This window comes from Adelges cooleyi, unplaced genomic scaffold, assembly GCF_023614345.1.
Source record: "Adelges cooleyi isolate 19-005CV unplaced genomic scaffold, UGA_ACOO_1.1 ACOO_flye_CR_arks_rails_tigmint_CR_PRNA_247, whole genome shotgun sequence".
Lineage (NCBI taxonomy): Eukaryota > Metazoa > Arthropoda > Insecta > Hemiptera > Adelgidae > Adelges > Adelges cooleyi.
In genome coordinates, this window is record NW_026095912.1 from 4,782,926 (window position 1) to 4,843,873 (window position 60,948).

The 60,948-nt window shown below is 31.5% G+C and overlaps 5 protein-coding genes and 1 long non-coding RNA gene across 11 annotated transcripts; 3 read left to right on the forward strand and 3 right to left on the reverse strand.

Moving 5' to 3' along the window:
* Window positions 1–6,686: 6,686 nt before the first annotated feature.
* Window positions 6,687–11,389, reverse strand: LOC126837129 (alpha-enolase-like). Its single transcript, XM_050570946.1, has 10 exons — window positions 11,282–11,389; window positions 10,462–10,553; window positions 9,504–9,612; window positions 9,190–9,369; window positions 8,812–8,966; window positions 8,619–8,743; window positions 8,300–8,537; window positions 7,637–7,829; window positions 7,124–7,357; window positions 6,687–7,010 (listed from the first exon to the last, which is right to left on the reverse strand). The coding sequence occupies exons 2-10, from the start codon at window positions 10,527–10,529 to the stop codon at window positions 6,888–6,890; spliced, it is 1,425 nt and encodes a 474-aa protein (XP_050426903.1). The 5' UTR covers window positions 10,530–10,553; window positions 11,282–11,389; the 3' UTR covers window positions 6,687–6,887.
* A 4,505-nt stretch (window positions 11,390–15,894) lies between these two features.
* Window positions 15,895–23,600, forward strand: LOC126836655 (uncharacterized). 2 transcript variants are annotated; one of them, XM_050570247.1, is made up of 12 exons: window positions 15,895–16,040; window positions 16,299–16,415; window positions 16,873–17,048; window positions 17,147–17,320; window positions 17,482–17,672; window positions 17,762–17,952; window positions 18,038–18,174; window positions 18,252–18,334; window positions 18,396–18,551; window positions 18,700–18,892; window positions 19,593–19,704; window positions 21,199–21,340. In XM_050570247.1, exons 1-12 carry the CDS (start codon window positions 15,951–15,953, stop codon window positions 21,220–21,222), a joined length of 1,644 nt encoding a protein of 547 aa, XP_050426204.1. In that variant the 5' UTR covers window positions 15,895–15,950; the 3' UTR covers window positions 21,223–21,340. The 2 variants fall into 2 exon arrangements, with proteins under 2 accessions (XP_050426204.1, XP_050426205.1); XM_050570248.1 differs by lacking the exons at window positions 15,895–16,040; window positions 16,299–16,415; window positions 16,873–17,048; ... (5 more) ...; window positions 18,396–18,551; window positions 18,700–18,892 and adding exons at window positions 21,519–21,679; window positions 21,763–21,959; window positions 22,059–22,645; ... (2 more) ...; window positions 23,253–23,342; window positions 23,419–23,600 and having other exon boundaries at window positions 19,595–19,704; window positions 21,199–21,369.
* A 9,703-nt stretch (window positions 23,601–33,303) lies between these two features.
* LOC126836905 (protein mothers against dpp-like) lies at window positions 33,304–34,659 on the forward strand. Of its 2 annotated transcripts, none has more exons than XM_050570626.1 (4): window positions 33,304–33,493; window positions 33,775–34,001; window positions 34,168–34,363; window positions 34,534–34,659. In XM_050570626.1, exons 2-4 carry the CDS (start codon window positions 33,777–33,779, stop codon window positions 34,620–34,622), a joined length of 510 nt encoding a protein of 169 aa, XP_050426583.1. In that variant the 5' UTR covers window positions 33,304–33,493; window positions 33,775–33,776; the 3' UTR covers window positions 34,623–34,659. The 2 variants fall into 2 exon arrangements, with proteins under 2 accessions (XP_050426583.1, XP_050426582.1); XM_050570625.1 differs by lacking the exon at window positions 33,304–33,493 and adding an exon at window positions 33,582–33,666.
* A 2,663-nt stretch (window positions 34,660–37,322) lies between these two features.
* LOC126836785 (uncharacterized) lies at window positions 37,323–40,958 on the reverse strand. Of its 2 annotated transcripts, XM_050570427.1 has the most exons (6): window positions 40,703–40,958; window positions 40,088–40,459; window positions 39,811–39,994; window positions 38,885–39,070; window positions 38,298–38,395; window positions 37,323–37,926 (listed from the first exon to the last, which is right to left on the reverse strand). In XM_050570427.1, the coding sequence occupies exons 2-6, from the start codon at window positions 40,391–40,393 to the stop codon at window positions 37,678–37,680; spliced, it is 1,023 nt and encodes a 340-aa protein (XP_050426384.1). In that variant the 5' UTR covers window positions 40,394–40,459; window positions 40,703–40,958; the 3' UTR covers window positions 37,323–37,677. The 2 variants fall into 2 exon arrangements, with proteins under 2 accessions (XP_050426384.1, XP_050426385.1); XM_050570428.1 differs by lacking the exon at window positions 40,703–40,958 and having other exon boundaries at window positions 40,117–40,280.
* A 1,113-nt stretch (window positions 40,959–42,071) lies between these two features.
* Window positions 42,072–45,106, forward strand: LOC126836765 (uncharacterized). Of its 3 annotated transcripts, none has more exons than XR_007685381.1 (5): window positions 42,072–42,348; window positions 42,411–42,578; window positions 44,024–44,119; window positions 44,552–44,669; window positions 44,761–45,106. It is a non-coding gene; the product is annotated as an uncharacterized LOC126836765 (long non-coding RNA). The 3 variants fall into 3 exon arrangements; XR_007685383.1 differs by having other exon boundaries at window positions 42,072–42,232; XR_007685382.1 differs by lacking the exon at window positions 44,024–44,119.
* Window positions 45,107–49,488: 4,382 nt separating this feature from the next.
* Window positions 49,489–57,570, reverse strand: LOC126836877 (abhydrolase domain-containing protein 2). The gene is made up of 7 exons (XM_050570550.1): window positions 56,532–57,570; window positions 53,671–53,846; window positions 53,381–53,548; window positions 53,032–53,218; window positions 51,884–52,078; window positions 51,330–51,484; window positions 49,489–51,136 (listed from the first exon to the last, which is right to left on the reverse strand). Exons 1-7 carry the CDS (start codon window positions 56,804–56,806, stop codon window positions 50,955–50,957), a joined length of 1,338 nt encoding a protein of 445 aa, XP_050426507.1. The 5' UTR covers window positions 56,807–57,570; the 3' UTR covers window positions 49,489–50,954.
* Between the last annotated feature and the right edge of the window lie 3,378 nt (window positions 57,571–60,948).

Below are 60,948 nucleotides of genomic sequence, written 5' to 3' on the forward strand. Positions count from 1 at the left end.
TTATGTGTAGTACCTGTTATTATACATGAATTATAATATAAGTTTCCTGTCCTAGAATAATATACATAATTCGTGTAGTAATATATACTTAACAAATTTGATTGTGCGTCTCGCAAGAGGCGAGAATAAAATAACACTAATTATTATGGTGTTATATTCTAAATTCTAAAGATACAATGTTCGATATAAGCATATTATACTCAATGGTATAAAGTGTACCACCAAAACGGTTTTTAATTAAAAATGTTGTCGGTTTGTGTATTATACCGAAAACTCTTGTACCGTGTAGAAAGTTTTTTATGCATTACATTTATCTACACAATAATATATGTAAATTTCATACAAATAATAAATGTATAAATATAATATAAATTACATTGTATAGTTGTATTAATTGCTACTAATTAACTAGGTATATGGATACTTTATTTTACAAGCTGGTAGTATAATACTAATGTGCCTATATGAATTAATAATAGGTGTATTGGATACCGAGAATAGCGCTCGGCATAAACTTAATTAAAACTTGAGAGAACTGACTCTGTACATATATTAATAACAAGTTTACACCGCATTGTATAGCACCGAGCAAGGCCTAAATTCATTCAAGTACTATATTAAAAATAATTATAAAGCGTTATGTTACCCACGTTAGGCGTATAAAATAATAATATTCACTTATTGAACTAATTCAAAGTAACAACAGGTCTCGTGCTTTTACATAGTAATGGAATAGAATATTTAAAAAACAGTTTTTTTATGAAACCAGACTTACATATTTGCACTAATAAATAATAAATAACAAGAGCATCTAAATAGATTGCTGAAACTACTACCGTAACGTATGAGGTTGCGCCATCTGTCGGTCCGCAGAGACTCCATACGGATTTGAGAATAAAATGAGAATAAAAACCATATTAAAATATATTAATTTCCAAAAAAAATGTACATTTTAGCTGAGAAGGTATTGTTTTTACAATGATGTGTTTTTATTTTTTAATTTTTTGTCTAGACCCAAGATATCTCGTAAACCTCTGAACCGATTTCTTCGTGTAGCAACTCGATAGATTAGAAATCATACCTGGAAGGTACTTAATTGGGCCAAAAATTTAAAAAAGTCACCCTTTTTCCATCAATATCGAAAAAACCCCCCAAAACAATGTACAAATTTTTCAACTTAAAATTATTACGATGCTCTATAACTTTTTTTGAAAATAGTCGAAAATGTTCCAAAATTATACGAATTGTTCTTCAAACATAGTACTATCGATAAACATTAACAAAACAAAAATATATCATAAACCTTTTCCCCTAGAAGAGATAGAATTTTTTTTTTTTTTTCACTTTTTTAAGCAAAGTTTTAAAGATTTAGATAATAAATTAAATGCACCTGAAAACAAACACTGATTTTAGATCATTTACTCGATTTCTATACCTAATCGGGTAAATGATCTAAATGTTAGCTGCTATTAGCTAAAACTAAATTGCACCATAATTTTAATTTATACCAAAAAAATACTGTATGTGTTTACAATCTTAAATGTTAAAATTTGTTTTTACTAAAGTGTCATACAAATTTGGTCACGATGTAGAATTAAAACTATAATTTATGGTTAAAGGTCATTTCAAAATGCCTGAGCTAAATTTATTCACAATCCAAAGTTATTTAGTATTAAAAGTGTTTTTACAATATAATATGTCGAAAAATAGAAGAAGCCAAATAATTAAAAATTGCCGATAAGGAAGAGTTTACTATGTAAAGACTAAAAGAATGTAAAAAAAAATAAAATTCTACGATTAAGAAAAAATTGTTTTAATAAAAGTATATGTTTCACTAAACCTGAAAATCGTTTTACCCACAAAAAAAAGTTGTAAATAAATTGCTTAATAATGAAAGCACACAGACAAGTCATATTTTTTCAATTTGATAACATCAATTTAAAAATATATCACTATAATTACACTAAAAAATTATGAAATCCAATCAAAGAAGCGTAAAATCCATATATAAGCGTATTATTTTATAAAACAATAAACATTTATAAAAATATCTAGTTACATGTCTTTATTATATTTTATATAATTACATCTTTTATTTATTTTACACAAATAACAATTATTATTGTTTGGGAAACACAAAAAAAAAAAATCAACAAAATATCAACCTACGTTTGCAGTGCATGAGTTCTGTTTTTAAGTAGTTTTGTATAGGCAATATTTAAGAAAATTGAGGTTTTTAATATTGTCATTTGTCCATATAGGTTTTTAATATAGATTTAAGAGAAGATAGTGATGGCCAATGTGATGTTAAAAAACCTTACTACAAGTGTTCAGTAAATAATTGAAAAAAAAAATCTTTAAGTGAAAACACTAAATTCCCAGATTTAGCCGCCTATAGATTTCCTATAGGCGACCAATCGAAACTTTTTTGTGTGTACAGCTTTAAAATGCCTGGTTGAAAACCACTTAATGTCAATTATATATGTATTTTGTTTAGGCCATTTTGACTTAAGTGACCCAATTTTATAAAAACGCACAATAGTAATTTTATTTTTGCTTATAATTACTACCATTTTTCAGAAAATTGAACTTATAGTCAAATTTGTATGTAACGTGCTTACCGCGGTGGCTTATCTTTCAGTATACTCACCTAAGTAGAGCCCACGCAATTACTTATGTGTGCTTCCTAATTGGTTGCACGTCTTGTAACGTACTTAACCAAGTATTAGGTCTTTTCCCAAATGATTTGCAAATAAATAGCGCGTACTGGACAAAAATCGTTTAAAACTTATCCGAGCCCAAGTACTGCCCGCCTTCTTAAAAAGAGTTCCAACTATAAGGTTTACCATTTCTCTGTTAGATGAGTAATTATTTAGATTTTAATACATATTTTATTAACAATACGTACTAAAAAATAAAAGCATAAATAAAATTAATAGAGCACACCTCTTTTGACAAATGGGAATTGTTTGATTTTTATGACGTTTTTATTTGACAAATTAAGTCGTATGGTTTTTTAAATGTGACATCGTAAACCCAATCATGCGATAAATCAAGCAATTAATTTTTAAGTGAAATAAAAATGAAAAAATTCTTTTATTTACTCGGAAAATTTAATTAAGCGGACAATTTAAACTATTTATACCTACTGAAACAAAAACATAAAAAATAACTGTTTTTAGATTGCTCCAATTCTATTTTTTTTTTTATCGTCAAAAGTCATAACATAACAATTATTTATGTTTCTTAAGCATTAATCAACATTTTTTCGTTTTAAATGTAGACAACCTATCAAGTATACCTACTGTATGCATTGTAATTTGCGTACTGACTGGTATAAAGACCCAGTATTCATAAAATATAATGAAACTGTAACAAGAGTAGTGGCGGAGAACTTATGTGACATTTGCCACAACCCGAAAGCTCTCCCCATTACTTATAACTTTGCCACAGAGTACTTGGCAAACACTAAATCTTTTTCACGAACAAAATAAGTCATTAGAGGAGAGGTACAAACTTTTCGATATTAGTTTCATGACTAAATAAAAATAAGTTTATATACAGTGTGTTTTATTGATGATTCGACAAATGAAATAGGTAACTTTTGTTCTAGTAAATATTTTTAAGATTTTTTTTTTATACATGTATACTCATTTGCGCTATAAGCACCACGTTTTTTATTGCACTTAACTATTTTACTTTTTTTAATTATAATTGTTTTTTTTTTTTTTAAAAATTCAAGATTACTGCGCTTTCTCTACCGCACTCCACCTCTCATCCTACCCTTTAAGTTTTAACGTTTAGTAATTTAAAAAGTTATTAATCCAAATCTGGTTATCGACCAGTGAAAATTGTCAGCAAATTATTCTTAATCAAATGGCTATCTTGAATTAAAAAAAAAAAATAGAAACATTATTTAAAAAAGTAAAATAGTCAAGTGCAATAAAAAACGTGGTGCTTATAGCACAAATGAGTATATATTAATTTTAAAAAAATATTCACTAGAACAAAAATTAATTTATTTGTCGAATCATTGTGCAACACCCTATAACAATAACATAGAAGAGATATTATACTTCAATCTATGATAATAATATTAATATTAATTTATAGTAATAAGTTTATTTAGTCATGGTTGATTTCAGAACTTTTAATACGAAATTTATAATGATTTAATTTTTCTAACTTTTTTACAGATATAATAGATTAAAATACCAAAGATGGGTAATGGTAAAAATCTTTATTTTCATATGTATTTATTCGTATGTAGCGGGGGATATACTGCCATATACATATCAAAATGGGAAACATTCCTATCATGTTTTGCAAGTATTTAATATTTTTTTTCAACTTGCAACTTTGACCATCTAAACAATTATCGTACGCCCTTTTCCCTGGAAGGGGTGGAATTTTTGAAGCTATGCTTCTTGACTTTTTGACATTTTTTATTCCTTTCTTTTGCTTTTTATACAAAAATTTAGTGGTTTATGTATGAAAAGTAGACCAAAGGCAGATAAAAAATGGGGTTGTATCATATACAATTTCCTCGAAAATCTGTAGTCAAACATTTCTTTTTTAAGGAAAACCCAAAAAATTCGACCGTAATCAGTTTTTAGGTTGCTATGACGTGTGATTTAAACATATTTTATTACTCACATATTCGAAGCGTTTATTTAAAAGTGATTTTATCACTTTTAGTTAGGTATAATAATATCAGTAAACCAGTAACCTCTCCATCCCCACTAGGCCCCGACCTCATTGCAAATCGACAAATACACCACTTTAGTAAAAATAAGTTCCTTGTGTTTATATTATGTTGACTAACGCTGAACGCAGATAACTGAGAACTTCGGTGTAAAAACGGCAATACTTATACATTAAAACATTAAATATTTGGTCTCGACTTGTGACATATTTACTTAAGTTTTATATAAGCGACTCGTATCAGCCCATCGTGATACACCTTATAAGGCCGAAGGCGGCAGGTATAATATACATATAGGTACAATACTAGCAACGCCAAAAAGAAAGAACTCAATAATTATTGACAATGTTCTTTCTTAATCTAAATATTTCCAAGTACTAGTAAAATATAAAAATGAAATTACGTAATAATAATTATTATCATAATCGTTGAAAATAAATTATGCCATTATCGATTTTAAATACAATCGTAGTGTAAATTATAGGTATAGGTAATACAAGTTGCGTAAACGTTCAAAGACCCAAAATTTGTTATTTTTTCGATTTTCAAATTGCTCGTAAGAATATTGATATTAAAACATTTTATTAGTTTATGTATTTAATTAGTTTAATTATTTTCACAAAAATGTTTTCTTATATTTTAATGAATTCCGAAAGAAATAAGTTTACACAAATCGAGAAATTACAAAACTGAAAACAGAAATGAGAATGACGTACAGAAAAATGCCGACTCGTTCTTGCCATAGATCACATAAAATATACTATTCAACGTTGCAGTACTAAAAAAAAAATACAAATTGCCAAAGAACTCTTATATCTTAACAGAATTGAAATCGGACCATTTAATATATATAAGTAGGCGTACTTTTGTCAGACTTTTAAATCTAAGACGTCCAAAAAACCGACCGCTTTCAATAGTGCCATAAATCAGTTTTATTTTTAATAAAGCTTGGAGAACTACTCGGTCAAATAGTGGTTTCAAGTTATTTACAACTTTTTTTTTGTGGGTAAAACGATTTGTCAGGTTTAGTGAAATATATACTTTTATTAAAACAATTTTTTCTTTAATCATAGAATTTTATTTTTTTTTTACATTCTTTTAGTCTTTACATAGTAAACTCTTCCTTATCGGCAATTTTTATTTATTTGGCTTCTTATATTTTTCGACATATTATATTTTAAAAACACTTTTAATACTAAATAGCTTTGGATTATGAATACATTAGCTCAGGCATTTCGAAATAACCTTTAACCATAAATTATAGTTTTAATTCTCCATCGTGACCAAATTTGTATGACACTTTATTAAAAACAAATTTTAACATTTAAGATTGTAATCACATACAGTATTATTTTTTTTTTTGTATAAATTAGAATTATGGCGCAATTTAGTTTTAGCTAATAGTAGCTAACATTTAGATCATTTACCTGATTAAGTATAGAAATCGAGTAAATGATCTAAAATCAATGTTTGTTCAGGTGCATTTAATTTATTTTTGACAGCGAACTAAAAAGATACCTATTGTTTATTTTTAAAGATTACTGTGATGCCTAATTGTTAGATAAATTTCTGCTTTCAAACTATTTGAAATAGTTAAATATTTGTATATTTGTAGTGGAATTAGTAATTAACTGATAAATATGTAAACTCATAATTAGTGGTATAGAAGATATCAATGAAAAATAATACAACATTTCAATTACAGAGAAAATGAACAAACTACGTACATTTTACTAAAAATTATTTAAATAACTCCGAATTTTTCAATAGTCTTGAGTTTTATATTGAGCTGTATAATTTAAGAACTAGTCATTAGGCTTTGATAAAATAAAATAAAGATTATAGATGATATTAACATATTTTTTTAAATTCTGGTAATGTAGAATATTTAATTAAAAAAAAAAACAGTTACACATAAAAACATAAGTTTGTGTTTTGCCAAAATTTTACATTAACAATATATAAAACAAAAACGGTAAAAATAGAATTTATCACTAAAATAATAAATTTGGTAACGCAACGCATTAATTGTACAGTACGTAATTATCTTCTCTGAAGTATACCGATAATTTAAAAATATTATTTTTTTATCATATCACGCAATACAGTAACTCCTTTGCACTCCGTAATTATACTAATATTTTCTAATAGTATAAAATATTATCGGAAATGGGGGACAACTTTACTGTGGATTACGGAAATCCTTGCCAGCGTATTTAGCACTGCTTCCGAGTTCTTCTTCAATGCGCAGTATTTGGTTGTATTTGGCTAGACGTTCAGAACGACAAGGAGCTCCAGTTTTAATCTAAAAAAAAAAATGTATACAACATAAATAATTGAATAAAAAAATATTTTTATTTTCATTAAAAAATTATTCATAGGTTATATTATAGGTAATTATTATGGATATAGTCTTACTTGTCCAGTGCTCAAGCCAACGACAAGGTCAGCAATAAAAGTGTCTTCTGTCTCTCCTGAACGATGAGACACCATTGTTCCCCATCCACTTTTCTTGGCCAACAAATGAGCATCAATAGATTCCGTAACTGTGCCTATTTGGTTTACTTTTAACAATAAGCAGTTGCAAGCTTTTTTCGAAACAGCCTCGGCTATGCGTTTTGGGTTGGTTACAGTTAAATCATCACCGACAATCTGTAATCAGAGTAAAACAAATCAATCATTTACTATATCAATACTGAATACATTTACCAATCATAATTTATTGGTAATTGACAAGATTTGTCAAGTTAAATATTTAAGTTTTTACTTTAATCTTAATATTTTATAATTAAATAAAAATTATTGGTATTTTTAGCCTCAGTGCGGAGCACGGATGAGGTGATTAGTTTTACAATCATATGTGACTTTTTTTTTTTTGAGGGTCTGTAGTGACAAAAACTTGTTTTCTATGATAATAATAGTAACTTATACCTGAATTTCAGTAGAACCAGTCAACCCAGACCAAGCGTCCCAATGATCTTGGTCAAACGGATCTTCAATAGATACGATTGGGAATTCCTTAATGAATTCTTTATATAATTTAGACAATTCTTCAGTAGTGATTGTTTGCTTTTTATCCTTAGTTTCAGATTTGTTTTTAAAGTCCAAATCATATTTACCATCACTGAAAAAAAAAAAATGATTCCAATTAAAAAAACTTTTAGTGAAATACTACTAAAAAAGTGAATATATTTTAAATATATTTATAGTTTCAAGTCCTCCGGCAAAAATACATATTATTAAACATATTTATGTATAATATTAGAAATGAATGAATAGCCGAGTGGGTAAGGTCGCAGTGATTTAATGCTCACTCCAGTTTTGGTCAATTAGCTCTGTTTACTGAACAGAACAGTCGAGTGAAAAAAATCCGTCAACCCTTTGTTCGGCAACAGATTATCGGCCAAGGATAGGGCAATTCAATTCCCGATTTAAAATTCTCCTCGAATGTCTTTTTTAGTGCTGTTTTTTAAAAGCCCATAAAATAAATGTATTTTATTTTTTAGTTCTAGGTTAATTTAATAAATACTTAGGTAATTTGTATTTAATAAATGGTAAACAACTTGCCATCATCGTTTTGTTGATACTACTTACACATGAAATTCAGAAGCAGCAACATCCATACCGATGACAACTTTTCCTTTGTGTCCAGCTTTCTCAATTGCAGTCTCAATTAAACGCAAACCTTCCTTGTTTTCAAGAATATTAGGAGCGAAACCACCTTCGTCGCCAACAGCAGTAGCATCCAAGCCGAATTTCGCCTTGATGACATTTTTAAGGTTGTGGTATACTTCTGCGCCAATTTGCATTGCTTCGGTGAAAGAACTCGCACCTAATCCCAATACACAAAAAATGTACAATAAATTGTGTTGAGGTTATTTCATAAGAATTGTATTAAAACTTTTAATATTACCAGTGGGAAGGATCATAAATTCCTGCATGGCCAATTTGTTGCCTGCATGAGAGCCACCGTTAATGACATTGAACGCTGGAACGGGTAAAATTATGTTTTTGTTACCAGCTAGATCGGCCAAATGTCTGAAATTATACACGACAGAAAATGTATACAAAGTATTATGTGATCATAAAGAAATTCGTTAACATGCCTAAAAAGTGGTACTCCTTTTTGAGCTGCACCTGCTTTAGCTACAGCTAGTGAAACGCCCAATATAGCATTAGCGCCAAGTTTAGCTTTGTTGGGTGTTCCGTCCAGTTTAATCATAAAGTCATCTATAGCTTTTTGGTCAGACACTTCAATTCCCTAAAAACAAATGTCAGATAAAATATGTAATGTTGTTGATTAATATTCTACACACCATAGAACATAAAACATATAAAGAATAACTTAAGTATGCGGTTGTAACAATTCATTTTTCAATAGATTATATTTTATAATCGTATAATAATGTCGTTTTTGTTAGTGCTCCGAATTTTAGAATAAAATAAATTAAAAATATAAATAACAATGTAGGTATGTTAATTACCGATTTAATAAGAGCTGGCGCAATGATATCATTAATGTTTTTCACGGCAGTTTTTACGCCTTTTCCAAGGTAGCTGCTCTTATCATTATCACGAAGTTCCAAAGCTTCATAGATACCAGTGCTTGCACCGGATGGAACAGCTGCACGGTAAATTTGTTTGTCTTGGGTAAATAAATCGACCTAAAAAAAACAATTATTTTATAGTTATTGTATATTATGTTATAATGGCTACCTGAACTGCTACCAGCTATTTTTTTTTTAATTATTTTACAAAATACCTAATATTAGTAATCACTAATCAGGAGCATACTTACTTCAACAGTTGGATTACCCCTGGAATCGAAGATTGAACGTGCAACAATTTTTGTGATAGCCGTAGTGGTCTTACAAGTAGAATGAGGTATAACAACAGTCTTTATATACCTAAGCACAAAATATTTAAATATTAGGTACCAGTTATACTTAATTAACTAGAAAATGGATTAAATATAAAATAGTAATAAATAACCGACACTACAATGTGATATACTGTCACCGTAACATTTATAATAACAATTTTTTTTTTCAATGACAGATTGAGGTTACGGCCAAATGGCATTATAATTGGTACGTGTACTATACAGACCCTTATATTTTTTCAATATCCGAGGGTAATTAGATACAATAATTGACACTACACATCAATACAGTTACTAAACTGAAGCGATTTTCTGCCCGTCCCACTTTTACTTGCCCCCACCCGCCACTCATTATGTCGGCAGGTCACCAATTGTTTTGGTACTCTTTCGATTCACTCGCTCCGCTAAACTAAAAATTTCCAAGGTTTGCAAGCTACAGTCTAGAAGGTCACAGTTTTAAAGTTAAGTCAAGTTTAAATTAAAAAATATATTAAAATTAAAAAAACTAAAATAATTAGCACTAAGCTGAGATTCCGACTTAAATCAACCACATGTCGTAGAGGAGTTATTACTCACCGACATCACAGACTTTAGGACATTACAGACATCACAAAATTTGTAAATTTTTTGTTATTTTCTTATTAAATATACTTCTGTCTACTAAAAAAAGATATTATTTTATATTTTAATTACCTCAGATATTGAAAAAAAATAGGATGGGGGTCTGTATAATACTCAGTACCTTATAATCAGTACTATTAAATAACAGTATAGCTCTGTTGGATCTTATATTAATTTATGTCTAATGATATTGTTATGTGACCTAAAGCATAAATGAAAAGGATTAATGGAAGGAAAAGTATGGCATACAAACCTAGATAAAACTACTCTTAAATCAGAACGCCGTTTTAGATTCAATATATTTTTACAGAAGGATGCCATTGTTCATTAACAATTTGATGAATTCTAAGGACAAAATAATACAATATATTACAAAGGACACAAGAGGTGGATTAAGTAAATAATTAATTAAGTATAGGATAACGATAATTTATCCTTCAACAACCAGTTCTACACTGTGTTCCAAAAGAGAACATACCAGGCGGCGACCTGTTTACGTTTTTGCCTCTCAGCGGCCGCCAGCCATCACTAGTGATGCACAAAACCGGTATGTTCTCTTTTGGAACAGAGTACACACATAAATACATACTTATATCATTTTACTTTACAAAAATAAATTGATTTACTAAACTATGTTAAAAAAAAAAATGTATTATTTTTTGTAACTTTTGCAAAATAAAACTGCTAAGGTAATGTGTTATGTTGAACCAGATTAATAATGGAACCCTACAATAAATGATTAGGCTTAAAAGACGCAACCAAACAACTACACTAATTTAACCAATTAATTGGTTAGGTTAACGTAATTTTTTTAACAGCTCTAGGTGCTTCAATTTAGGTACTTAAAGAATCTGTACTACATAATTTAAACAAAATTTGTAATTAATTTATAAAGTATATATATTTAATGCTCACACGCCAGACAGTTAAAACCGTTATACAAAAATTACATTCGAGTATAAAACAGATTAGAGAGAGTATCACATCATTTTTGTTAAGCAAGCCGCACTCGATAAAATGAGTTATAATACTAATTATGACAAAATGAACAGAAAAAAATCGTCAATACTTACAGTAATATGGAGAAAAGCGGCAAAGAATAGCTCTGTCTGCGAAAATTAAATGAAATTTACTCAGTAAGTTCTGAAAAGTGAAAAAACCAAATTCAATTGTCATTTGTCATCTTTACCAGCTGCAGAAAGTCATTACAGAACGCTATTCACACTGACAGACCACAGTGTAACCAACCGGTGTTTTTGAATTTAAATACCACACACAAGTATGTTGAACATAACGATGTCTGGGAATTTTATTTATCTCTTCAAGACACATTTACACAAATCGGTATTGTTGTTATTAATTATTGTTTCGTTTTTCCCTTATAATTACATCGGAATAAATGAAATCGCAATGGGAACATTGATAATTTAACATGGGAAATATAGCCTATATGACTCCGCTGCTCTGCATTTAAGATAACAAATGATTTGATTTTTACTTTATAGTGGGGACAGAGCGTGTTGTGATCGGGGCAGTCCCAATTTCTAAGGAATTAGTATTCTACCTGAAAGTGATAAAAACACTTTCAAATAAACGCTTCGATGCGAATCTATAGATGGTACACCTAGGAATACAAATATGTAGCGATAAAAGCATAATATGCTTAAAATTATATACTTTTGTGTCTGATCGTATTAATACTATTAAAGTATTAAAGTTATGTTATTCATAAGTTGAAAAAAATTTACATTTGTTGAATGTTTTTCTGGATTTTGAAGGGGAAGAGGTGAACTTTTAAAAATATGTTTTGTCCAATATGTGCCATGCAGGTGTAGTTTCTGATCTATGGAGTTGTGATAAGAAAAAAAAATTAAACATTTTTAATTTTGCTCATTCAACCGGCGTTTGTGATTCTGATGCAGCAGACTTTGATTGGTTAATTTGTACAAATATTATTTAAATAAATAGGACCTTAATTAGATAATTTTCAATCTAATGTCTCATAATCCTTAGAGGAAGGCTTTAAAAATGTAAAAATAAATAAGAAAAGAACGGCTGGTAAGTGGAGAGTGGGGTTGTAGGAATATAGATAAATAATTATGGCGAGGTCAGAGGCGGTCACATAAAATAGTACAAATACCAAATTATGCCTACATAAGTAATATAGTGTGTCTAATGATAGATACCGCTTAGATAAATATTTATAGATGGTAAAAATACTATAAATCAATAAAGATAAGATTTTAATTACCACTATAAAGGTAATTTAAATTGTGTTTATAATCGTGATTTTCGTTAATTAGTTAAAGGATTGATAACAAATTTAACAAAACAATTGTTGTAGGCTGTTTGATGGCGTTTACCTCTATTCAAAAGGAATCTAGGAAGTAGGTATTAAACTTTTTCAACGTTTAACCTTTTATCTTTACATAACAATTACAGATCTCAAAATACAATATGCATAAATAAAATAATTATTTATGACCATATTGTATCATAAATCGTAACACAGTTAACTAACACAGTTAATACTTTTTAATAGTTATTTTTGACAACGAGCTAAATATTTTTTAGTTGCCTAGATAGCATACATAGGTAGGTCCATTTTTATGTTGTTTGATAATTTTGTTTTACTATTTATTGGTATTTATTAAATAATAGGTCTAGTGCTACCATAAAACCCAATGCTGACTTTGAAACTGAATACACAATAAATACAAGAGAAAGGCATATTAACAGCCAACAGGGAGTTTTATTCTTCGTTGATCGATTATTTATTATTTACATCACATATGATTTTAAAAAGATAAATAACTAACACGGTAAAAAAAAAATGTTATATAATTTTTTTTTAAATGGTTTAATTTTTTAAATAGTTGTTTTAATAAAATATACATTTTTCATTTTTTTTTCTCAACCAATTGTTTGGTATTGTCCATTCTTATTTCGTTACATTAACATTTTTACGTATGTATTTCTATAATCATTTGATAGCAAAAAAAAAAAAAATCTCTTACCTTATTTTCAAATCATGTTTTTGACATCGTTTAAATGCTTGTTTTGTACTAAGACGTTTGAAAATGTCGAACAAAAATGGATTAAACAAACAAACGACAAACACACGAGTATGTATGAGGAAGTATTAGTCGAAGCAAATCGAAATTTATATAATAGTCACTTTCCAGTTTCCCCCCTTTATTTGTATCTGCTAAATTAGAATCGATCGTTGTTCGGCTATGTATATCCCAGCATATAATATGATTCAAACAGTAAATAAGATGCTGAGAGCTAAAAATATGCTAACAAAACGCTATATTTTTGTACATAATAAATAAGTCTTTTTGTAAACTAGAAATGTATAATTACATAAAACCAGCATTTAACACGTGTGGTATATTATAATTTATTTTGAAATATCATACATAACAATTGTCTTTCAGCGAGAAAACTACAGTAAAAACACAAAAAAAAATATAGAAGGCGCGCTTGAATTGGGCTAACCAGTTTTGGATCTTTCGAGAAATTGGTTAAACCGATTTTTTGATGATAATGGATGTATCGAAGAATCTGTGAACACAATTTAAAATACATTGTTCAGTCTTACCTCCCAACCTTGTGGAGATCTTGTCCACGCATTTATCCCAACAGATCTCGCTAATTTCGCGAACCTAATCATGTAATACAACGATTAAAACATTTTTCAATAGTTATCCGGATGTTAATTTACTCACTTGAGCATTCATCTGGGCTTTCTGTTGTTCCACCAAAATAGCTTTTTGTATCTCTTCTACTTTGGCTTTATCGTTGGCACCAGACGACAAATTGAAATCATCTTTGTTACCGAATAAGTCAAGCATTGTTTATTGCAGTTCGGCTACCACGTAACACTAAAAATATTTTTAAAAAAATAAACAAATAAATATCTAGCTTCAGAAAACAAAAAATGGACGTGCCTATAATTGTATTATATAAGGGACACATTAACAGCTGTTCTGTTATTAATTTATTATTTTTTTTCATTCTTTTGTTTATTTCCACTGAGAAAATGGTCGCTGTTTTTTGTTTTCTCAATAGATTTCCATTCTGATTTCATTTATATTTGATTCTGTGTAATTACAAAAATATAAAAAATAACTATCAATTGAAATAACTATTCAAACATAATAGCACAAGACGTATTAAACTATAAATATTACAACTTAATATATTATATACCGGTTTGTATTATTGTAATAAATGAATATAAGTTTGAGCCATATGCATTTTAATTAGGTAGGTACATCTTTAAAAATGTTTACTAAGGTCTCTCCATAATTGACAAAAAAAAAATGACTGCCTTTAATCGCTATTTATAACTGTAATTTATTTAATTACATTAAAATCCAATAAAACAAATGTAGGCACATTTTGTTGAGCGATTACATAATTTCAACTACAACTGATTAGGGTTTGAATTCAACATAAAAATAATACCAACAAATGATTGAGTAACGCCTATGAAGTGGTTAATTTGATTTTTGGTCGACGTTCACTGTGTTAATATTGTCTACGAGCAAACGCACCTATTTTAAAAACGTAGAACAGGTTAATTTGCTGTATAACATTTAACTAGTTGTGCATAATATTTTGCATTCGTAAACGTTACTGGGTATTCAATTTATTACTTATTATCTAATAAGTACATACCTACCTAGGTATGTACAGGTAAGTGATGTTAAGTACCCTAATAGTTAGACAAATGCGTCGTCATTCCTTTACACAAAATAGGTGATAAATAATTGGTCAGTAATTTTTCAGACTGTGACAATTATAGACCAATCTCATTATCACTGCTTGCTTGGAAAATATTTTCTAAGGAATTCATAAAATTCCTAATACTTAAGTTCTTAGACGTTAATGTCTGTATATTTTTTTCTAAAAACTAATTTGGATTTCAACGAGGACACAGGTAGGTATAATATCAAAATATAATATTATTAAGGAAACTACAATATATTGATGCCAAAATTATTTATAGAGTGTCCGAAGATGATCAGTTAACCGTAAACACTTGTATATTAATACCCTTTGATAACTATAAGAAAAATTATCTTAAATGATAAATATTCGTGTGGGCTTATTGACCGGGATTATCGCTACTTGGTCCTCACCGGTCGGCCTATTGGTGTGTGGTTTGCCGCTAAAAACCCGAGTGGTCACCCATCCGGGATCAAGCGGTACCGGTCGCAGCTTGACCTCAGGCGCCTTGCGGCAGCTGCAGTATCCACTGCGCCACACCGTACCCGTCTTATTTATCTTAAATGATAAATCGTGATTTTAACACAGTTGATTTCTAATTATTTGTATATTATTACTATTTGTATATACTATAATATAGCCATTTGCCGGGATCTAATAGAGAACAGTTAACTTTGGTCTCTGATAAACATTGTTTAGATTTTAGCAAATACTATAAATATTTTATAGTATTTGATTTTAGTTAGTTAATATATTGGCATATAAATATTGGTTAATAGTTAGATTTTAGTTACTTTTCTTCATTGAGGATTGTCATACTGATAAGATGTGATTTTTATAATTTAGTGTTTCGGTGTTGGTCATGCTGATTAAATAAAAATTAGTGTTATCATTAATTGTTATTCTTATTAGCCGTTTCTTTGTTTTGGATAATACAATTGACAAAAGCTCTTGTTTGTAACCGAATTCTCATTTCTCATTTTAGACTACCGTCTGCAGTCTAAAATGAAACGTTATAATGAAGGATCGTTCACCTGTGTGGCGTCTAAAAGGTTAAAAACCATTGATGTTTATGATGAATTTGATCTAGACACGGTAAGAAGATAATAAATATTATTACATCTACAGTTTTCTGAATGGACAAACTAGAATTTTCCAAATACGTTCTACCTGCGTAATATTCTATTTAAAATAACAATTATATTGTACACAAATATTTATCTTGTAAGCGTTAGGTTTATATTTATTTTGAAACTGGCTTATGCTAAACTTTCTAGACATTTTCATCCCTAGGTAAATAAGTTTTTTTTAAATTTATTATTGCCTTTAAAGTTTTTAATTTTTTTTTCGCAGATCAAAGACTACCTGGATGGAGAAATGTTTGGAGAAAATAATCCTCGTGAATCACTAGTTTTAATAGACGCCATATTCGATGCTTTATTGTTGAACGAACGGAAAATTGTTGACGAAGTACGTATCTACCTTATTGTAAAAACTACATTAAATTAAAAAAAAAAAAATGAAATTGCATAATACTTAGGTAAATGATTAAATTATATTTACACTCTGAAACATTTGATAAAGTATTCATTGTTGCATTTTAAATTGTGGTGTAAACTAATTAATCAGAATATTGGCAAATGGTTTGCTTATATTTGTGTCTATTTTATTAATCTAACTGCACAATTTTTATTAAATAAGCCCTTCAAAAGCAAAGCGGTGTACTTATGTCAAATTAATTATCATATACAAATATATTGTTTGAATGTATTGATATACGTCATAAATAACATATTTCAAAACACCACTTTGCTTTCGATATGGCTCAAATATTCCGACGTGTTAATAATCATCAGAGCTTGGTAAATAGTATAATTTTAATGTAAGATTTGTACAAAGTAAATAATTTATTTTACAACTTCCTTAGGTTTTCAATCACATTCTTAATGTGATTAACCACCAAGACATACGTGAGAAGATTAAGGAGCTGATTTTGTGTCGTTTATCGACCTATGTTTATAGATTGACTACTAATCAGTTGTTGCAATTGGTCGAACGCTGCTATAAAGACATTAAGTCATGCAAAAAAAATTACATTCAAAGGTAAAATTAAAAACTATTACCTATTTGTTTTTTCCTTAAAAGTACTCGATTTGATTGACTGTATGATGTTTACTTGTTCTTTTTTTGTTGTTGTATAGTTGGGTGTATATAATACCAGGTGTATTGAAAAACATTTCTGAAACAAGTATACTGCATTGGCAAGGTAAATTTTACCCTGGACATGCATACAAAACCATAATCATCAACGACATATTATGTAGCGTCAACGAAATAAATGTCGATGTAATAGTACCCATTGCCATGATGTTAAGGTACATTAATTATAGTATTGCATTACAAATTATACATGTTATGTAAGGGATTAAAGTCGAACAAATTTAATAGTTTGTTTCGTTTTAATAATAACAATAATGATAGTAGTACACGTTATAGCCATCTAGACTGAGTAAATTGAATTGTTTGATTATTGCAGATATACATTACTTACCGAAATTGAAGCTACAAAAGTAATAAAATGTCTGTGTATTATTTGCTTAAGTATGGACGCTTCAGATGTTCCCCTTTTATTAAAACACATGTTGTATATCGGTACGAGTAAAGATACACTGTATATTTTGGTTGCATTGCAAAAATATTTTGATTCGCAAAATGGACAAACACCAGGTTAGTTCTTAATGTTGTCAATTATAATTAACGTTTAGTTGTCGGTATATTTTATAAATATTTGTCAAAAAATGTAATCTGTCTTACAGGCGACGATATGTTTGATTCGGAATGTAATGTTTTATTTATTTTGGAAGATTATTCTAAGATGAATGCCTCTTTTGTTAACTGTGTTTTTAAGTACATCAAAATGTGCAAAAGAGCACCGGATAAGGTGTTGAGTGACTTTTTATTGGCATTTTTATTGGCAATTTCAAATTGTCGTACTTATGAAAACGACGTATGATAAAATTATAAACAAAATCGTCTATCAGCCTAATAAAACTGTGTACTTGATGTTTTTTTTTTTTGTTTGTTTGTTTTAGGTTCTAAAACATTTGAAAGAGCTGATTATTCAATCGTATTTTGATGATGAACTATTAAATTGTTCGTTTTGGCTAAAAAAGCTGTTTTCCAAAAACAATTGTGAACAAAAATTCAAATGTCTTATAAATAACGATAAGTATGCATATTATAATAATATTATGGTAAATAAAGCAATAGCGGTTTTTTTAAAAATTCTATTATTTTATTGTTTAGAATTTTATCTTACAAAGGTGTCATAAATGGACTCATTAAATTGGCGTTGTCATTACTCAATACAAAACGAGTCGTCACCAAGAGTAAAATACTATTAAAAAATAACTGCTTGTACTCTGATTAATCGTACAATGTTATCTTTAGACGACAAGGAAATTATTGAAAAAGTTCACCGATTAGGAACATTCATTTTGATATCTGTGCTTGAAAAAAAACAATACACGTACATCACCACATACGTTTTAAAAATGTTAACAGAATCGTCATTCCAGTCGACGAGTACACCTGCCCAGTACTTAGGTAAATGATATAATGAGTATTTACAGCCCCTTTCAAGCTTTGGCTTTGTTTTTATCGTTTATTTATTTATATTGTGTTGAGATAAACTGGTTCTCTATAGTTAACAATGTGTACACACACATGAGTGCATTGTGTTTGATTGTTGCAGAATGTTTGCACGTTTTATGCAAAAGTCAATATGCAAAATTGATCGAAAACAATGGTGACTTGTTGAGATTGATAAGAGGTATGCCACTAGGACAAACACATAAAGTGTTACACGCGACAAAGATTGTATTCAAGTCGTCGACAATTGTCAAGAACAATATAATGATTATGTTGAGAAAAGAACTACAATCGAAGTACGTGTTTACTTTATATTACAATATTTTTGCCTAAACATTGACGATTATCTGAGCTCATTCTTCTGGTTGATTTATAAGACTAATGTTGGGTCGCACAAAACGTGAGGGGCATAAACCGTTTCTGAACCTATCTGTGGTTTGAAGGGCCTTTACATCTGTGTGTCTTTGGTTGAAAACCACTCCTTCTATTTTTAAAAAGCTCAACCCGACAGTGGTTTTAAAAATAGATATAGATTTCTCAATACTACACTTGCCGGATGCATCGATCGTAGTACATTTTTAATTTTAATTTAAAATATTTTTTTGAATATGTAACAACCGTAATTTTTCAAATAAAAAAATAATCAGTTGAATAATTGAAAATAATTTTAAAATTGTGCCACAATCAATACCTTGTAAATTTTCTAAAGAATACAAGTACTTACAATAGTAATAAACAAAAACTTAGTATTAACAAAAATGTTCAAGTAGAAACGTACGTTTTTGAACAAAAATTGGGTGTGTTATAAAATAGTTGATGAAAAAAAAAATATTAAATATCAAAATTTATCTATTTGTTGTGTTAATACAATATGAGTTTAGCTTAATGTAAAAATTACCTTTATGCATGCGCCAAAATAAATTACAGTGTATAGAAGTATTATATTATATGTGTTTATTATTTTTTTATACTTAACATTACATTATACGGTTACAGGGATTTACTAGTGAGATGTAGTGCCGTTAATGGATTATTAGAAATATTACGGTCCGTTTTCAATTCGACAAATCACTTCATCGAAGATAATTCGCCTGGTCTTTTTACTCAGGTAATATTTTATGGTTTAACCGAATGTTTAGGATTAGATTTCTGATTACAGATGTAAATAAATAAATATGGTATCTTTTAAATTTGGTTTATGTTTAATAATTCGATACATTGAGACAAAGTTGTTGGGTTTTTTTTTTTTATAATCATATTATACATTTTTTTAAATAACATATATTAATGCAAAAGAAAAAAGCCCATGTGTTATTTTTATTACACATTGTGTAACAATAATATTATATATATAAATAATATTACCGTTAAAATTTAATTTGTTAAAAATTTTAGATTAATTAATTATTATTAAAATACACTAATATAATTACATTAATTTGTATAATAATTATTAGGTGACTTTGTGTAATTTAAAAAACAACTACTCAAAAGATTTGCCACACGACATTAAAGAATTGTGCTTGGAAATAATAAACTTATTGAAAATTTGTCTACGTCAAAATGCAATAGTAAAATCTTTGTTCTATAGAGGTTTATTCAAATTGTCTGTGAACAACTCGAATGTAGAATGTGCTCTTATTAGTATATTATTAGACCACCTGCGGTCGTATTTAAATTATTATAAACATGACGGAAAGATTTCGCTCAAGTTCGACAAGGCCATAATAATCAATCGCGATGGACCTACGATTGTTGTTAGTATGATACAAGTTATACGGACAGTGGCAGTCGTATGTGTATGTGCACACATCATTGTACACGGTTACGTCTACACCGCTGACTGTGATATTTTTCGATAATTTAACCCGATGTATTGTTATACTGATCGTAGGAACCGTTGGACGACGTTATTGTATTAGTTCAAAATTTATTTATTAATATGCTTGCAAACAACAGCTGTAATAGTGAGTTGCTAAAAAATATACTTGACCCGTTGGTCGATTTTTACAGTGAATGCAATTTAGATGAAGTTTACGTGGTAAATCTTGTATTAATATTAAAAATTGACGTTTAAAAAACGAATATTAACTATTTGAAATTATTTTGATTAACTTGTGTTCTTTAAGAATGAAAATGAAAGTATGTACGATATAATTTCAAAGTGGCAATCTCTCGAATGTGACTATTTACAAGTTGTAAATATAATTCTGTGCACCTACCAAGGATTGATAGTGTTTTCGATGAGCTACTGTTGGCTCAGTAAAAACGTGCAATGCGATAAACTACAAAAATTAATAAAAAATTACAATAAAATCACAGACAGTGTTAAAGTAAAAATTAAAAACAATTTTTTTTTTTCAAATATACGTTCTAAACTTACTTATTGTTTAGCGAGCTGAAAAACTTAAAAAATGTATTACAAATGATCAATTGTCAGATCATAAATTTAAAGCTGAATTTGTGGAGCCCATAATTTTTTTAAACTTTGAATCGTTATTCAACTGTTTGTGTTTATTAATGTAAGAATTTCGCATGTTATAGTTTTTTAGTTGCCGATGAATAATAATACTTATGATTTATTTTTTTTTTAAATGTGTAGCTATACCGATTGGAAGACGAATAGACGAATAACGTTGCCATCGGTTGAAATGAATGAACTATGGTGTTTTGTTCTCAGGCTACTCCAGAATTATTTATGTTTCGTAGAAGAACAATTAAAAAACAATGAAAACCCTCCAAATTTGTACGAAAACCTATGCAACGTTACCAAGTAAGGATATAATTTGCTGCATCTTTGCTTATTAGGAATGTAATTAATTAGTTTATTTATTTTCATACCTCTAAACTCATACTTCATAAACATATCGTTAGGTTTTATTGTTATTTATATATATTTATTTAAAAAAAAATATGTTGCAGGTTGTTGTACAGCCATTTCCTATTTAATTTTCTTGAAGCGCTACGGTGCTTTGGTTACCTTGTGGTCAAACAAGTGCTGGAATGTTACGTACAAATTCTTTCGATCGTGTGTTCGAATAGGGTGTATTTAAACGATTTGGATAAATTCATATCGGATTGCTGTAAGTAGAAAAAAAAATATGCTTACGATACATAATGATATATATTATACAACTGTTGTGTTTTGTTAACCCTCAAAAAATAGATGCACATTTTTTAGTCTACGACAAACAAGTAGAACTATTCAGTGTTTTGAACAACACCATTTCTTATCTGGACGATTTAATTAATTGCAATCAACTGAAAAACATAAGTTTGATCGAAAGTATCGAATACCAGTTAATAAAATGTATATCGATTATTGGATTTTCCATCGAAAACGATAGTGCTAAACTACAAAACGTAATGTTATTAATTATTTATTACTTGACGACACTTTAACGTGAAATACGTATATATGTATAGTAGTTTAATCCGACTCTCTAATACCGCCCCTTTTAGGTGTTAACGAAATTAACAAAAGTAGCAGAACAACATTCTTTCGTGGACAAAAACAATGCTAATACATTTTTGATAACCACGTTGAAATTGTGTTGTGCATTTCAAAACCACAAGGACAATATGAATATGTTGGCCGGCTGGGCGCAGTCATCTTCCAAATTAATTGGACGTATCGACGGCAAAAGCACAGATTTCAATATGAAATGTTTAAAATTGAAAACCGTGTTTAACAACTCTACGCTGTCGATGGAACTATGTAAATGTTTACGCGAAGAAATCAAACACATATCGTGGAGTTTGTCCAAGCTTGAAGCGGAGAAAAAAGTTTCCACTACGGCGGCCGTATGCCCCCTCAAACAAAACAAAACGTTTGTTCAGGACCATTTGGAAACCGTGGAGACAATCATCCAACAAACGATAAAAGCAATGTCGATCGCAAACTATTTCGTACAATCAAAAATACCTTTAGGGCAGATGACGGAATTTTTATTTGAAACCGTTTGCGATTTAATCAACGCGATAAACGGCATAATTAAATTATTCCACGATTGTTCGACTGCCGAAGATCCGACTTATAAAACTACATCGTTGAGTACAGTTAATATGTTATTACATTTTTACCACTTGTTGTAAATTACTGGTGTAGTAATTTGAATTCATTGTAGGCAAATTTAATGTCACGTCTAATAAAAAATTTGTTTTAAAAATGTTTACAGGTTATCAGAATTATTTCTCTATTACAATAAAAGAATAATACCCAATATTTCGAAACTCATTATATTCGTCGAGGTAAGACTTGTTGTCATTTAAACTTTTCAGTGTTAATTTGCTTAATTTACTTTTTTTTTTTTTCCAGCACAAAAGAAAGTTACAGTTGACCCCAAAAGAAAAAACATCGGCCAAATTCAAAGTAGATGCTCGTTGTCAAATTACGTACATACCTAAACTAGTCAAGATTTTAGAAGTCGTGTACAATTCTACGATTGATTTGAGTAAAAAATGCAAAGTACGATACACATTCAACTAGTAATTCGGTTACACTGACGATATTTTTTTCTATGCCATTTTAGCCGACTTGTGTGATCTTCAATAATAATTATTATTTAACTTGTATATTTAACCTATGACATTTGTACTGTATTTTCTGTTATGCTATTTTTGAACAATTTTGCTTGTTTTACTAATTTTTTTAAGGACGAGGAATTATTATCCAAGTTGAGATTGACGTCGTGTCGCGATTTTAGTTTAGACATGAAGATACTAAACAAACTACAAAGTTTACAGGTACTTGTTTTTATTTAAAAATTTTTTAATTCTGTTTAATGACCATAAATAATAATAATATTGTGTTTTATTCAAGGAGGTAGTTGAAGACACATCAGTTTAAATGTATTGTGAAATAATTTTGGTTTTTATACACCCAAGTATGGAATATTTTTAATTGTTACAAAACTTACCAATGTATTTTACATACCAAATATAAAAAAAAAAGGTTATTAAATTTTATAAAATAGGTTAGTCCCATTTGTCTTATTAATACATATTTATTTAAATTGTCTAATATCTTTTTGACAAAAACGATAAGATTTCAATATAAAATAAAAATATTTTGTAACGTTTTTTATAAAAAAAAAATTTGTTTTATAACTTTTAACTTTGTTGTGTTGACTTAATTAACAGTATTTATTAAATACTGTATACTTAATATTACATATTATATTCATATATAAATATATTTACATAATGCCTTTTGTTGTATTACGTGTTCAGTTGTAATTTCATCCGTTGGGTATGCTAAATAAATAGAAAAAATTACAGTTGTTTACTAAAAATGTTTATTAGAATTGGAGATTGCCTAAATGTATTTTTTACTATTTTAAATATGTCGCTAGCAATACATTTGCGAATTTTGATATTTGATTATTTAAATTTACAACAATGCAATATCTTAAATAACTCATTATCTTACCATTACTTCATTACTTAAACAGTCTGTATTTTGTATAAAATCGTCAAGATTTATATTAAGTAAAACTGATTATTAATAATAAATACGTATTGCACTTCTTAATTATTTGATCAAATGATCTTACAAAATAATATATAGTATGTTTAATTTGATGATATAGTTATAATATTGGGTCCACCGGACAAGTAGCTGGTGTAACAATGTCCTGCCTACGATAAGCATAGTCCAATCAAGCAAGGGCTTAGTATTCTTTTACAAATACACTGTACACACACACACACTACGGTGTATAAAAGTGAAATATTAAGTATGAAATGTATTTGATCTTGTTGAAAACAAATGATTTACTCATTCTAGGATTCTGACACAACATGTGTGAACGGAGGAAGAAAGAAAGCTGCTATCCGCTCATATCCGAAATGAATAATGTAGATGACAAAAATTATTGTTATATATTGTGAGTATTTGAAAATAATATACAATACATTGTTATAATCATAAAACTAGTTTTTAAATTTAAACTAACTATTAAATAAGTTCTCGCGTTGTATTTGTACATTATTAACTTATTATTGTTCCAAAAAAAAAAAAAATTCAGAAAAATAGTATAAGTAAATGTAGTATCTAATTAGTAATTATCGTTGCATCCGAACTCTAGTGATGGTATAACAATATACCACTAATCTTTGTTAAGATGGGTGGACGTCTAAAAACGACTTGAATATTCTGTCTGGACACAATTTCTATGTTAATTAAAAAAAAAAATAAAGCGTGTAATGTTATTTATTATTTTTAAAACACACATATGTACATACAAAGTCATTGGGCTTGTAGTATATTTATAAATTTGCTGTCGAATAAGGTTATTTCATGTGTAAATATATTTTAGGTAGCTTCTCGTGGCGAGTCTGGACTTGTCGAGCTGTACCAGTTTGGGCCGATTGCGTCCTGGCATGGTCAAAGTGCAGATTAAGGATGGATGGTATCGTTGCTGTGAAGATCTCTGGGTGATCAATTTTGTTTCCTGCTGTTGACTTGGTTCTGTCTGGTGACATGCTGAACATTAGCCCGAACAGCTGAAAACGTCGAAGACTTAATTTTAAGCATAGTTAAAGTAGTTAACCATCATTTAACTAACTATTGGTTGTAGGATTGTGTCCCCATCTATATTCAGGATTTTTTTTTATATATTCTCCTACCTCACTCGGTAGGTTAGTGAACTTATTCGACCATACGTGCAGCTCGTGTGTTAACTTACTACTGTGGGGGGAAGGCATGCGAATTGGCATTAGTCAAAACAAACTTATAGATACAAGTTCATTTAAAATCGGTTGTTTAATAAATAATTGATAACATTATGTTTTGTAGTCTAGGATTATCGATAATTTAGTTTTTGAGTAGGGATCAAATAATTTACTCGAAGATCAGATAATAAATTTAGATTTTTGTTGTATTTTTTATATGTATAATACAATTTTAATGTGGTAATATTAAATGTATTAATATTGTTTTTGTTGATTAATGAATGCTGTTCAGCCTGTTCTACGATAACTCTTATTAAGAGGGCGTCGCACCGCCTATTTTTAAGGAGTAAAGTATAGGCAATTTTTCATAAAATCTTAATTTAAAGGTTAAACTGTGATGTGTAATTATTAGTTCAATAACTAGGACTCTATTTTGGTAGTTGATTTACTTTTTGGACTATTACGGCATCCTTAAAAGCGATTTAAAAATGTTTTTTTATCTCTACATGTTTAAGCAGACTGAAAATAACTCGCTTAATTTTGGTTTTTAGAGTAAAAGCACCCATTATAATATTAAAATAGAACAATATTCCGGAGGGCAAGACGGTTTGTTTTTTTTTATTATTCCAAGTATTACGCTCAATACATATTTTAGAAATAACGACTATTTTAACATTTTTAAATGACTGTAACTTTTCAAAAAATGAGTTTTTTTTAAAAAACGTACCGTCTTGCACTCCAGAATATTGTTCTTTTTTAATTTTATAATGGGTGCTTTTACTCTAAAATCAAAATTAAGCGAGTTATTTTCAGTATGCTTAAACATGGTTTTACCACTGAAAATCACCGGTGCGACGCCCCGTTAAAGCATTGAGTAATGAATAATTTATAACATTACGTTTTATAGTCTAGAATTATTGTTTTTAATGGAAACTACAATTATTGGTATACATATATGTTAAAACTTATTTTTTGTTTTTACTTGTTTATTAAACGAGTAAATTAAATTCGAAATTGTTTAAATGATAAATGGATAGCTATTGAATAGTTGCAAAAACAATTACCCATACCTAGTAAATACATCTGTAGTATTTTGATAATAAATCATTTTTAAGTAGTTTCAATTGCACGTAATGTATTAAATAATAAAATTTAAGTGTAATTGTTGAGAAAATGGCAAATAAACAATGTGTTTGCACACACAAATGTTCTATACATATTTTTTTATTGAGTCTTACTAAAAAATATAGTTTATACCATTATTATTAAAATTACATTTTCTACAATAATAAAACATAAGCTATATTCATAACCTTTCATATTTTTAGTTGTAACTAAAATATTCAACTAGCATTTGTATGTACAAGTATATTGGTTATACCTATATACTATTTCTCAAAATTACTTTTTTTGGAAATAGTAAAATTCCAAATAATATTCGTGTTTTTGCCTAATTTACAGGCGTAAAAAATTACATTTTTTTACTTTTAGTCTGTATAATATATTTTATATTAATTTTAAAAAAAATCACCCTGTATGGGAATCTTAAAACCCGTTCATATTATAATAATTTATCATGATTCTGTTTCAAAATTATATTTAACTCGTAAAATGATTTTCTTTTTGACAAAAGGCTAATTAAGTTGTACCATCCCAGAATGTTAGGGTTTTTTTTTTAGTGATTTAAAAAGCTATATTTGAAACATCTAACATAAACGTTTCTTTTCAACAACTCTATTTTATATCATTCCAAAAGGCATAACTTGACTTTAAAATATTTGTATTAATTTTTTTATTTTTACAAAGCAGTAAGCTCAGTAAATAGAACTAGAAAGTAGTAACATCAGTTTCAGTTGTACCATGGATTCTCATTGTTAAACAAATATTTATAGAGTTCTGTTATGACTTGACTATACTGTGTACATTTTCCATAATAGAATTGTCGCTAAAACATTTTGGTATAGAGTTAAAAATAATAAATATTTTTTACTTTAAAAAAAATGAATTATAATAAACAAACTAAAAATGTCGTCACAATAAAAACTACACTAATAGAATAATTCCCTGCGAATTGATTTCTTACCTGTTATTTCTAATAATTGTTTAAATAAAAATGAATTTTAGTTTATGTAAATCAGAGTTTTCATTTGGCTTAATCATTTCCATTTTTATTTATATAGAAAAATTATTTAGAGCTGAAATTTTTTAATTTCTTTGCATTTTGTTAAAATTAAAATGTACCTATTTGAAATTAACATTTGTAATACTAAATAGTAAATACTAGACTCTAGTAGAATTTTAGAAAATAATATGGGGCCCGCTGCATAAAAAGGTTGAAGACCACTGTACTAGAGGCTATATAGTGACTACCTTTATACTAAATAAAGCCCAGGTATGATATAAGAGTAAATGTAGACGATCAAATGACATATATTTTTTACATGACGATCGCAGAGTAAATAAAAATTGTATATTATTATTTGGTATATAAATGTAAAATCTTAATCTATAAGACCATATTCAAGTAATACATTTTTTTATTCAACAAGTAAATTGTTAGTAAGTGTGTACTAAAGCCTATGTTATGGCTCAGTGTGAACTAGTAAAACGGTGATGCCACTTTAAGTCATGTAGTCAAATTTAATTTAGAAGTACAATTAATTATGTAACATGATTTTAAAATACTATCATATAAATTAACAAAATTTACCAATAATTCTAAAAAAAGTTGTTCGATAACAGCCCATGTTTAAATAAAATATATATATATATATATATATATATATATATATATACTCTGTCTTCTTTAATTGTCTACAAATATACCAATTATCTACATTTTTCTTTAAGAAGTCACAAAAAACTATTCATTTAGGTAAATTATTGTTATTTAACGAAAACTTAATAATTTTGCCTAATTTATTAGGTACCATTAAATGGGTTGATTTAATTTATAAAATATTAATTTTTAATTTTAATTTAACATAAGTAATTTTTCTACGTCTCCTGAAAAAAAACCAAAATTTTAAATTAGACCCTTGTTTAATTATCAAAATCCGTCCAATCAACGACTCTTCTATCTCTGTCGGCCATAAGCAAAAAAAAACCCACTATGAAAACTTTAAATTTAAAAAAGTCAGATTCATCAAACTGATTTCAGTTTAGTTTTCCCTTTTATATGCCTCGTAAAAATGGAATATAGTATTGAATAGAGTTGTATGTAATATTGTGTTGTAAATTTAACTAGGTACATAATTGCTATAATGATGTAAACATTATTAGGTTTTGAAGTTTATCCTATTATTAACGTGTTAAACACACAATGTTTAGTTAACGCATTTCGTACGACGAAAGACGGTTGCTTTTGGTCGTCGTTGGAAATAAAACGACGACGGCAACTATGACGTCATAAAGAGCTAAAACGGTACCAGGAGTTGATGGGATGAGCGGCGGCTGCAGTAGCACACGGTTGCCGCGAGCCGGCGGCGGCTACGCGGACCATGGGACCCTGGTTAGTTTTGCGCTACAACTGAACGCTGAACGACAAACGACAGCCGCGTGTCTGCTCGATTGACACGAAAAACATGACGTGTACATGTCGTCTTCGCCAATAATATGAGCATAATTGGTTTCGATTAGAGTAAAATGTCAAAACTACGGGTTTACTCGAACCGTAATTTTGGATTTTGGTGGTTTTGCGTTAAAAACACAAAACCCGGTACCAGGGGCGCACGGGTCGAGCGGCTGCGGCGGGTGAGCGGCGGCCGCGTGCCCGTATAGTCGACCGACCGCCATGGGGCCCTGGTACCTAGGACGCTTGTTTTTCGAAAACAACAGGTGTGGTACCGCCGTGGCAACCATGAGGTATACCGGCCGCTGATAATACGCCGGCGTAGCAATGGAAAATGCCGGCCGGTGTTTGATTCGAGTTCAAACGAAACGGAGCAAAGCGAAAAAACATTTTTAAAACGTGGCGGCCATCTTTTCGTTTATCAATCGGTGCAAAGAGATGAATATTGAGTTGCGTAGCCAACTTACGGTGTATGTTTTATGTCTCCTGGTCCTATGTCTCCCAAACTATCTACACAATGGGTCCGGTTAATACATAATTGCAATTTATCGGTTTTATTTCATTTGTAACTCTAGTACGATAGATGGCGTTAGCAGGGTCTGTCTGGTGCCTAAAGGGCCTCCGGTTCTAAATCTCTAAAGGGTCCCCAAAAACAGTTTTATCTGTACATTTTATATATTTTACACAATTTTTCAGTTTTGTTTTACCCTAGCAAATTCCACATGTTGTGTGTTCAATGTCCCCGGGCTCCAACATACCGTGCCGACCCTGGGCGCTAGGTGCCTTTTGGAAATTCCTGAATTTTTCCATGGGCCAATATAACAGTGGTTTATCATACGCTGGTGGCCATCCAGTCACAGAATAACCAGAAGGCAAACCTAGGCCGGGCTGATAAGTGTCCGACATTTTAGTAGACCTTCTAGTTATTCTGTGATCCAGCTATGTTGATTCGTGTTGTGTCTAGGTATTTATTTTTAAGATAAAAATGAGAAAATGACGGCCTCCGTGTGAAAATCATTGTTTCACGTTAAGTGGCCTCTCTGATCCAATCTACTCTGTGAATATGCTTCGATAATTATTATGGCCCCGGGTACACGTCCTCTCAAAGTTACCACGTCCGCAGTTCTCGTATCCGCGTCGCGCTATAGATAAGAAATGTTGGCGTTTTCTTCCAAAAGGTGGTGAGGAGGATGTGGACAGCAATAATATTGTCGTGTCATAAGACGTGACAAATCATACTAATGTTATACTGGAAATCCTGTACTTTCTCTTGGTTTCGCACCAAAGTTAAAAATACCTATTAACGCTGTTATCAACAGTCTAGTTCTCTCGAAATTTCCATAATCCGCATACACTCTAATAGCTATCGGTATCGTGGTATATTAGGTGTAAGCGAGTCGCAGACAATAAAATAGGCTTAATAACATATTATAACAGACCTCTCGTATTCGGCGATGGAAAATTCATCGCAACGAATCGAGCATATACCACACATACATAAAGTAAAATAAAATACTGTGAGACGGGAAATCAATAGAGACAGTACAGCGCGTGAGTTTGGTGAAACCCCTGGGATTCCAGATAAAACGAAAGCCCGCAAATGCCGCTATGGCGTCTTAATAATTCGTCGTCATTGATTTTTCTTGCAGAGACGGACGGGCGGGGGGATGTGAGAGGAGAACAAAAGCAGCGGGGACCACTGCAGAGGGATTTCAGTCTCCCGGCGGGATAATCTGAGCAGCGTCGCCAGGAATTGCGAAAGTTCTAGACGATTTTACACTGTTGCCCGAATGCCTGGAGCAACCCGCGATCGTATCGCCCACGCGCCGTGCCCGTCGCCTTGGAAACCCGTTGTCTGGGGAACGGACGGACGGGCAGAAAGACGGCGGCGTCCCCTGGGGGTTGTATCCGCGCGGGTAGTCAGGGTATCGTGCCGTGGCCAATACAAATATACACTGTCATCATTATCATCATCATCACCGTCGGCAAACTCTGTGCGCACGGCCACGGTCTGCTGATAATCAATAGCCGGTCGTCTTTGGACGAGGTGCTTTCCGGCGCGCCGTTGCCAGAGTGTCGTGGCGCTGGCAGCTACAATCGGACGCGTGTCGTGGCGCGGTTTGTAATAAATCCGTGCCGAATCGCTTTTATCGCTTACACGATGAGCGAAGAAATGCAAGTGGTCGTGGAATTCGTCATCATGGGGCTGCTGATGTTTCAGCTGCTTACGTAACTAAGGAGAAGAACGCGGTAAAACGTCCGTCCAAGAAGCAGCACGTCCAAGCACCATCATCACCCCGGCATCATGTACTGCTTCCAGTGGCTGATGCCGTTGTTCCTGTTGCCGCAACCGAAGAACCGGGCCCAGCTGACCTACCACCGGATGTTCGTCATGCTGTACCTGCTCGGGTTCGTTTTGCAACGGAAACCCTGCCCGGCGTGCATAGCCCTCTTCTTGACGGCGTCACTGACGTTCTGCTATACCGGACACGGTCGTTGTGTGTTTACCGGCAACATAGATTGCGAAGCCGTTCATTGCGACACCTTTTACCTACTGCCCAAGCTGTAACGACGGCGGCCCGAACCAACCCGGTAAACGGTATTTCAAGTTTTAACTACCTACTACGTGTACTCGAGAATTGTAACAAAAAAAAATCCATCACCCCGTCCAAACCCTAAAGCGAAAACCCCACTCGCAGACTTTAAAAATCCACTCGTCCACGTGTACAACTGACATGACGTATATCATGATCGCGGCTCTCGAAAGACTAGGAATACCGCCATCGACACCGGCAATCATGAATTGATGTTGACGAATCATAATGTCGATGCTGATGGTGGTATTTCTATTTTTGTAATTTTCATGATTTATTAACACTCTTGGAATTTTTTTTTTGTGTATTCTTATCTTACCTACCTGTACTATGTATTATGTTTGTATATTTTGTTGTAATATTCTACATACTCGATTGTATCCTATCTCCATAATGTGTGTGTAGGTATATAATAATATGTTATCAATTTTGTTACGCACTAAGATTTATTTTCATTGTAACTTTTATACCATTTATTATTTGTACTTAGCGGTTGAACCCAATTTCTTTGTATTTTTAATTTTTGACGTGGAAATTATCAATTATTTTTCGATCCACACAAACACAACTGTACAAAATAATTAATATTATAACCAATATTGTCTACCGTGAGTTCTACCCATAGATGTATTGATTTATGAAAAACATTTATATACATATAATAATATTGTCTTGAAATAAATTCAAACACATACCTATCCTAAACCATACACGAAATCGTTGTTTTTTTTCTTTCGAGAAAATCCAAGGTTTCCAATCAAGGTTCGTCCAGCACACAGAGACACCGGCAAATCATAATAATTGTTTGCAAATTAGTGAGTGAAACATATTAAAATATGTTGTTTACCGCCGAACAAGTGGCAGCAGTAAATGAACTATAGCTTTTAAAAGTAATAGGGGTATGTTAACTTGCTGTAGCAGAATGTGGTAAATTACATATATACACCAGTCACAATGTGCGTGATCTAACTTAATAATTTTCAACGGATCATCATTATTCTGTGCAATGGTTTGCGAGTACACTTATTCGATATAATTGGTATGTCGAATAAAAAATAACATTTTAATACAGGGGTCGACACCGAGATGATAATAATTTCGATCCTGTTGCCAGGCAATTTAATCTGATTAAGCTCCTACCTATGTACCTATGTTAACGAAGTGACGCGGATAGTGTCACACAAAAGGCAGATTTTATTATCGCTTTGTGTGAAACGTAGCTTACAATTTATTTACTGGTATTGTACAATAAACTCGACTTTGAAATATTAAAAAAAAAAAAAAATAAGTATATTTAGAAATAAAAAATTATTTTGACGGCGGTTATAATATATAATACCACTATGACTCACACTGATTGCAGGTAGGTACATATATATGCGGGCCTATACAAAAAAAAAAGACGTTTTGTAGAGATTTAAATTTATATTTTATATTTAAAATCTCGATGCGCATCATAACACGTTAGGGATGCACAACAAGGTACTGTAAAAAAAAAAGGTCAACGGGGACGCAAGTGACCTTTTCTAAAAACGGTCGAACAATGTGGAGCGACCGACGCGGTACAAACATGGCGGGTACCGTCGCTTTGGCCGCGTCCTTTTGTGATTTTATCGATAAAAATATTTTGTTTTTTTGTTGTAGTGAATCGTGGCAACGTGGCAAGCGTCGGCTGGAGGTAGAAAATGTCCATAGCGGTGCAACGTTGCCACACTGTGAACGGTCGATAAATAATTATTATTAAGCGTCCAGCTGCCAGCTTCCCGCCCGGCGGCCCTCGCAGTTACCCGCGGATTCTGGATGCGGGTACGGGGTACTTGTATTTAATAAAAAAATAGTACAATAGGCCATAGGGCACATAATCGACGACTGCATAGATCGCACGGACTGCTGTGCTATTTAGACAGATATCTGCGTCAATCCTTAAGTGTTTATTTAGCGCTATAGATACGGTCGGGCGGTTTGAAGCTCGCCGGCGTTGTCTATAGAATCGATCAACAGTTGTCTGGTGGGCATCAGTCGTCGACTACGGTGCCGGTACACGTCTATCGAACAAGGCAAGTACATCTATCGACCCTGTTAACTAATTAACTGATTGTAAATAATTATTGGCCTCGGACAGAATATTGTCGTATTGGGTACTAAAATTACAATAATAACGCATAAACGGTAAAAATAATTTGTCGTATGTCGTTGTTTGAAGTAATACAATATATTAAGTTAATAAAATGTAATTCTAATACATATATATATATATATATATATATATATATATATATATATATAACACTATAAATAGTAATGTATGTATTATAATATAAAATTGTGTTTTGTGTAGCGATGAAAGAACTGGCGGGCGTCGATCAGGCCGTGAAAAGATTGCTGGCTAGGATCGTGGACGAAAGTCTAAAGGAGAAGGCCGAAAACCTCATCAGACAACTGGTGAGTGAATTGATAAAGACGCCGGGCGCCCTCGACGAGTTGGAGAGAGCGATCGAAAATCCGGAGACGCCGTCTCCCCGTTGCATTACTGTGCCAAAGAAAATGAGCAACATCACTTCGAAGGTAAGAACGCACAAAGTGCCAAGGCATCCGGATTTTTTAAAAACCAACAGCCCCGTGTACTACTTACGGCCTATTACTACTAGTAGTGATAGTAGTAGTGTCTAATATATTTAAAATTATAATATTCCTAGTTTTCTTATTTTTTATTATTGTTACCTGTTACTAGAACCGCAAACCTAATGATATTTGGCTCATGGCTCATTTTTGCTGTGCTATATGGCGATGGCCCGGTATTAAATGGTTCGATCTCCATTCTCTGGAAGTTTGCGAATACCCGGCCACGGCACCATTCCACGGTCTATCTAAAACAAACACAGAGCCCGTTTGCATCAACCCGTCTCATTTCAAATTTAAGGATGTCGGTAAGAAGAGTTTTTTTTTTTTACTTTCTCGTTCGTTCATCATTACATAATGTTCGGACGCCGATGATAGTCTTAGGTCATATTTTATTGTGTACAGATGTAGTATCACGACAAAACTGTACCCATATTGTACGTTTTTAATAATGTTAATTAATTGTTTTCTTTTATAGTCGAAGAAATGGTGCAGATGTGCACAGAAGCTTTTGATGATATTTTACTCAGTATACCAGAACGCATGAGACGGGGCCCTCCCAACTGAGGCCTTACTACGTCACCACAACGGGATATCGTCCATATCGCGCTTCAATTGTAATAGTTTTTTATTTTCGTTAAAAACTTCCTTGAATTTTGCTATTAGATTTAGTTTTTTTTTTTTTTTTTAGTTAATTATTTTCCATAAAATTTGTATTGCCGCGTGTAACCATTTTAATTATATTTACCATCGTTAAATGTTAATTTAAAACATAACTTTTACGTTATTTTTAAACCGTGTAATAAGTATCACCTCGAATCGTGATTAAAAAAATTTCATTCTCGACATCAAATTCACTACACATTTTTTTACCGTTTGTTTGTCAACAATATTACGTCACTTCTACAATACTGTACACCTTTGAGAAATTTATGATTTTACCCTCACTATTTTTTACCATAAGCTATCGACTATCATGTAAAATTTTACGTAATATAATATACATAAATAAATAATAATCTTTTAAATCATTTGAAACAAGTAAACCCCATTGACTATTGTTTTACTAGCAGTAGAAAGCAAATAGAAAACAATAATTGTAGTTTAATTAGTAGTGTCACAATTAATATTGTTAATGAGTAATTCTACTGATTACTAAATACTGATTTACTACTATGAAAATTGAACATTAATATTTCAAACACTCCAGTGTATTTGTTTTTAATGTGTATCTGACTGACGGCTTGTACACATCACTTACCCAAGTATAATGCACAAATAATAAGTATAATAATGATAGAAATAATTTATGTACTATGTAGTTTGATGGTTTCTAGCAGTATATCGATTCTAATTAAAAATAGATATGTGATGAGTTCCTAGAGAACAAAAAAATCCATCTATAATGCAACCTCGATACAGTAAATAACGTATTTCGATTAATTTCAAACTACTTTTGCATATTACCGAGCAATTAATAGGGTTCCATTGAAACTGTAATATTTGAACATTTAACAGAACACTAAAAAAACCTTAGAAATTGACAGTGTCAAAAAAAAAAAAAAATATATAGATAGAAAACAATCTTTAAAAAAAAAATCACTAAATAAATTATTTAAAAGTAAACGTTTATTTCATTATAATAATATCGTGGTTTTTAAGTTTAAAATAAGTAATCGTAAAAATGTGAAACTCAAGCCTTCAAATGTCAAACTAACAACAGTTAGTTTAATGTCACAAATTATTTTGATAAAAATGTGTCTCAAAATAATAATAATAATTTGATTGAAATTTATTATATACATTGTTTTTTTTAAATAATAACTTATGCGATTGCTAAACGTCTATTATGTGTTTGACGGGAAAATTATGAAAAATTTCACCTTTACCAAGTAGCGCGTTCAGAAGATTATCTAGTCCTATCGTATAAATCTTTTTTTTTGGTTAAAACCTAAAAGATATTATGAAATATAATATAAAAATGTTTACTCCGTCGTTTTCTTCCATGTAGATGAAAATTAAAATTGTATCTACAAATATTTTTGCGTTAATTCAACGTTTCAAATTTATGTTCCGATATAACATCCGTAGACATGGCTGCGTATAACAGATTTATTGCTTTGTCAAAGTTTTGAAAAATTTTAATCTTACGTATTCACTCTTGTTATCGTCACATATTTAATAAAAGCCACTCTTGTAATAGTCATCGACTAGCGTCTAGTGGACACTAGAAAATAAATTCTAATAAGTTTTTCAACACAAAATAAAACAACTAGCAACTTATAACAAGCTTATGTCAAGTTTTGTTTTTTTTTTTCTTGTTTTCAGTCTGATGATAATAATTATATATATTAGATATACCTATTTAATTGGTAAAACAATAATTGAAATAGGACGCCGGGAAGCTCGAAATAGATAAATGGGTTACCAATTTAATATTTTTGATATACTATACTTTGAGCAATAACAAATTAATGGAAACTGTAAATTGATAAATGAATAAAAAATGTGCCTATTTTACATTTGTTTTATTGTTATTTGAAAAAGGTAAATAAAAATGCACGTTTTAAAAGCAATAATAATTAGACGCATATATTTATTATTAAATTTAATTAAAATACAATACAATTAAATTTTATGCATTATTATACTAAAAAGATTGATAATATTATTCGATTACAAAAAAGTGCTTATTATATAAGAAATAAAGTGTGATATTATTCAATTACAAAAAGGTGCTTATTATATAAGAAATAAAGTGTGCATTATTAAATTCTACTACATCGTCCTATCATTAAAAATTCATCTAACCGATAAAGATTAATTTCAATATTAACCACCACGACAAGTGTTGCACAACAACAGGGTATTTATACAATCGGAATTAATGTAATGACACATGTTCGAATATACTATTCCATAAGAAACAAGTTGTAGAGTACATTATTGATTTACCGTTGTTACGTGTACATAAATACAAGTTATATATCGTTAAGGGTTGGAAACAAATAAAAGATACGTGAACGACAATAGCAATAATTATACTATGTGTTACACGTTTATTGGAATCAGCGTAAATCATTGTCTAAAATTCAATAAATGAAAGCAAGCGTGTTATATAATGTTTCGCGTATAATATATATGTAATTATATATATATATATAATTACATGCTAATACTCGAGAAATAAATATCGAGTCGTGATAAAAGTCAAATAAAAGATAAGTTAAATAAAAGTCGAATGGGAAAAAAATTCTGCTAGTAAAAATCTATTATTCAAATTGGCTAATATTATATTATATATTGTATACTAGAGTAATATTATATTATATTTTTGGAAACAAATATTAAATACACTGTGTATATCGTGCAATTGTTTTAGTAGAAAAGAAAAGTCAAGATCAAAAACACACAAAACCGTCTCCTATATGCCTATACTCGAGAAATAATTAATTAAAAAACATTGGGTTTCAACCGAATGTTTAAACGCTTGCGCCATAATGCATAATAAGCCGATTAGGACGACAACAACGATGGGCGAGAAGAACATTGCACCGTCCGATTTTGGTATGCTGAATTGCCAAAATTTTGCTCGGCCTGAGTGTGAAATCAGAAGTGTTGATCATGCATGATCCGAAAACCTTGCTAAGGGATTTTCATAGAAGCCTTCTCGAAACGCTTCGACCAATTCTTCCGACGATATTGGCATTTGTGATTCGCCTTCATTGCCCGGGTAGTTGGCTATACGTTCTCTGAATTCCCTGTTGCACAGTGCGACGGCTTGGTTTTCACATTGTAAACCATCTATCTTGTCATTCAAAGTTTTTATGGCGTATTCGACTTCCCTGAGCTTGTCCACATGACTGGTCAACTAGAAGTGAAAAACAAACAAATAACAACGACAATAGCGTGTAAAATATTTTGTTAACATTAACACAACAGCTGTCGTTGCATAACGCTAATAACGTTGGTTGTCATACTAATAGTTGCATTTTTTTTAAAAAAAATGTATTTACATTGTCGATGGATCGACACGACGGTATTTCCCGCATCCCAACCCAACGACAATGTCAAAAATTGTTTTATATTTATATTGTATGTATTAACAACGTTGCTATATGCAATATAAAAAAAAAAACACTGCGATATTATTGGAAGACTTATTCTTCTTATAAATGTAAAAAAAAATTAACGTTAAATGCAATGCGACAACCAAAGTGTCTCGAGTGCTATGGGCCATACTTCAAAGAGGCGGTTGCGATACCCCCCGATCATGGCGGCGCTCATAGAGTGCATTTGAGAATTTAATTGGAGTGCTTTCAAACTGTTGTCCAGTTGGCCTGTCAAAAAAAAAAAAAATCAGTATCCAAAATAAATAATGGTTATTAAACAATATTGTTTGTAATATAATAATTTATTTAAGTGTTGGAAATTGAACAAGAGGTAGACTTAATATATTATAATTCATAAATAATTTTACCGGAGAATAGAAAAATTTGTGTTTTTCAGGGTATTTTTTAAAGGTAGTTTTTAAAGAAAAAAAAACTATCAACATCTGATGAATAGTTGTAAAACAGCAGTTAATTCTTATAACACAAATTTGGTTTGTTTGTACTGGCAACAAATAATGCCAATGACTATAGGTTACTTGTTTAAAAAAAAAAAAAAAAAACATTCTCACTTTTATTTTCACTCTAACGTGTTTACTACGTGCAATTTGTCCGTGATTCAAATTATCTCAATTATATTATTGTGTTATTATCATAAAATTAAGTTATTATATTACTTATTGTATAACGTAATATCGCACAAAACGCTGAACGACTTACTATCTGTAAATTTAGCTTTAAAAAGTTGACGTGTCATTCTTTGGTTTTGTTGCGACAATTTGGCAAACCCGTTGACCACCTTGCCCATAGCCGTCTTAGAGTCTTCCACAGTTTTGGCATAACCCGGAAGCAAGATTTCGTTTCGGGCAACACTATATCGTAGTGCCTCTGCGCTGAAGCTTTGACCTTAAACACACACACAAACGTCATGGGCAATGAATTGATATTTGAATACGATTGGCAAATTGTAGACAAAAATGTTCAAGACAATAACTAAACGGAAATTCAATACAATCGACCAACAACACTGGCGATGTCCAATGTTGTACGTCAATTAGAATACTAATTTTTATTTTTATTAATAGTATAACTATAAGTACAATTAGTCAACAGGATATTTTGTATTTTTTTCGCCTACTTTGTTTCTGTCCAACTGTGTATTCTATAATATTATTCCGGCAATATTGTTATAATATTAGACAGTTAATAATAGTGTGGTGTGTCGGTGCTGACAAAATTATGTTTACGTACGAAACTGTTATAGCGGCAGAACAAATTTATAGCTTAATAACAGTTAAATTAAAATTATTTCACCGATCGATTACCAAAATAAAAACGATAAATAATTATTACCATAGTGGGGGTATTGCGAATAATCAAGGTATAACAAAATTACCAAATAACAATGGTGTACTCGTGTTTGACCGAGTCACAAGCAATGAGCGTATCTGGGTTAATAACAACAATAATTAGTACAATGGGTTTATATACGTACTAATTGGCAAATTCTATTGCCAACCAGTTACATAAACAAAAAATGGTACAATGACACGTCGATACAATTTATACTCAATACACTATATGAGCTAAAAATATAATAATATAATTATTGTTGTTACTGTGTGTGCGGCGGCGTTAATACGTACAGACAAACGACGGCACTGGTGGTTCACAGTCAAGATCTTGCATCGCTTCGTTTAGCTCGTCGATCATTCGATTCCAATAGGTGTTAAATTTGCTCAAAAGCACATTATCAATGTCCTTACGTTTTTGGAGATCGTTTAGTTCATACTTCACCAGCTCTACCAAATCGCCTCTTTCCTGGTGGTTCTGTTCAATGACACATTGTGATTAGCATTAATAAAAAAAAGGAACAGCATTCGCTGTACGCAAAACATTTAAAACGTCGGTAATATACACAACGACCTGCATCAGAGTGTCCACGTCCATACCACGTAAAAAATCGGCTCGGGATGGTTGTTCATCATCATCATCATCATCATCATTTTCTAACGTAAGGTCTATGTAAATGGGGTCCTCGTCAAAAAACCCCTCGGGTGGTTCCGGGTCATACCCGTCAGATAGCGAGTCGGGCTCCTCGATTTCGGGGTTTGACCCCTCGATTTCAGGGTTTGACCCCTCGATTTCAGGGTTTGACCCCTCGGGTTTCGAGTCTACCCCGTCGGGTTTTTTTTGCGGATCTGTACCGTTGGCATTGGACGAAGACATGATGTCGGGTTTGTAGGTTTTTTGTTGTCTTGCAAAAACCAGAACCGGACGACAGCTGTATTCCAACTACTCGAACAAATACAATTTTACACATACATATTATTATTATACACACAACCGTTTTTATTATTTTTATAATATAATAATAATAATAATAATATAATAATAATAATAATAATAATAATAATAATAATAATAATAATAATAATAATAATATTGGTTCAACAAAAATTGAAAAATGGTTTACGGGGGTGAAGTTTATTTATTAATATTATAACATAATATTGTATTACACGGGAATATACATACCCAAGTTTCGGTCGACCAAAATTATTGTCGTCTACAACGATAACGATGTTGTCCTGTATTCGTTGTGTGTGTGTGTGTTTTCAATATAGAAACACAATTAGGACACGACAAAAAAAATCGTCTCTTTTCTATGCGTCAACGGCAAAGACGACAACTGTGCGTATACGGTGAATTCTGTATTACTTACAATACACATACATATATATATATATATATATAAGTAAAGGCGTTTCTTCGCCCGAAAGCGGTCGATAGTCGATGGCAATTTACAAAATTCCAAATGCGCGACAAAACAATGCACACAGGTATGTCGGGCGACCATCTGTGATAACCGCGAAATGGCCGCCATTTTTTGTCGGGCGGCCGTGTATGCCGTTATATACACGGCACGAATCCGGCGCCCGCAATTGATAACACGAGTCGCCGACGCCCGACATACCTAATGTGATTTTGTCATGGCGAATTCGGCTTGGGCGGGCCTTATTGGCTCATTTGTTTTACAATATATATGTTGTCGGCGCAGTGTTGCCAACACAACTGACGCCTTACTGGGAAAATCGAATTATATTGTTATTAAAAAAAAAAAAGTTGTATTTGTGTACTCGGTAATAATTTCTATTACAGCACACGGTATGTAAATATAGCCTATAGGTACATAGTACATACATTTTATAACGAATCGTGACGTGAAATTATTATGATACACAAATTAAAATTTATAACGAAATAAATAGTAGGTATATTTTCTTTACGATGTGACTTTTGGCAAAAATACTATCGCTTAAAGGCAAGGTAATTGGCAAATAACGTTGCGCAACGCATTGATATTCAATACCACAATATTATAATATTTTTTAGTTATGTATTACCTATGTAGTAATAATGGTTTTACGTAACGAATTGAATTTAGTCGTACGGGCGGGATGAAATTGGCCGGACGGTAGATTGGTTTAAATTCAATTTCAAATAAACATTTTTTTTTTTTTTTTTGGCGATAATATTGTCGGCCGTATTACTACCTCCACGGAATACGGTATACAGTTTACAGGGACGAATTTTTCGAAGGATCGAGAACCCCCCGGAAAAGTCCGAGCCTTCTTTATGCATAATAAATAATATTATTATTGTAATAATATTATTTTATTCGCTAATCGTGTACCACCACAACAGCTGCAGGTCGAACATTTTTTGACATATTTTGACCGGGTCCACTCACCGGGTGAACACCGCAAAAGGGCGGCCGTACGCAGACGCTGCCGTTTGCACAATATTATCATCACGGGGTCGGACGCCATATTGTCAATACTGATAACCCCGGGAATCGACCTTTTTTATTATTTCTCTTATCGCGACAATAATTATTGTTGATTTTTCCTATTTCAATGTTATTTGTTGTTCGGTCGGTTAGAAATTAAAAATACAAGCCCAATAGCCGTCAAACATATAATAAGCGTTTGTCTCCGCAGTCCATGGTCAAAAACGTACAACGACCAAAATACGTTCAAATATCAGCAACCGCTGCAAAGGTCGGTAAGTAGAAAACGCCAGAGTGCTAACAGCCCCGACTGGCCGGTCTACAAAAATTATTTCCTATTGGCCACTCGAAATTAGTTCAGTTATTCGCGGCTCAGTCCTGGGACCTGTCTGTGAGTTCCACGCGCACTCAATCAAAACGATGGTACTAAATACTTATATATTTTTCTTACAGTGTGTGCCTTGTCAAGATGTCAAGCAGATGCAGGCAGAGCGGTTTGTTCCCAACAGCAGACGCGTACGCTTACAATGGTGTCAAAATGTTAACCTAATCGGACTTGCTCGGAAATGACGGATCTCTACACACACACACACACACACTCACATCGGAGTACAAAAACAAGTATGTTTACGAGTACATTAACATTGCTAGATACATTTGTATTATTCATAAATTTTAATTTAAAAAAAAAAAATATTTGGTTTTTTTTCAACTTTTATCAGCTCGACCATAGGTCTAATAACTTTTGAGATTGCACCCAAACGTGCTTATGCGCTTATGTATTTGACGGATAAGTGACAATTGTAATTATGAATAATGAAAAGTCTATCTATACTAAGTAAAGTCTATTATCTAGCTGGTATTGTATTCATTTTTTTTTTTTTTTTTTGGTATCCGGCTTAAGTTAATTTGATAATATAAGAAATGTTCAATGTGTATCGTATGTATGACCCGAAAATAAAAAACTGAAATTAAAATTGTGTCTACACATATTTTGCCTTTGATTGGATGTTTTAAATGTTTGGTCTGCGTATAACTGGATTAATTGTTTTAGCCAAATTTTGCCGTTTAAAATCGCACGTATTTACCTTTATTATCGTTCGTTTTAAACTTGAGCGTATATTATTATATAGCCTGTCATCGAATAGCGTCTAGTAAACACTTTCGAGTGCCTGTGTTTTTTTTTTTTCTACATGTTCTCAACATAAATAAGACAATTCATACTAAAGCTTGTGTATCTTTTTCTTCTCAATACCTAATCGGATAATATTAATATTTATTCGACATAATATATTTTTCCATTTAATTAGTTAATTAAATTGTAATAGGTGTTAATAGCTATGTCAAACATTGTAATATACTGTTGTGTTTGGGTATTGACATCTTAATGAAAACTGTAAAATCATATGTGATCAAAAAAGAAATGTATCTAATAATAATAATAATTTGAAATTCCAACTCGCTAATGATTTAAACAGCTGATAAAATAAATTGATTTGAATATAGTATTTAATATGTTTATATAATATGTGTTTTTTTCTTCAAATATTGTCAGATTACAAATTGTTTAGAAATAAAGTGCATTATTAAATGCCACTCCATTCACATTAAAAGATCTATATGTATCTTTGATAATTTGGATGACAATTCATCTAACACACGTGATAATAATAAATAAATCTCAAAAGATGGCCCATTAAATCGTTATCAAAAGATAAACTAGACTTGTGCTAGCCTAAAATTGAAAAGAACATATTATGTGCAATTTTAGTCAATATAACTGAATAATTTGTTTGGGTATTTTTCTCCTATATTTTTTATGGATTAAAACAATTTTTAATTAAGACATTGGAATATTAACAAATAGGTCTATTTTTTGAGATAACAGGCACATAATCGAATGCCATCACTGTGAAATTGTACGTTTGCCTTCAGTTTACTCTCGCTAAAAAAAGATAACTCTTTTCTTTTGTATTCATTAGACATTAATAACAATATAAATGTAACGCAAATATTTTACCGACTTAATAAGCTTTTTTTTTTTTTTTAATTATGTCCGTGCAAAGCAACATACCTACCACACTATCGGCAGCTCGGAATGATCATATTTCACGTTGTGCAAGATTTCGTATGTAACCCAACAATGAGCAATTCCCATCGATGTAAGTTTGTAAATTGATAATAATGTTCTTGGACAATTTTAGTGTTTTAAAATATGGCATGCAGTTCTAAAACTGCATATAACATATTATAACGATATCTAATGTATTATTTCAATTATTTAATGTCACAATGTCGTCATAAACCGCTGAGCAAACTGAACGCATAGTCCTAACGAGAGCATCGAGCCTAGCTAGATCCATTAAGCTTGTATCGGCGGCTATACAATGTGTACCCCCTTCGAATAGGAATAGTATTAATTTTGGTTAAAACATTTAATTTTCTTTCAAAATAAAACTAAAAAAACTTAAAAAAATAATACTCAATTTCTAATAGTGATGAGTAGTATTTTATTTGTTTTTTATAATTGCAACGACACTTATCACATATCCTGTAGTTTATTTATGTTATTGTTATTTTTTTTTTCTGTTCAGGTTGATCGGCCGTGTCGATGCGTGGAAAATTCACAAAATGACACAACACACTACTGAATAGGTACACAATTCGACAAGCGTGCACCCGGTTTTGGATTTGAGTTAACTTGTAATTGCGGTAAGAATAATCAAATAGTACAAAATTAATACTATCTTGCCATGACGATTTTACACTGAATATATAAAGCATTTCTTACAAATGTTTATAGATGATACCATTTTGTCAAAACAACAATTGCACAGAGTCTGGCCGGCCAATTGGAACTGTTCAGTTGTTCAACAACTCAAAACCAATGACTATAACCAACTTTTGGCGCATTTTTTTATCATAATATAACAATTTGTAAACCTGATGTTTTTTTTAAGTTTTAAATTTATTTTTCATTACCATTAAGAAAAATGTTCAAACTGACAAATAAATATATTTTTTATTTTTGAGGAAAAACAGTAATAACAAGTTTAAAAGTAATTTTTCAAACGTGTAATTGCTGTCTAAAGTGTGTAAATTATTGAAAAAAATGTCATTAAAGTAATGACGTGTAATAATAATTATAGGGAGGGAAAAATGTACTACCAAAATTGTAATGCTATATACTATTGTACTATACTATGCTGTACTGTACTATTACAATATTAGTATTAATTATATAACTATAGTATTAACTGTTAAGTATAATAATAATAGTCATTTATGTTTTAGTTTTATATTAACTGTACAAAACACCTTGCTGTGTGTTGGGAAATATGTTTTCCAAAAAATCTTTAACAATAATACAACTATTTATAGAAAAAAAAGACATTGGTCATCATAGATAATGCTACTCTTTATAATGACAGAAATGATTAATTTATTCAAGGCGGGAAAAAAAGTAAAAACGCTCAAACTTTGGGAAAACACAAAAACTGGTTCTCTGCTAATATAAACGTTATGAAAAAAATGTAAAAACCATTTCATTTTGCGTTGGAAACATTTGATCATTTCTTTTTTAGATTTTAAAATACTTATTTTATGACTTTTTGGTCATTTAAAGATTTTATTTTCCTTTTCGAACAATTTAAAAAAATGTAAATTTGCCAAATATAAAATACCTCCCTGAACTAAAAAAAAAAAAGCGAATAAGGATAAGTTGAAAAATGTATTATTGACACAATTAATTATAACCTGAATCATACAACTAAATTGCAAAGTATACCTTTTTTTTTGAACAAGCAAATCAAATATTATTATTAAGATCGTCTGTCATTGCTAATAATATTCGTTGTTCCTTAAACAACAAACTTAAACTACACTTAACCCAAACAAGGAAATAGTATCTACCTATCTATTTTTCTTTGGTTATTACTGTATATAGAAAAGAAATTTTAAACTACTCCACTGTTTTAGAACATTTCTTGCGCACCGTAAATAAAGATGGGTAACGTATACAATTTTTCTCGATTCTGATTGTTAAATATACGTAGACATTTTCTTAATTTAGTGTAAAATAAGCACGTAGACAGAGTTACAGAATTGGTATTTTATTACATTATATATTATATTTACATTATACAGTTATTGATATATGAACTTTTTGTCCGCCTTTGGTGAAGCATTAGCCAAGCCTCGCGTTAGTAGGTCAAGCGGACTATTCTTACGTCGGCGAACAATAAAAACGGGTGGCGCCGGCTGCAGCATGTTTGGCGAGCCCGACGAAATCGCACGGGGTGGTCTGCAGGTTGAAGAACCCTCGGGTCCAGCAACGTTGGGTCCGCAAAAGTTCGGATTCAGCGACTTCGGGTCCAGTGCCCACCTAGAAGGGACGATGCGGCAGGGCGTCTGTACGGTGCGGTCACTGCAGTGCGCGATGCGTGAACGGATGCGTGTACTACGGGAAATACATGTCCCGATGGACGCTATTGCGTTCAGCTTGCGTTCCGGCAGAGCTTTGGCACGACCATCGTGTCCCAACTGCACCGACGAAATCCCGCGGGATTGTCTGCAGAAACTTCGGGGACGCAAAACTCGGGGTCCAGCAACACCGGGTCCGCAAAAGTTCCAGTCCAGCGGCCACCTGGAACGGACGATGCGGCAGGGCGCCGGTATGGTGCGGTCACAGAAAGATCACTGGAATTCGGCAGTGACGCGGTCCGATATGTAGACGTCTCTTTGTATCGGCCGACATCAGTGTGCACATCATCCAGAACGTACCTATTGCGAAATACATGCCCCGACGGACGCGATCGCGTTCATCTTGCGCTCCGGCACGACCATCGTGTCCCAACTGCACCGACAAAATCCCACGGGGTTGTGTCTGCAGCTTGAAGAAACTTCGGGTCCGCAAAGCTTGGGGTCCAGCAACTCCTAGACCTTGAAGGGACGATGCAGGGCGGGGCGTCTGTATGGTGCGGTCCAGGCCGTGCACGATGCGTGAACTGAACGGATGCGTGTACACCAGGAAATACATGTCCCTATGGACGCGATCGCGTTCACCTTGCGCTCCGGCAGAGCTTTGCCACGAACTGTACCGACGAAATCCCACGGGGTTGTCTGCAGCTTCCGGTCAAACTTCCAGTACAATTGCGTGTACACCACGAAATACATGACACTGAACATGGTCAGCGTTGCACAACGTTGTACCTGCGCCCCCGGCTCTCGGCCGGGTCCACAGTACGCGTTATGCAGCGCAAGCTCCAACATCGTTGCCGAGCCAACCGTGCATAGACCGCAGCCGGTTGGCCCCCACTTTGTTGCGTGCGCAACGTTCAGCGTGGTGGCACGAAGTTGTCGTTGAGCTCGTTTGATCATGCAAACCAACAGCGTCCCGTGATCATCGGTCCTTCCTAGTCAGTCAGTCAGCCAGCCAGCCAGCCCGCTCACTTGCTCTCCTCGAACCCGAAACAACCGTTCCCTAAAAACATTTTGATCAGCATAGATGTTGAATGTTTGGTGAATATAATTTATGATGTAAATTTTCGACAAACCTCGAGAAGTACCTGGCACTCGGCGCCCGGCGTCTGAAAATGCACAACCCGGTGAATCCGTCGAGCGGCCGCGATTTCCTGTCGGCCAGACCGCCGCCGACATCACCACCACTTGGGGCTCTTCGTCGGGCGCAGGCTGCCTCGGCGCGGACTACAGCGAAGCGCGACGTGGCCCGTTCGGGCCGAACGCCGCCTCGGCTGCCTTAGCAATTTCGAATTGTTTCCTATTGAAAATCAAATTCAAAACTGAACATCAGTCCGCGATGTTGTCAAACAAGTAAACAACAATCGACACTATTATTAGCCAGTAAAAAAATAGCACAACGCAACCTCTGCACAGCCAGCAGCTAGATATAATAATAATAATAATAATTTAGATTAACTCGTTTTGCGATTGATTGACAGTTAATCAAACAAAAAATTGAAATCGCTCGGGAGATCATATTATGACATACCTATCAAGACTTGTGTGCTCGTTAACCATCGATATTGCCTATATAAAACGCCTTAAAAACCGCCCGCTTTCACAACGGCCTTAACAAAAAATAATTTTATACTCAATGTCTTGTATATGCAAATTACGCAATGAAGATTTTAAATGTTTTTCCGAAAGTTAAGTCGGCTTATTTATGCTTAAGAACTTACACAGTTAGTAGAACATGTTATTGACAAGTAAAGTTGACATATTATGACAAGTTAAGTATATTTTTATGTATAATAAAAATAGGGTCGCAGTATACGTTATTAAAAAAAAAAAAAAAAACATCAAAATACATATCTCTCTGTTGCGTTAGGATGTGGGATTACAATATGTGAGTTCAATGCTTAGTTTTAATGAAAAAATGCCTGTAAAACTCGCTATAAAAAAGTTGGAAATTTTCAATTTTTTGCATTGAAATAATTAGTTGACTAAAAATATTGCTGAAATCGTTCCACGGCCGATGCCTTGAATATTTTGTAATATGGCGAACAAATCAATTACGTTGTAGTGCAATTATTGGACTAATATAAAAAAATATCTAGTACGTTTTAATCAAAACAGTTTGCACAATTATTTTTATCCACATTGAACCATCAAAAAACAAAGTAATCCTCGTTCTTTTGTATCAGAATATATTTTCGGTTAAAATAATAACAACTGTACTATGTTTCACAACGGTTTGTCCGATCACTATAATCAGTTTTTATAGTATTATATTGTGTGTGTGCACACTGGTGTGTTGACAACTGGTAAAATTACATTAATTATAAACACTGGCGTTTCAATTGTACATTAGCCCGACACGACAATTGCACAACCGGAATTAAGTATAATTTCGAATATTACTTAAAATTACGTACAATCGCTTACATAAGTAACAAAAAATTATAGCAAAAAAAAAAAAAATGTACACATTTCAAAAAATATATTTTTATATTATAATCATTCCACGTATAAACATTTCTTATACAAAATAGACGTATCGCGATATTTTCTTAATGTACAACAGCTCAATCTGGTTTCAGTAAAAATCTTTGAAAAAAAAAAAAAAAAAAAACGCTTAATGTTAAATAATTATGTGATATTTATAATTAAGTAGTTGTTGAATTATATTAAAATATTTAACGACAACAAATATTCATATGTAGACGAGACGACAGAGCAGTATTATTGGTAAAACAATACGGCGTGAACGACATTTACACATTTCATTTAAAATAAATAAATCTGTTCAAAAACAAAATTAAACATTTAATAAATAATAATAATAAATTATAATAATGATAATGAAAAGTAATACGTTAGTATAATAAAAATTAATAATATATTTCGATAAACAAACAAAATGATGTTACATCGTATTATATAATGTGTAGCATAAAAAACATATTGTAAAAAAAAACAATACTACTCTAAATATTAAAATAACTCGAGTAAATAAAAATTTAACTATCCGTATGTCATTATAGAGTAGTAAAAAAAAAAAAACCAAAAAAAAGGTAGGAACTATTAATTTTTATTATGAGAAAATAATAAGTTGTATGGAATGGGACACAATAAACGACATCGTTTTATCTGATCTGTGATATCGTATTGACTTTTGAGCGCCACACGACGCCGGCAAACTAAATAAACAAAAAATATTCATTATCAATTTAGATTAATTATTAGCCGTTACGATTAAAGAAAAAAAGTCGTATATGGTTTTACAGTGAACAGTGACAATTGTAAAAAAAAAAATAATAAATTAAAGAAAATAATTTAACAGCATTGAATCGATAACAAAAAATATTAATATATATATATATATATATATATATTTTATAAATAAAAAAATGATTAAAACAAATGTTTTTTTTTTTCTACGAATTTATACAATCTTAAGTGTAATCTTATATTAAACGCTAAACAAAAGCCCTTTCGCCCTCTTAGTCAATCTTCTCTCTTAAACATCAGCGTACATTTTTTTTTTTTCATTTAAACATAAATTAATCGTTATTGTCAACGATATGGGCGAGGGAGAAGGGGCAGGAATTTCACATATATTCAAAAATATTATATAATTATAAATATTCAGGATTAGTCGTATAAAAAAATACGCACATTTTACGTTAAGTATTTTACAGTCATTGATTTATACATGAATATAATAATATAGTATTGTAATGTACTATATAGTATATACTTGTAAATTTTAAATATAAATTTTAATTCAGTTTACCGATTGTATTTTAATATCTGTGTTTAAAATACAAAATCACAAAATATAATACAGTTATTATTTTTTTCATTTTTCATTATAAATAAATAATTTAGTAAAAAACAATATAATTTATCGTAAGCTCTTTATTTTAAGTAATTAAACATGATAAAAGATTATAAAAAAAATGTTTTTCATTAGAGTTTGTTTAAAAAAGAAAATTTTTTTAGGAGTAAACATTTAATGAAAACAACGAATTGCGGATTACCGCCAAAGCAAGTGTAGAGTGAACCCATTTTTGTTTACTTACGTAAACTTTTAAATGGATTTATATGATATAAAAAAAAAAAAGCATAATGTATTAAGTATAGAATTGCTAGGAAAATGCAATCTAGAATTAGGCTTGAATTGAAATACGTTAATTACGAATAAAGAAACAAACGAATTCAATTATTATTATAATATGATTTCGACAAACAAGTAGCGTATACAGAAATACACACAAAATGAGAATTACAATTTGTTAACTATCGCCGAGATGAACTGTGATGGTTTAAGACTCTATATTTCTACGTAACTATAGGAGGAGGGTTCTTATGACAAGAGCACAAAATGATTTTTTTAAGAAATTTCCTAAACTAAACACGTGTGCAGTGGTATGGTTGCTCGTCGTCAGACTGGCGTAGTGAAGCTTCAGTAAATATTTTGACTTGGTTAGATAAATGTGAAACATTTAAAAGTGTGTGTGTGTGTGTGTGCGACTAGTAAGCGGCGGCCGATGTCTTTTTCACGTCATCCAAATAATGTTCTTTGAGGCCCGGTATGAGAGCCACCAACGTCCGATCTAACCACGCTATAGGATTGGGATACAAAAATCCGCCTTCGAAGAATCCAAGATGTCCACCGTGAGCCAATTCCATGTACAAAAAATTATCTTTGGTTTCTAAAAAAAAAAAAAAAACATATTAATGTATTATACGTTAAATTTTAATTAATTAATTTTTATTTTAACACGTAAGATAGATTTAATTTACACAACTAATACTACACAGCTGTTGTATACAAAAATTAATATATAATTTACACAACACACAGTATGTAAAAATTATATTGCGTGAAAATTATGCAACGCTCACTTGCGAAATTTTTTATCGGTATCAGAAGATCTTCTGGAACCAGTGGATCGTCTTTGGAATTGATAAACACCATTGGAGTGGTCACATTGTTAATGTAGTACATGCAGCTGGACCATTGGTAAAATTCGTGAAGGTTTTTGAAATTATTGACTTTTCTGTAAAATATAATTAAAAATTATTGTCGCTAATAAATTTTTTTTTTTAAATTACATTCAGAATGGTACTTAACGTAAATTCTTATGTTACTACTAAGTGTAAAACTTGTATAACAAATGTGTACATAAATGTTTTACTTGTTAATAACCTAACAAAGTTAGCCATAGCCACTCCTGGTCAATACGCCATATGCATATTATTATTAATAACCTAACCTAAACGTTTTACTTGTGACAAAAATTTAGTGTCTATTCTAAAAACGGGTTTCAATACAAAATTCTTTTTGGCACTACTGTACAATTTTTTATTAATGTAACCGTTGCAATACTGTTCGCACTCACATCGTTTGCAACGGTTAAAATGAGGGCACATGGTAAAATAGACATTTGTTTTTTTACCTTGTATAAGCGTCATCGAGTTCGGGCAGTGTAGCGGCAGATATTATGTCCTGTTCAACCAAAGAGTATCGTTCTTTAATGTCGTCGGACAGCAGTTTGCTTCTATGTTTTAGAATTAATGCTTTGGTCGCTTCCGTTAGGGCATACAAATAAAGTCTTCGGAAGTTCTGCCAGTGTAACAGCACTCCAGTTGCTCTACACAAAACGTCAAGTAAAATGAGATTTATGTAACATCGATAAAAATAAACAGTAAATTTCTAGATTCATCATCTTTGCTCATCGTTAGGGATGATGGAAAAACTCTGTTAGAGGAGTTTTGGCCTTTGCCGAAATTATGGTTTCTAAGAGTATTAGCTATCCAGGAACGGTCGTTAATCTGTCACTGGGGGAAGGAAGAAAGGCTTCTTTTCATCCGACGGTGTCATCATCAAGCAAAAAAAAAACCACCCTAGGAACTCTCTAGATTGGATGATTGTTTTTTTTTTTTTTAATGTAGTAAGATTTAAATTGCACGTGTAAGTGAAACTGTGTAAAATTTGAATGTTACTTATGGCTCACAATAATGTTGTTTAATGACTATTATTGAGTGGGCTAATATAAAACAACGTACGAAATAACTGTCGTATCTTACAATGTTTTGAAGTATACATTCTTTGTGAAGTCATTAATTTGATTTACAATCAAATTCCATTTAGATTAAGCAAATGTATTACAATATGTTAAGTTAAATGTTATTTCAACAACAAATTGTCATGTCAAAAAAAAAAAAAGAAACATTTAAAATGTTATTATTACTTTACAACAACAACAGCTGTAGAAAGTACATACAAATAGTAAAATACAGATGTAATGATGGAACATGTAAAAAGTGTACAAGAAATAATTTCATCATTGTGTTAAATATTCGTAAAAAAAAGTTTTTTACTTTTATAGTTTATAATTCTAGTTAAAAATTTTCCACCTCTTCTTCTTTCAATTAAAATAAATGTGAGTGTGTTACACCTTTATGAAAATGAACGTACCAAACAATGAATTATTTTTTTATACAAATGTAATAGGCATTTTATACACATCACGTAATATATATATATATATATATAAATATTATAGAAAATTATTATTGATGATAACAAAACAAACGGGCTTACTTTAGTGCATCATAAGGTTGGCAAATCGAAACCCCAGCAACGATGCGATCGGGTTGATTTGGCCGCGATTCTCCTAGATATTTGGTAACCAGATTACCGCCCATACTGTATCCAATGATGACGATTTTAGTTTTTGGATAATGTTCAGACAAATTGCACATCATCACATGCAGGTCTTCGGTGTGGCCTGAGTAGAAAAAAAAAAACCCATAATAATTAAATACAACAATTTTAATACAGCGTGGTTTCAATGTACGATACTACAGTACAACACTATTGAGGTACATTTTTAACTGGATGAAAACAATTTCGCATTTGGTGAGAATTGAAACTAGAAATATGTTTTTACCGTAAGTGAAAATTCTAGAGGCCGTTACTGGGACATTATGCAAAGCACCAACGTGGTTAAGCACGGCACAGCGATAGCCTTGATCCTGAGTGTAATTGACAAATGTTCGAATGTAATCGCTTTCCGAAGAGTTGCATATTCCAGGAACTATCACCACGGTAATGTCGTCTAGAAACAAACGAATAAAATATAAAACAGCTATACTCTCTAAACACAAACTGTAAAATGAGTTGTAAAATGAGTTTGATTGAAATTAAGATACACCGCATACAGAGTGTAAACGCACTCACCAAGTTCTGGGTCGATAAAGGTGGGCTTGAACAAATCGTAAGTCAGAGTGGTCCCGTCGTCTAGTATGATAAATCTCCTATCGCCTTTAGGGCACGGACACCGTACTCTTCCAAACACGCTGTACAATATGGTTTGAATGTGTCCACTAAATCCCCACAACCTTGTTGGTATATACCTGGAAAAGAAAAACGATTGTGATAGTTAGTTCTACTGGCATTTAATTGTTGTGTTATTGAGAGTACAACACTAACACTTAAGGCGGGGTTTAAGCAACGGTCATCACCTTTATCGTGCTAAACACTAGGGGGGTTTGCACAAACTTATTGAACGTGTAAAATATGTAGAAATCAAAGGACTGTGCAGCTCGGCAATTTTTTGCTCCAGGGAATTGCATGCGGTCTGTTTTTAAAGAGTTCTGTATAGGCAATATTTAGGGGGGGGGGAAAGGAAGTTTTTAATAATATTCGACCATTACAATTACAAATTAACAGTTAATTTGTATAAGTTTCAAGGTATATTTTTTTTTTTACTTTAAATCGTTTTTTCTATGAGTAAAAGTCATTTTGACCTATATTAGACCAAAAAGCTAAACAAAATTTCTACAACTTAAGACGGTTCAATTTCAACTCTGTAAAAATATCCGAGTTCCGTGGCTACTTTACCATGTAGGAAGCTGAATTTAATTTCAAAACTTCAGTTCCTTGTAATTAATTAATTAATTTTATAGTAGTCAACATTTTGTCTGGATTTTTGGTCTAAAACGTCAAGAAAACAGAAGACCACATGCAACCTTAAGCCATGCCTGAAATGAATTACACAGTCCTTCTATAACTAATCGTGTAAGCCCGCTTCAGACATTTAAGACAAATTTTATATGTGGCTATGTTGTTAACTAATTTTTAATGATTCAATGAAATATATTTAATATATATATATATATTTTTTTAATTAGTTCTCATTTGAATCTGAACTTTTGAAGTGATCAACTTTTTCAAAGTTAATTGAAAACGATTTATTCAACTATAACATAATTGAAAAATAATAAAAATGTTATGCTGTACCTATTGGTTACGATGAAATACATTTTTTACAAGTAATTTGCCCATCTTTGATTACATTACTTGAACCAATACAAGTTATAACATGATAATATTGTTTTATTAAACTTTAAACTCTATTTTTTTTTTATTAAGTATTTATGATTGAATGCTCGGTTTTCAGATGTAACATCATTACCTAATTTTAAATTATTACTACATAAGTTATTACAGGAAATAGCTAATATCATATATTTGTTATGCGTGTACCCGGCACAACAAATATACATGTAACGTTTCCCAAGGGTCAAAATGGCACGTACAATAATCAATTTTCACTAATATAATGATAATAAACTGAACATTGGCATATTATGAGCAATTCATCAGGTTACACTGAACGACGTATTGATGACTCACCGATGATATAATACCTATCTATACGTACCAAGAGGTCTGGTGACCTCATGGTTTATCTTATTAATTAACAAGTCAAAAGTAAATAATTGTTGAACAACGAAAAGCGGCAGTTTCTATAGCTATGTACATTACCCGCTTACTGATTACAAAACAAATATTATTGAATTTATAACTAATACGAGCAACAAATTGTTATAAAATCATTCAATTCAAGAGTACCTACAGAGTGCTACATCAATTTCCTTGAACTAATATTACATTGTGCTCGATACAAAATATCCGTATTATGTACATAGTTCAGACAACAGTAGATGTTGTTACGGTTTTTGTTTTTGAACGACATTATTACTAGGCGCGGCTGTGTAGAATGCAAAAATTTTGTAAATTGTTAGAGCTACTGTTAACTAACTACTGATTATACCAAACTGAAAGTTAGTTTTAATAAAAGTTTTTAAACCGACTGAAATGAGACCTAACCTAATTTATTTAAAACAATAGCTAGGTACAGGAAGAGTTCTCCATATGTTTTTTTTTACGTTTTTAAAAATATCACAATAAAACCCCCATTTATTTATTTATTCATTTTTTTTGGTACATTAGCTTTTTGTTATACTCTAAAACTAATTATCAGAGCTATTATTACAGGAACACATTTAGAGGCTACACAAATTAATTTTTTACATACAAATTTAAAAAGATTTATAATTTATAAATGATTTTGCTATACCAAAACAAAAATAGATTAACTATTTTAATAGAAATAGTACATAATAATATTTAATAGAATACAGAGTTTAGTGCACACTTTAGTCAGTAGATAATTTAGAAAATATCCAGTTCTCTACTAATATCCAACTCTATTGAATATTACCTCTGTTTTTGTAAGTAAAAAAGTAATGATTATTCATACTGAAAGTCACCGGCAATCCAATTTAACAGCTTTACTAATAGAGTATTGAACCCATTGAACACCTTTGAACCCACGATAAAATTAATTTTTTCCGTACTAGCCTAATTTGCTATAACTTTTATTTCTTGACTTTAGAAGTAGCACAATATAAATAAATATTGTCAGAAATGTAACAAAACCGCTCAAAAAAATTCCTTGACATTTTCAGCTGCTTAACATCTGAATCACAATAAGGGCACAATTTCGCTAAATTAAGTGAGGGTGTTTAAGCACTGGAAATATTAGAAAAATCCTATCTCCTCACTACTTACGGTATGAAATGCAATCAACCAATTAAAGGTGCCGATTGTAAATCTAGGGGTGTTAACTGTACAATTGACCTTCTTCCAAATTACAACTATGCTTAATGATGACACCCGAGTTGTAATCGTCACCTATTGCTGTGACTATGGGCTTGAGCATTAATTGCAAGGGCGACGAGTTGAAAACTTACGGTTCGTCAAGATGAGGCGCCCACTTCATGAGCTTGTTCAAAAACAATTTGTTCTTGCAGTAGAACAGCGGTTTTTGCGGTTGACTGGACGCGTTGAGCATGCGAAACACGAGCACCAGGAACACCGCTATGGCCGTCAACACGGCGGCCGACATGCTGATGTCTTGTTGGCCGGCGAAGCTTATCGTCGTAAGCACGTCGATCGCCACTACAGCGGCAGTGTTATCGTCGATGATTGTCGTCGGGGATTGTCCTGCAGCATCGGATTCAATCATGAGACCGTCGCAACGCGCGCCGATGACGAACGAAACAATATTGCGGATTTTACTTGAGAAAACAAAATACAGAATATTGACCTCACCCAGGTGTAAGCCGGACGGATGTAATAATTACAAGAATAATTATATATTAGTAATAAAGCGTTTCAAAGCGTTCGCCGACTGCGTTATCTTGCTGATAAGACGGCAAAAAAACGTTTAGTATTTTTTTTTTACACGAGCAGAAAAAAAAAACCCCGATACGAATCGTACACAAGACGGTCGCGAAACGAATTGGGTACAAGTTATTACTTATTATTATTATTATTGTGTACACAATATACCCGACAACCGATCGCAGTCGATTATTGAGCGAAAAAAAAAAAAAGGTCTTATGGATGAATCATTACTTTGGTCGTACACACGGCGGACGGGTAAAAAATATTTGAATATTATTCTTGTCTCTTTGATGTACAAATTACTGTAGTATTGATAATATAATAATAACAGTAAACGGATAGGGTACGGCCGATTCCGGTGGTGATAATGATGCGAAAATTTCCAGCGATAGGTATAAAAAAAAAAACGCACCTTTACGACGCGTGTGTGCAAACAATAACAGCTATTGTATTATTATCTTCGGTTAAAATAAACAGCTATAATATAATGTGAAAAAAAAAAAGGTAAACAACAAAAATTAGCGAAATAAAAAAAAAATTATCAATACCATCGACGCGGATAGTGTATGTGCGTGGGCCATCGACGACGGCACTATAGACGAGGCGGACACGGGGAAATGTGTCAATTTGTCGGCGGTCGGCCGCCGTCGGTTTTATCAGTGGTTCCCCTCGAGCCCGTCCTCGCCGCCGCCGCCGTACAGCATCCGGTGCCGCCGGCCGCCGCCGCAGGTACCGCACTGGCGGCCAGATGGCGTTCGGGTGCGCGCAACGAATTTTCGACGGGACGGCGGCCGAGGAGAACCCCTTGCCCGCCGGAGCCATGCCCGCCAGGGTCGTTTGGGATCTTATCGCGTTTTTCCGAATAATTCAAAAATAATTGTTTTTTTTTTTACTTTATTTCCGTTTATTTATACTCGACCGACGACGCTACACGTCTCGGCCTCGACCTTATTGGCGAATCGCGATGGCCGACGACCGTGTATGATAAAAATATTGTTATATTGTTATATTATTCTGTATGTAGGTAGGTACTTACCATAAAAGATAATAAAAAAAAACACAAAAACAACAACGAAGGCGATACGAGTTTTAGAACGGCGTTCTGGGCAAGTGTCCGTCGTACATAATAATATTATATTTTATCGAATACTTTGCAAACGAACGATAATAAAACCGGAAATCAGTCTCGAGTAGAGGTAACTTTGCCGTTTTAACGGGAAAAAAAAGTCGTTAAAATGTTTTTTCCGATCTATTTGATTTTCGAAAATAGTAGGACAACTATAGTAGCTAATTTTTTAATAGGTACCTAATTAATTGAAGACTAAGCGCAAACAGAGAAAATATGTAGTTCATATTCAGCATGAATTAACACGAGGTTTAAATTAAAAGAAAAATAATTGATTGGACCCTAAACTTGATTTTTTCGAAGTCTTATTTGACTAGTTTATGTAAACGAGTAATAATGACGTTCCCACCTACTGTTGCACGCGGTCCGCATTTCAATAAGAAAGCTATATGGTAAAAAGTCTGAAAAATCAACTTATTTTAATTTATATTAGGTTTGAGGAATAATTTGTATCGTTCAAATATTTTATACAAGCTGTAGAAACCCCTGGGCAATTTGTATTTACCGTACCGAATATTTTTTCAATTGAAATACATTTTTATTTGATACATATTTAATAATTTTAATAATAATTAATAAGTAATTCAACTAATTCATTATTTTAATATATATATGTTTTAAATAACTTCATAAAATTATAACAGCACCCGTTTGTAGGTATTATAAAAACATCTTTTCAAAACAATTTTTAAGCAGATAAAAATATCTTAATGTGAACTTTCAATAACTTTTTAACTTGATTATTATTTCATTTGTGTTTATTAAATAAATAATTATTCATTAGATCTTGGTTCCAATAGAAATACAAGACGTGTATTTATCATTTTCGTTTTTAATTTAAATTCGGTTTTTTTTATTTTTAATAATTATTTGGATTTTTATTTAAAAATGTTCATGTTTTGAGTAGGTTAAAATGTCAATAACGGAAAAAACAATTACGCCTCGTAGTTGTTGGAATTTGATATTAATTTTTTTTTTTAAAACTGATTTTTTATTCATACAGCAAAAATGTAATTCCAACATGCAAAAAAAACTATACATTCAAAATAGAAATACAATTTTTTCAAATCTTTGGCCAGTGCGGACTATAAAAAGTCTTAATTCTTAAAAAAAAAAATATATATATATATATGAATAGCAAAATAAGATTACACTACGAGATGTCATTGTTTTCTCCGTCAAGTGCGAACCACTTTGGTCTTAACGCCCATTAGATTTTTCGCGAGAAAGCGTGAGAAGTTTTCATAGATTATCATCGCAGTATTTAATTTGATTTTAATCAATTTTACTTGCACAAAACAACCCAAGTGTGGGCTATACAGTGAAAATAGGTTATAACAAAATTAAAAAGGGAAAACAAAATTGTTTGCTCTATAAGCCTGATTTTATTGTATCAAGCCACTTTGCTTCATTATGGTCGTTTAATTTTTGTTTGTTTTTACGAATATTTTATCATAACCGTCACAAGGTGTGATTTTCACTTTTTATTTTCAACTATTTTACTCGCGTGAATGAGTAACTTTATACTTATCGTGTTAATTGCGCTCAAAAATATCTATTATATTTTACATTATGCAATTACTACTACTAATGTAATGTGTAAAAATATGCCCATAGGGCACTCATTAGGTAGGCACCGTAGGCCAGATATTTCCATCGTCTTTCTATAAAGTGATTTACAAAAGTGTTGGCACTTTGTCACTCGTTTTGGTACTTTGTAGGAAGTATTGGGTGTGCCCGAAGGTTATAAAATAAAAAACGATGCTTTTAAGTGTCATCTGACTCATCGCCAGTGCTACTGCGTATATAGTTTAAAATAATTATTACTTGGTTAAAAAAATATGAACCATGAATCTTAAAAGCATAGTATATAATATATGATATATTGTATACTTATGTGTTCCTCTACACCACATACATAAAATAAGTACCTAATACCTATATAATAATAATAAGATTATATATATTTTATGGTATAATATTATGTTTTCGTGTAAAAACATCATTATTTGTGAAAAAGAATAAAAATAATTCGCTACACATAAATAGATATAATGTATAGATATTTTTTTTTTTATTAAGATCCAAGCATCAGCGAATTCCATTATATTGTATGACGTACTGTGTACATTCAATAGCTTAGGTCGGAACACCTAATCCAAGGCCGTGCTATACGGTCATTGTATCTCTTTATACACACTGTATTGTGGTAATGGAGACTGTAATATTTTGTCATTTGACAATCGCGCATCACGTAAATCAATATGCAATGTTATTATATGTAAAAAAAATACATATTTTGCGGACGCATAACATAACACGATTAATTGTGGAATAAATTGTAAATTGGATTACAAAAGAATCCACGAAATCGCAGAAAGGACATTAGTCAAAATGACCGCAATTAACCGGAGCCCACACTTTACATAAATGTATTTTTTATGGACGGGTACAATTTAATTTGCAGTAGAGACTTCAGTAGAACCCCGAGGTGTACGGCTATAACATTGCAAGACTTAAACGTTGGCATAAATAATAAATATCTTTATAACAAAATCAAATTTAATATCGAAAACCAACCGTCAACCAACTGCCTAAAAACTTTCAACTCAGTATAGTTAAACTTTGAGCGTTTTATTTATAACTGAAATATGATGTCATATTTTTTAAATGTTTACACAAATAATGAAGTATACATGCAAGCAATCTAAAAAAAAAAAAAAAAATGGGAAAATCGTCGAAATAGTAAATGTGTACCTACGTGTAATTAATAACTAAAATAGACTAATGCCCTTTCTAAATTTTGTGGATTCATTAATCAGTAGTAATGAATTGTAATATATAATACAATTTTA

What these genes read in the sequence shown, in the direction of transcription:
- LOC126836905 (XM_050570625.1), top strand. Translation starts at nt 33,624, where the DNA reads ATGTCGTTGTTTGAAGTAATACAATATATTAAGTTAATAAAAT. An exon ending in ATATATTAAGTTAATAAAAT is followed by an intron (nt 33,667 to 33,774) that starts GTAATTCTAATA and finishes TGTTTTGTGTAG; the next exon opens with CGATGAAAGAACTGGCGGGC. An exon ending in TGAGCAACATCACTTCGAAG is followed by an intron (nt 34,002 to 34,167) that starts GTAAGAACGCAC and finishes ACCTGTTACTAG; the next exon opens with AACCGCAAACCTAATGATAT.
- LOC126836785 (XM_050570427.1), bottom strand. Translation starts at nt 40,393, where the DNA reads ATGTCTTCGTCCAATGCCAACGGTACAGATCCGCAAAAAAAACCCGAC. An exon ending in TAAAGCTAAATTTACAGATA is followed by an intron (nt 38,396 to 38,884) that starts GTAAGTCGTTCA and finishes TTTTTTTGACAG; the next exon opens with GCCAACTGGACAACAGTTTG. An exon ending in ATCGCAACCGCCTCTTTGAA is followed by an intron (nt 37,927 to 38,297) that starts GTATGGCCCATA and finishes TTTCACTTCTAG; the next exon opens with TTGACCAGTCATGTGGACAA.
- LOC126836655 (XM_050570247.1), top strand. Translation starts at nt 15,951, where the DNA reads ATGAAACGTTATAATGAAGGATCGTTCACCTGTGTGGCGTCTAAAAGG. An exon ending in TACACCTGCCCAGTACTTAG is followed by an intron (nt 18,552 to 18,699) that starts GTAAATGATATA and finishes TGATTGTTGCAG; the next exon opens with AATGTTTGCACGTTTTATGC. An exon ending in AGAAAAGAACTACAATCGAA is followed by an intron (nt 18,893 to 19,592) that starts GTACGTGTTTAC and finishes ATACGGTTACAG; the next exon opens with GGATTTACTAGTGAGATGTA.
- LOC126836877 (XM_050570550.1), bottom strand. Translation starts at nt 56,806, where the DNA reads ATGATTGAATCCGATGCTGCAGGACAATCCCCGACGACAATCATCGAC. An exon ending in GCGCCTCATCTTGACGAACC is followed by an intron (nt 53,847 to 56,531) that starts GTAAGTTTTCAA and finishes TTTCTTTTCCAG; the next exon opens with GTATATACCAACAAGGTTGT. An exon ending in CTCTAGAATTTTCACTTACG is followed by an intron (nt 53,219 to 53,380) that starts GTAAAAACATAT and finishes TTTTCTACTCAG; the next exon opens with GCCACACCGAAGACCTGCAT.
- LOC126837129 (XM_050570946.1), bottom strand. Translation starts at nt 10,529, where the DNA reads ATGGCATCCTTCTGTAAAAATATATTGAATCTAAAACGGCGTTCTGAT. An exon ending in TTAAGAGTAGTTTTATCTAG is followed by an intron (nt 9,613 to 10,461) that starts GTTTGTATGCCA and finishes TTTTGTGCTTAG; the next exon opens with GTATATAAAGACTGTTGTTA. An exon ending in GCTGCTTCTGAATTTCATGT is followed by an intron (nt 7,830 to 8,299) that starts GTAAGTAGTATC and finishes TTTTTTTTTCAG; the next exon opens with TGATGGTAAATATGATTTGG.